This window comes from Apteryx mantelli, chromosome 9 (genome assembly GCF_036417845.1).
Source record: "Apteryx mantelli isolate bAptMan1 chromosome 9, bAptMan1.hap1, whole genome shotgun sequence".
Lineage (NCBI taxonomy): Eukaryota > Metazoa > Chordata > Aves > Apterygiformes > Apterygidae > Apteryx > Apteryx mantelli.
The window spans coordinates 20326850-20381872 of NC_089986.1; the positions used below are offsets into that span (position 1 = coordinate 20326850).

Here is a 55023-nt window from a genome sequence, read left to right on the forward strand (position 1 = left end):
GGTTGAATTTGGCTCCTTTAAAACATGATCGACCTGTTCTTTAGCCAACAGAACACACAACAGCATCCTCAGATGCAGGACAGTATGTGTACACTTAGTTTAAAATACAATTAAAAGAAAAATAGTCAAAGAAATCATTTCATACTCATTCATATTGTACAGGTTTAAGGGACATTCCTTAATTTCTTACATGGGCAAGGAAAATACTACAAAAGTTGCTGGATTCACAGAAGTGTACCACCCACCAACAGCTCTTAAATGATCCCTGTAAAGAGTTGAGAAATTCAGTGAAGAACTGAACCCAACCTCTCCATTAAGGCAAGAGCAAGTAAACAGTAAATGTTCAACAGCCCCTAACAGATACTTGTCTAACCTTCTCTTAAAAGACTAACGGAGCAAATTCCAGAACATCCTTAACCTATTTCAAGGGTTCATTATCTATATGGTTTAAAACCCTTTGCTTATATTTGTTTTGCTGCAAATTAGGCCAATTTCTTCCTGTCAATGGACAGCAGATGAACTTACCACTGCTCTCATGTAGTGGCAGACTGTTATCATATCTATACGCATCTGGTTTTTTACTAATGGAAACTAACCCAATTCCTTTACTCTGAGCATGCAGATAAGTGGGAAAAAAAATATCCAAGCTATTCAAATTTGCATGGCAAACTGTCTTTCTCCCAATTTTCTTAGCTGCTGAAAAAGTAACTGGATATGAGTAAATATTACAAGATTTAGACCCTCAAAAGATTAATTTTCCTTTAGAGCCATCTCTACAACTAAAAGCTGAAAACAGTCAATATTTGCTTACCCTCTGAAATCTCATAACAAGTAAGATAAATTACCATTCGAAGTTTTTTTTTAATGTAGAATAAAGCAGAAAATGCTTAAATAATCAACGGTGAATACATTAGTGCAGCCTCAGGGCAACAATTATTTGTTCACTGACAATGTATTCTGCTTTTATGTGCCAATTTACTCTGCTGTCACGATAAATGCAGTTACCATGGCAACTCCCACAGCAGGTACTTAGACTGTCATGGAAATACTATTCACCTTCTTAAATGAGCAACAAATTTTCATGGCACTTAAAAAAAAAAAAGAAAAGAAAGAAAAAAAGGTGTTTTTCTAAAGAAAATGATGTGTTCTGTGAAAAACAGCTGCTCCTCACATCAGGTTCTTCTCACAACTTTAACCAAAAGCATCATCTAAAACTCAGTGAAATCAGAAAAAAAAAGAAAAAAAAAAGTGAAGTCAACAGGCTTTGGCCTTCTCTGCAAGCATGTTGGACACTGTTAATACAACTCTGGCAGTTTAACTGTAGGGAACAGTTAGCACCATACAATGAAACCATAAAGTTATTCTGCTCTTCACCTCCGCACACCCCTTTCAGGAGCCACAGCACATAAGCGTTAGTATCTGCTGGCCAACTGCTTTTGCTTCAAATGTGATTCACACTTTACCATTTGGAGTATAAAAAAAAAATTGTTACGATTCACTAATCATGGAGTTAGAAGTGATAAAATAAACTGCAACACCCATTCCCTGTCACACCACAAAAACAGAGAAGCCAAACAGTTGTACTTACCGTTTTTCCAAGTCCTTCATTCAAGCTTCATTCGGACTTGCTGCGCCATCTTCAGACACAGCACACCTACGAAGTTTCACAGCCCAGATGTAAGCAAGAGGCTTAAAGGTTCAACAGTTCTTTATTCTTGTAAAGTCAATATATTGATATTTAACAGTATATGCACTCAGTATGTATGGGTATCATAAGTAAAAAGAGCCATGGGTAACATGAAAGAAAGTTACTTTTGTTCTGCAGGCATTTCCAATCATGTAATTAATACATAAGAGAAGAGGTAATTCTTTTTATTTTCATTTGGTCAGGATAACTGTACTGGACTAACTGTGCTCTTGCAGCTTTGCTCTGTCATCTCCAATTCAAGCTCCTTAATTACATAAAACTAAGCCATCTGCCACGAAGACTGCTGATGTGAAGACTTTGCCTCTATCAGCTATACTCTTTCCTCTTTTCTTCTTTTTTAGCATAAAAGCTACCAAAACTGGGACTTTATTCAGCCTCATCAAAACCATCTCCTAGCAATATCTGTTTTAATAAGAATTTTCTTTTCTCCACAGATACATTGTCATTCCAGGGACTTCTATATGTATCACTACTTTAACAAGCCAGTATTTAGGCCCTTCTTCCTTACCTGTATACATAGTATGAGAAATCATATCTGCTGAGAGCTTAAAGTTCTCCCTTTCAGCTGCAAAGAAGAGATAATAAAAAACAAATGCAAAAGTCTTCTAAAATGACCAGTCTCTTCACCATCTCCTATTATACCTTTTATACCACTAGAACTGTTGGACCAATTTGAAGGCACATGTGAAAAATAAACAAGGTGGCACTAATCAAACTTTAAAAAGACAACAAACATTTCTTTTTCTGATTTTCACCAACGAGCAAACCCTGTTTGAAAGGCAGCCATGGAAAACAGAGTTTCAGGCAGAATGACTTCTCTCAAGGGGAAGCTGGTACATGAAAATCAACACACTTCGCCTCTAAACACTTCTCCCTGGCACCAAGATATCAGTCAAGGTTTATGGATGGCAGGTCACATTCTGATCTTGTTCACAGCCCATACCAAGAACATTAGTACCACGTACACTCATCTGGCACACTCTCTCCTGCTGTAGTATGGAACATGTATGATCACCATTTTCTCAATATTTTTTAGGGTATTTTTCCCCTCAGGAGAGACAGCACAGCCAGGAAAAAAAATACATACATATGAATATATAATTTGCCTGTGTTTAAAGACAAAACAGAAGAAAGAATTTTAAAAATTAAACATTCTGCTCTTTCACCACATCTTAATTCTGGATTGGAAGAAACCCACATATATTAGCAGTAAAATGTTAGGCCATTCAACCCTCAAGCACTGGGCTGTTAACAAGTTTGCTGTTAGGGTTGATTAGGGATGTGGAATTTCTTACATGGTACCTGATCACAAAGTTCAGGGGAAGTACTACATGTTCACAAGATATCACAGCTCCCAAGAAAAAGGAATCACATTTCAGATGTGAAATATTTTATACAGAACTATACAGGACTACTTTTTTTTTTCCTTGAAGAATCCTTATTTTAGGTAGAGTAAGTCAACCACTAAACAGGGTCAGAGAATATTCAGTGTGAAATACCAATTTATGTAAACTGCCCTGAGTTTTTGTCCCTGAAGAGTTAAAGTGTAACAGAGTGTGTGTTAGAAATTCATCTGTGACTTACATCTACCATCATCAGGGCTCTGAAATCTGAACTGGGGGGGGGGGGGGTGTTAAAGGAAGCATCCATATTCTGTAAGGAAAGCACAGGGTAAAAGTCTACTAAAGAATCACTCTGTTAATAAGCTTTCCAAAAATACTATAAATGTCAGAACTTCTTCCCAATAACAAAACTTCCACTAAACTCAAAAGGAGCAAACTTAGGCCCAGCGTAAGTTATCTGCCACCACAGTGTTACAAGTCTTCATTTCTAATAATATTGTAGCTAGCAGTGTAATTTAAAATGCATGCTTTATTAATTACCATAATGAAAACCAGACAGTTTGAAATGTAAAAAAATATTTATTTCAATTTCATATATGAAAAAAGTGAAGACAGCTAAACAACTATACTACTGACAATTTTTGTGAATATTTAATGGGAAGTGCTTGACAAAATAAGAATAAAGAGGGGAACCAAAACAGACCCCTCATATAAGATATATCCTAACAAGGAGCTCTCTCCTTTTTACTAATATAAGTATGAGGAACTTTCTGTGTAATTCCATATGTGGTTGGAATTTACTTTACAAAAATACGCAAGTGGTTTTAAAATTGCAATCATGTTCTTGGTTTCACTTAATTCTCTTTTTTCAGTTGACTACTGACTAATCCAATAGTTTTAAATAATTAAGATAATGGAGTTTAACAGACATAGTAAGTCACATTGAAACTTTCCACCAGAGCACTAAGATTAGTTTGAGGCACCAATGCTATTCCTTCCTCATTTACACAATTATTACACATCGAGCAAAACATCCAAAGCCTATGCAGTTTTTTTATACATGATTTCAGAAGTTGTAAGAAATTAGAAAAATCAGCCTACTAGAAGATATGAATATCTGCTGTTTTATTCTATGGCTACTGCATATATTGGAAAACAACCAAGAGAGAAGACAACAAACACCACCAGTCTGTAAGTACTAAGTGCCTTAGAATCTGCCAGAAAATATTGTGTATAATACTAAGAGTGTTCTTACACTCCCTTAATAAGTACCACCAGTGTCACACTCTAGTCCTGTCTTTTGGCTCTTAGGACCTTGAAAGCCACATACCTGGCAGAATCATCTTGTGCTGCTTCTGGGCACAAAATCAACAAGAGGTGTAAGAAAATAGAGAGAGTGGTAATGGCACAGAAGAGAGAACGGCCCTTGCATTTCTCAGCAAACAAGAGGTTCCCTTACACACATCAATGAAAATCAGAAGATGTACATTATTTAAACAACGTACGCAACAATTTACTTGCAGGATTTTTTCTGTATGAAAAATACAGCACTATGATTTTACATTCAAAATATAACTCCATAGAGAGGTACAGGTTTCAAGGCTTTATAAAGCACAGATCGGTGATCACATGACCCAGAAAAGAGACCATTAAATTGTTCATCCTGACGCTCAATTAAATCAGTGCTGAAGAGATTCCAGCAGTTCTGTGCCAAAAGACAATAATCAAATTCTTCTTGTGCAATCACACCTCTTCAGGACTGAAAACAGTTATAGGAGGAGTGTCCCCAATCTCAGGAGATTTCCTCCCATTGCAAAAAAAAGTTTGAGCAAGGAATAGCTTTTCAAAATGATACTGGAGCAAAAAACATTCAGTTTGTTAGTTAATGTTACTAAATGGGTAGATGTGTTCATGAATTTTGGTTTTGTACTTGTGAGCTTAACTGAAAGACAGTGTGGGAGCACCCTGCACTGAGCCAGGGTGCAGAGAGCCTGTGTGGTACCGGTGCCGTGAGCAGGGCAGCCGCTGCTTGACAAGCGGCGCGTGGAGGGTCAGTCCAAAGTGACAGCTGAGCTCTCTGGTCTCCTGATCAACTACTCTCGAGTTGGGTACATAAAAAAATGCTTTCCAGAAAATAGAGAATTCAAGGTACCCTATATTTAGGCAAGATGTCCACAAGTCTGCTAATTCTCACAGCTCCTACTGGACTTCAAATGAAATACATATACAGAAATAGTAAAATTTCTAAAGCTGCACAAACATGTAGATGATACAATTTCCATAGCCTGCAGGATATATAGACTTTTAAGAAAGGGAAATAGATGCTTTTAAAAAAGTATAAATTACTAAATAAATATATTCTTTACATGGCATATCCATCTCCCTTTCCATAGAAGTCCTAAGAACAAATTATTTTAACTCTATAAAGGAAAGCATTTTGGGATTTATAACATAAACATTAAGATTGGCTCTAGGAAATTGTAAGTAGTCACAACTCAGCTTTATCACACACAATCTCTAGATGAAAATTACAGGATTTAAGGAACACTGCAACACCCAAGGTTATATTAAAAAACTTCTTAGGATAACAATAGCTGCCTTTTTTTTTTTTTTTTTTTTTTTTAAACACACAGCTTACAAGACTCTGCTAGAAAGCTTAAGGCTATAGGTGGCTATCAACACAATTTTTTAAAACGACATTTTACATGCCAATCCCAAAGCAGTCAGTCATCATGTATAAACAGAGAAAAGTTTGCAAGCAAGATTTACATAGTTTAAAACTATTAAAAAAACACAAATATAATGGCTTTTTTGTCTGTGATAGATGAAGAAAACCTGTTGACTGAGAATGTAAGCAGTCAAAAGCCAAGGAAGTCTTGCAGCTACACAAAAGAAAGAAAGAGTGTGCGCATGAGTGAGCGAGCGAATGTGTGTAAAACCATTAGTTGACCTATCAGTCTTCTTCCATATTTAAGGTGCATCAAGACTGATAACTGCTAAAATCAGTTTGATTCCTCCCATCTCACACATCTGATGCAAATTCCAGTTGAGCCTGAACTCCCCAAATCCTCTGCATATTTTGCAGTTTTGCAACTAGTAGTATAGAAATTGGAAAGAAAGATTACGAATGAATAAACCTACAAATATTTTGGTAATTCTGAAGGGCACTTTGCAGTTTACATCAACACCTGCCAATTTCATCGTCTCTCAAACCTACGAAGCCTTTGCCTTCTCATTTCCTCTTCTGAAAGCTGCTCAGGTGGAAGCCAAAAGCCATAGGGTCGCCGCACATTATTATGCATTGCTCCACCAAAATCTACAAGACACAATGAAAAACAACTGTTTTTTTGTTCTCTAATACGGGCAAAATTCACATATAGCCAGTAATCCAAAATGTGCTCACACAGAGGCTAACAGGGAGTTGAATGTTTCTAATTCCAGTGGTTTAGGACAATTACAGTTTATAGCAACTGCTCTTCCAAAAACAAAAAACAAACAAAAAACACCCCAGCCTCTCCCCCTGTCCAAGAAAAAACCCAAACAAGCAAAAAAAATCCAGGTACATATTTCCTTAGAAGTTCAAATTTTTCACAATCCCTACTTTATACAGTAAACTCCAGATTGTTAAACTTTTTAGATGTCCTCAGTAGTTGCTCCTGGCAAAATAAGCATTTGAATTTGCTGTTAGTATTGCTGTCCAACATGTGGTGACCCATACCAGATGTACATAAAATTCCCATTTTCATTTGGCAGCAAGCAATTAAGAAATAAACTACACGTGGCAGTTCAGCTGGAGAGAAACTAAGTAAATTAATCTGAGCAGAAACAGTACACAGCAAGGCTGAGGGCTCTCTGTGCTGGGTACTCTGTCCTGGCACTGCAAGAGAGAAAAAGAAGAACAAACTATTCCAGCAATTGCTCAGAATTCACATTCTAAGGCACAGAGCAAAGAGAAGATTAAAAGGTTGTGGTTATACACAACCTCAACCTCCTGTATCCTGGGGGACTCTGGGAGACAAAAATGAGACACTGCCTTCTGAGCTTATGCACAGTATTAAGGATAAACAAATTAGCTTTAAAGATAGCACAACAGCCTTTGTAATATTCTGCATTTCTTAAATGTTCATCTCAGGATCTCATTTAAATTAGCAATATGAATATGGAAAACAAAAAGCAAGTATCCTACTATTATGTTCATTTTCAAGATGAATTTTAATTGCAGCTGTATCCTGTATCAGAAATTGCATTGAACACGTAAGGCCTATTCATGTTACACAGTTCGGGAAAGTCCAGCTTGCAAAGATCTCTGTTACTTTCTGATTCAATTATAAGAGGATTTTAATTCATAGAGTACTCACTAGCAAATGTATGATTTTCTGAAAACATTAGAGCATGTATACAGGATTTTTTTTTTCTTTACTTGCCAAGAGCTTAAACTCTTGGAAAATGCTGCCGGAGATAACTAGCTGCTCAAACACTGGTAGGTGGCAATATTAACATGAGTATTTATCAAATGAGATGCACCATTTAAGAAGATTTTTCAAATTCATATTAGCATGCAGAAAGTGGACTTAACGTGCATTTGGTATTTTATCTTCAACTTGTCTCTGTGTCTCAACTTGAGAAGTACAAAGCTGAAAATGCATATTTGTTGTTCCTCAAACCTCTGAAAATGCTATGTCACTATGTGACAAATACTATATGAAACCCCTGGATATTCTTATCACCCCTCACCCTACTTGTATGCATATTTTTCCATTGCAGAATAGCATGCCATAGTAAGATGCTTAGTAAGTTCATCAATTGTAAGCAAAGTAAAAAAAGCGTTTAAATAAATAAATAAATTGCTCCTATATGTATTGACCCCAAAAGAAAAGACTCAAATGTATTTTGAAAAGCTTTATAGTGATCTTCAAGGAAAGATGTATTTGTACATCAAAAAATATGATGAAGAACAGAGAACTGTCTGAATGTGAGGGTTTGAATATATGTATTTATATATTTATGTATATATTTAAATAATCCTCTTACCCAAAATAGTTCCCTAACATCTTTTTTTTTTTTAATACAACAGAAATGTTAATAAAATAACATACTTAACTAACGAAAATATTTATATGCCATGGTATACAGAAATAGTAAGCTGTCCATAACTACTTTCTATGCAAGAAAAAGATGCAATCTTTTCAACACCTCAGCCAAAAAGTTAAAGGCTTTTAAGATTTGATTTAATGTATTTTAAAAACAGCGGTAGCATTGGAAGATAGATGAAACCAAAGGATACAGTGCAAAGAATTAGAACAAAACATTAATCCTTACATACTTTTTAACCGATTTTCTTGTGAACTAAGAGCGCATTCTGGGAATAAACATGCAAATGAAGACTGAGACCCTCAGAAACTTTCTTGTCCTTCTGGGTTTTTTTTGGTTACTAAAGTTTACAGCTAGAGGACTTTGGACCAAAGAACATCATCGCTGTAACCTCAACTGGTTTAACTAAACCTGTCTTAGTGTAACACAGATGAAAATGTTTAAGGTTAGCAAAGCTTTATCTATCATGTTAAATAAATGTACTTATCAAGCCTAAAATACTTATTGCAGTTAAGTATTACAGCACATTACTCTGAGCCTACAGTCCTTCCTAGCCATAACATATAATATACTAAGCAGTGGTTCAAAGGTTACTCAGCATGCCAAAATCAGAAAATTGATTAATCACATACACACATGATATGAAGTGAAGACAACACTGCTTGTCCTCCCTTTTTAAACACATTTTTTTCCACTGTGTGCCAGCAAGGATTTTGCATTTGAGAAAACTAGCAGGTGTTTTACACTCAGAACAACAGGGTCAGGTACAGCCGATGAGCTGGACTGCCCACTGCCACAGAGCAGGTTCACCCATCTTCAGGGCCTGCTCTTCCCTCAGTGCCTGGGAACCCCTGACCTGTGTGAAGATTTACACGAGGCACTGCTTGTGTAGTAGCCATAACAACGGTTTTTGAAAAAGGACTGTAAAACTGTTTAAGCCGATTCGTGAGACCATTTTGGCCAGTTAAGAAAAACTGCAGACTGTTACTCAAATTTGCATTTTTCTTGGATTTAAATAACACAGAAAAATAAAAACTCTTGAGCAGAAGATTTTTCAAGTCATAAAAGATACAATTAAACAGGGGAATCCCTCAAAAAATTAAAGATGTTGTCATGCTCTCTTGTTTTTTCCAGTAAAGTTCTGACTTCTGGAAAAAATTACTGGCATGTTCAACACTGTCATTTTGAATTGCAATCACTTAACCTGATGCGGCAATAAGAGAAAATATATCTTCATATGAGACTACTAGCCATACCTTATTGAATATTTGAGACTTTGCACTGAAAATACTGCACCCAATTTGGTTCTTCTGATTCCTAAGAAAAGCTTTCATTTTATATCTTAAGTCCTATTACACGCTTTTATTTTTTATAATTAACAGACTGTAACCAAACAACCCTCTCTTCAATTTTATATCAACTAATACGAAGATTAGATGCTGAGAGACGGTGAGACTCCTCAAATTTCACTAACATTTCTGATTCTGCTAATATTCAGTGTCTCTGAAGATCAGACTGAGTGACGTTTTTATACACAGATCTATTTTAGACTAATGAAAATATATTACAAATTTTACACAAGCCCAGACAGCAAAAAGCACATGACAAATTCAGCTACCAGAACAAACACAAGAAGTTAGGACTGTTTTACTGGATCCAAGTAGTAACAGTCTTTCAAATGAAAGACTTACCTTGCAATACCTGTATATTTCAGTTCTGCTCTCATATAATTCTGGGCACTATTAACATGTAACAGCCGATAATGCCCAAAACTTCCTTAAAGACTTTATGATAGCAGATGAAACTTCATAAATGTTTCAATGGGCCATTTGCATTCATATTTGAGACACATATAAAGTAAATAATGAATTACATTTCAGTGATGAAATAGTTCCACAGATGCTGAATAGTTCATCTTTCTTGTAACAGGTCATTTACAGATAAATGAAGATTTCAAATTAAGTATCATTGTACTGAGTAGTTTTGAAGGACAAACAGAAGAGCAATAGATTCTTCTTGCTCATTCTTCAATTAAATCAATTTTATTGTGTCAAAAGGAAAATAGATGAAAAACTTCTACATGATGAAAAAACATCTGGCATCTGTTTCTATACCTATTGCAAGATATGTATGTTAAAATATGGCATAATCACAACAACAAAAAATGTAATTTACTAAGATTTTTCCCATGTTCATCCGTATTCTAGGGAAGTTATAATACATAGAATCAGAGGCAGTTATCAAATAGCAAGAGTTTTCACTGTAGACTATCAGAGCTCGCAACACTGCATCAAAAATCAACAACACAGTCTACCCCCAGAAGTGCCTGACTCACAAACAACTAATTCTAGTCACAAAAACCACATCAGAAACAGAAGAGATGCTACCATGTAGGCATGAGTTGATCTCATCTAGGCTTAAACCTCATCTTTTTCAAACAGTTCCAACATTTGAAATGTCATTTTGGAAGATCTATCAGAAAACAGTAAATCATCTTGTAGTGAAAAGCAAAGAAGCTGGAGAGCTTTATATGTCAAACTGCTATAAGCGATTCGGACAGAGCTTTGGGGAACAATTTAATAGCCAATAGTGTAACTTATAACTTATGTAGATCTGTGGGTTTTGTAAAGGATGTCTAAGATGCCAGCTGCAACTGGGCCACTGTCTCTCTCCCCTTTTAAGAAAGGAAACAAAAGGGGAGAGGACACAATTAAGTGGCAGTATTAAACACACACTTTTAATTATGTGCATAACACTCCGTACATGAGCAAGGTGGTGGTTAAATAATGAGATCTGAGCCTCTTCCATTGCTTGTCAGAGAGGGAAGATGACTGCTGCTAGAAGCAATGTCAACATTTCTGCTGGGTCTGATGACATTGCTCACTTACCCAGCAGATGGCACCGGAGTCACACAGGCAGCCACGGAAATTAGGACAAACTCCAGCCAACAAAGCATTCCGCGCTGTAAGCAGAATTAGGGTTATTTTGAAACAGATGGGCTCTACAGAAGCTGCTGAACTGAATATTAGAGTTGTTTATTGTCTGGCTGCTTTGAAACCTAGGGATTACTTGCCAGCATCTAGCAGTTTTTCTGTCACATCAGGTTTCAACAAAAGGAAAGCAAAGTGAAAGCCACTGGAATATATATAGATAGATAGATAGATAGATAGATTTTTTTGGAATAATCCAGCTCTAAATTCAGAACTTAAATTTGCCATTATGTACAGTATTTTGTAGCAGAAAGTTTGTTCTGAAAAGACCAAGTGAATAACCAACATTTTAACTCTGACGCCAAACAGCTAACACATCCTGTCTTCTATAAAACAATCCTCTAAGTTTTGTCTATCTTGATATTAAGTAAAACGTGTCTAGTATCTTTAGCATATGCATTCTCAACACAAGGCTGTCCTTGGACATGTGTTACACTCTCTCTCTTGGGCTTTTTATTCTAATAGTGATCAGCTCAAAGCTCTTTTCCCCAGATCTTTTCACGCATTCTCAGCATATCAAGTACTAAAATACAGTTACTAGATGCATGGTCTAGAAAAGAAGACAGAAAAAGGTGAAAAACTAAGAACATCAGCAACAACAATTCATCATTTGTCTTGGTGGAAACAGCAGGCCTCTAAAGGTGAAGGAAATCAGTTGATACTTGGAAAAAGATATAGAAGTCTCTTCTTTCCCAAAGAAAGCACACAGGTGAAAATATGACATTTAATGAGTCAGTGAAGATTTTGCCTCTGACTTTAGTGTGACACATCTTCCACAAAAATCTGTCTACGCCAGCCCGAAATCCCAACAGCAAGTTCTACTGAAGGAAGTAGTGTGTTAATGTGCAATTGTAAGACACTATTCTTATTCACAAAAGCTATGACATATATGTAGATCTAATTTAGGTCCTACTAAAGAAGTTTGATTCTTAAGAATTCATACCTTCCTGTTGTTTAATTCCTTAACTGTAAGCCATAATTAACATTTGCATGTAACAACTTTTGGATATCATTTATGGATTTTAGAATTATAACATTTCAATTTGAGGCAAGCATCATGAATAGACAAAACCACCAAGAAACAGAAGATTCATTTACATTCAAATATCCTTCAGTAACAAAACAGGAGAAGCAGTCTGCAGGATTAAGACTTATAAAAGAATGTTTTTTATATATATGTATATATCTATCTACATATCTCAAGCACTTTTTCACACTAGTTACCAGCAGACTTAAATATATACATTTATCTTTTAAATAATTCTACTACCAAATAGCATGTTCAGTAAAACTGTAGGAACTGTGTGGTCAAAATCCTGTATACACATAAATAACTATATGACTTCATAAAAGCAAGGAGTTTGCCTTTCTCTCCTCCTGTTTAAACCAATGAAAGGTTAAACATTTTGAAAATTATCATTCAGGTTTCTAATGTGAAACTTCATTAATTCTAGTAAATATCTAATAAATAACAAAGTGTTCCATAACAAAGAACTACATTAGTTGTCATTCTTTGAGATGTTACAGGCTTGGAGGATTCCACTGAACATACACAAGTGCTCTACTCATACAAGCACAGGATTTTTGCACCAGTGATGTTACAAGAGCAAATGCACCCTAATTTACACTTCTGTGAGGCTAAAGGGATCATTACAGCTGCTTTCCCTCTGTTTTCCTGCACCTGAGATACATGCAAGTGAGAAAGGAAGAACTAGCTGGGAAATACCTATTAACTGCAATATTTATAGGAATCATGGTTACTGCAGAAGAAACCAGCTTTCCTGAGCACGTGTCAATGAGAATTCCCATTGCGGATACCTGACAAGCAAGACTCCAAACTATGGCAATTAGAAGTTCTAGCTACATCAGTCCCACAGGTAATTAAGAACTGCTCCTCTGAATATGGCACCTGAACTCACTGCCAAACTCACTGCGTAACGCAAATGCAACCAAACCACTCACAAAGCAGCACACAGATTTCAGAGAGATGCCAAAGACATTGGTTAGGCTGTGACACAGCAAGCCGCGTTGGAGAGCAAAGGTAAACTCCTCCAGCCAGCTGGCAATGCAAACAAGCAATCCATCCAGTCTTCACCTCTACATTGGTCTCTAATCATCAAAATCAGATGTGAGGATGATTTGAAACATTCTACCCTGCCAGTGTAATAACAAAGAATATAGAACATATCTGAAGTGTGCATTTTTTTTCTCCTCTTCATGAAATGCGGTAAGAGGAAGAAAAGTCAACTGGTCATCTCACAGGGCAAATTAAATGCAGACATAATCCTCATATAGATCTTAGTTCTACTTATAGAACAAGACACAAAAATGTTACATCAAGCATGCTCACTTCATTTTTCTTCTCTCTGAAGTAAGGCTTCAGTTTTAGGTTAGATGATAAATAGGATTTTCAAAAGAGTTTCCATAAACTTTAGGAAGAATGTAGTATGTAGTAGAATGTAGTATCCATGTAGAATGTACCATACTGTACGAGTAGGAGACTGGTGCAGAAATGCACATCAGGATACTGCTAGATTAAAAAAAAGGTGACTGTAGCAAGTAAATAGTGATAGTATTACAAAGCAGTGTGTCTGTACCTCATTTTCATGTTAGCTTTAGCCTTGTTAAAGAAGAATCTAGAACATCTCAGTTGAATAGCTTATGATTTTCACTATCACTCGTTGTTTGCCCTGGCAAAAGCACATATGGTAGCCTTACCAAAAATATATATATCCTCTCAATTCCAAAAACTCCTCCTTGTAGAGGCTTTCCCACAGTGTAAAAGATAGCCACAGACACACGACAGACTATCTCTTTTCAACACAGTGAGTAGTATACAGTTAACTGAAATGTAGCGAGGACTGATCTGGATTAAATTACTTCAATGTAATCATTTCATGTCCGAGTGTACACAAGGATAATCCTGTCTTTAATTTTCCCAGTCTTAGAAAGGTGTGAAAGACAGGAAATCCGCACTTAGTGAAGCCAAAGTTCAGATCTTATGTCATAGTTAGTAGTAAACAAACTCCTCATCAGATTTCCTCCTCTTTTTCTTGAAACTGTGTATTTTCTGCAGCTAAAAAATTGCCCACTGTGATAAAGCCTATTAGTTCTGGTTCCTTGCAGATGCAGGACTGTCAGGATTATCTCATGTAGACATCACCCTTTTATACAGCTTAATTGCTTCACTGCATCTTTTATATTATTGTATTATTTCATTACATACAGATCACCAGTATCAGTATCAATGTCAATGTCAAAGGAATAGGAGAAATGCTGTAGGCATTGGCCTAATAACTCACAGTTTTAGCAAGTCCTTCCAATATTGTTTTTTCTGTGTACTAGCTTTTTGAGTCTGAAGATGGCTTATATTGTCACTCTAGCTAGAATGTTGTTCAATCCCTTCAAATCTTTCTTCTAGGAAATACAGAGTAGAGAGTCTCTGCCTCTCTATTCTCAGGTAGCTTTCCTGTGGTTCCCAGAAAGAAGGTTACTTTTCTCCTTCTTTATAAAAGTTTATACGAAAAATTTTATATGGGAGGAGGGAGTACTAACCAGATATGCAACCCTTTGGGGCACAGTTCTTCAAAAGAAATGCTGTGCATATCCTTCCTTTATGGGATCCACAATGACATCCTTCAAGAAACAAATTAATATTTTTAAAATAAGTGGGAAAGATTTTTAGTTTATTTATCAATATTACCAAGCAATAGCAGTTTGAAAATATTTGCTGAACTGTCACAACATCTTTGAACACTTGCTTGGCTTTTATATAACTTCATATAATTTTTTTTTTCCCCATAAACAGTAAAGTCTTGTTAACTATGCTGTAATGCCAGGATATTATTTCTTGTATTTCAAAGTTCAAAAATTGCTCTTGGGCATGCTACAGATTTCATATAATGTACTATGTTGCAATACCTGTGGTATAAGCCTTCCTCATCTTGCTTTTTAAACATAAAACACCAACATTTAAACAGTTTTAATAAAAAAAGAAAAAAAAAAAGGGGGTGGAGGTTCCTCTCAGTTTATCAACATCTGAACATGTAATTTTTATATGCAAAATCATCCAGATATTCTTGATGCATACAGAATTGAAAGAAGTAAACTGGAAGGTAGGGAGAAGCTAGAGTCAGATGTCCAGCACTGCTATAATTCCTTCTAATCTTTCAGTCACATAGCAAAGGCAAGTCTGAACGCCAGTTTAGCCAACTACCATTTGATTACTGAGTTATAGAGAGAATCCCAAGGAAAGACAGTACAACTTCTTTGTTCCTACTCTCATACTTTGGAAGTGGCAGGAGACTTCTGGAAAGAGTTGAGCCAAACCAAACCAAAGCAAAACACAAACACACACAAACCACAGCAGCCTTTCTGCAGCTTTATGTTGCACTGGAAGCTAAACAGGAACTACAATTTAAAAAAGTAAATAAATCACAAAATGGCAAAACTGCCTTTTTTATCTCATCTCCTCTCTACAAAATGCAAACAGACTATATGGTCTAACAGCTTTTAGCACTTATCACCGTTAAATTTTTTTCTACCCATCTCCTAGTAGATCACATTAATGTTTCTAGCACTGTCATTTAAGTTTCTGTAAGTATACAAAAGAGTTTTGTCATGTTATGAAGCAAACTATTCTTTCTGGTGTTGGTGCCAACATTCCTGATCTACAGATTAGAAGATAACAAACTGGTGAAGAGGAAAGGAGGTCTAACTACTGTTTAAGGGCTGTCCTTTAAAAAGGCTGACAACTCAAAGATCAAATTAGTAGGAAATTAGTCATGAGCTAATGAATTTAGAAGGAAAAGCAACTAACAATGAATTCAGATACGACTAGATTGTTAGAAGAGCAATGGAGATCAAAAGATAAAAGTGAGAAATATGCAAAATATTCCTTCCAAAAGCTCTGATATTCTATTTTGGATATGGAAAAGTGATAGCTAGGACTTAATATGGATATTCCTCATACATGAAGACTTTTTTAGTTTAGCTGTGCCTCAAAGTCTCATCTTTGCTGTATTCACACACCCAAAATAAAGAATAGTCTCTTGTTAAAACAACAAAAATTGTTAAAAGCACATTGGTAACAACAAATATTGAAAAGGAGTTGCAAACCAACTGAAAAAAAACCCAAAACTTTACCTACAGATGTGCTACCTAACCTATCTTTGAAATACATTATTCTTCTTAAGAGTGGTAAGAAGAAAGCTAATAATAACTTCAGCTACAAGAATAACTTCAGGTAGGTCAAATACTTATCATAATCTAGTAAAAGTCCTTTGTTCAACTACAAATAAAAAGTTATCCTTTTTCTCATTTCTTTAACTCATGTTCATCTATTTCAAGCATTTGTAGCACATCCTTCACTGAAAGGACTAAGGATTGGGGACATCATGTTAGTCCATACTCTCTTCTACACAGTTTCTTCCCTTGGCTGATTCAGTAGTGCACATTCATTAGTGTTTAGGCATATTTTCCAATTCTCTCTTCCAAATGACGCTGAAACATTCATTACCTTGTGAAATTATTTAAGTGACTTATTTTGATGTTCACATGATCTGTATTTTATTCTCCTAGACTGTTTTTACTAGGTCTGCGCAACATCCCATAATGAACACTGTCAAAAATACAGTGAAGTAAAGTGCTAAGATGAGATCTAAGAAAAGGAGTAGAGCAAGAATAGAATAAATAGGATAACATTAAGGAGTTACACAAAATAGAACTTAAAATGCTCAAGGCTTCTTCTGGTAAAAAAAAAAAGGAATAAATGCAAGTGAAATTTCATCACCTCTAGACAGTTCCTTTAGAATTATGAAGTTACTCACAAGCTCTACCCTTACCAGTATAAAACAACATGCCTATTCTTGGCAAATGTTTGCATGTGATGTTACTGTACTTGGTTCACTTCTAAAATGTAAAGCTCACAGGTAATCTCTGGTCATTTTTTGATACTAAAACCAAGAAAAACAGACAAACAAACAAAAGAAACCAAAGTGCCCCTGCTCAATGGTTAAAAAAAAATTTACATTTCCTTAATTAACATTAAATATTTTAATAGAAAGCCCTTTGTCCGATACTGATAATGCACAAAGGACTCAGTAAAATGAGCATAAAGATAAAGCAATAGAGTCATACTAACAGACTTATTCAATTTTTCTGAAACATGTCAGCCCCCATATTCCTCTATGTATAGCTAGACCAGAAAGGTTTTAAATAATGTAGGCAGTATCCTCCTCATTCTCCTCAGAGATTGTTCTGCAGCCTAGTGCATTTAGCTGCTAGAAAGATACGCTTGTACTACTCTGTGGTATTCTTCTTCCCTGGTCATCAAATCCTCAAAAACTTCTTTCCAGGTTGCCATGATCTTTCAGATTCCTCAAGTTAAATCATATATATCATTTGTTGTTTAATATGCTTTGATTTTAAGATGAAACATAATTTATTACCAGAGCCATAGAAAACAGGGCTACAAAGGACCTCAAATGATCACCTGATCAATCTTCTAACCTTAAGACAGTCAGTTATCTTTGCCACATTCACGAGGAACACTTGCTTAACCTTAAAACTCTCACAGGATGAAGGTTCCACAAACTGCTTTGATAATTTATTCCAGTGATTATCACTGAAAATTTTTTTTCCCTAACGTCTAACTTTAATTTCCACTGATGACATAAAACCTTTACTTCTTGTGTTATAAACTGACCAAAATTAATTTTCTATTTCCTTCCTCTTTGCAGCTACCTTAATGTATTTGAAGATGTGTCTCTGATCTCTTCTGTAGACCAACTGCTCTCTGCCCCCAATCTCATACAATATGTTTACTAAGGTTGTGTTTCTAGATCATCGCTTCTTATTGTTCTTCCTCTCTGATTCTCCAGGTGCTCCATGACTTTCTTTAAAAGCAGTGCTGAAAATTGGACACAATGTTGCATGTAAGGTCTTGTTAATACTGAACAGCACAGAAGGATTTGCAGGTAACATGCCTGTTCACACATTTGAATTGAAAGGTAAATATTATACAGCATGACATTGTTGATTGATATTATGCTGTTGATTATATCTACAAGCACACACAATATGCACACAGAATTACTTCCTTCTTTTTTCAAGGTAGCCTTCCAATTTGCCAAGATGACCCTTAATTCTAATCCTGTGTTCCAGTGTATCTGCAGCCTTCTTGACCTTACTGATATCAGGAGGTATTTATATTGTCATAAACCTAACACTATTGAACATATAAGCTATGTAATCACTTAAATGAATGCATGCAAAAAGTACTAAGTTATGCTGATCCGAATTACACACACAAAGCAAGATTAAAATTATTTCAAGCTCAAACCTAGGGGCTAGCTTAACCACACCTTTTCATGAACTACAAGGTAAATAGTGCTACACATCCTCTTCCAGATCACTGAAAAACTTAAGTGCAGACTTCATATTCACTGCCATCTTGCAATACTCTGAACCATATTTAAAATATGTAATTGAGGCTGTAATGTCTAATTAATCCTTTGCAGAAAGGATTGATTCTGCCTGTCCTTCAGGTTTGCTAAATGTATCTGTAAATGCATTAGCAAAAAACTGCTTGAACTAATAGAACTAAGACTTTTTGATCAGAGTTGGACCACATCCAGCCAGCTTTCAGGGCAGGCAGAGCTTGCTCATGTCTGTTTACAAGACTGCACAGACATACTAGATTGAATATGAAAGACAGAATTGTCCCATATATTCTTTTTGAGCATAACCTACTACCGCTGCAGACAAACAATAGCAAGGAATTCGCATGGTACTCAAAATACAAATGCAAGCTACAGACTCCTCATGGAAAACAAAGAATTACGGAAGAGAAGTAGGATTAGAAAACAGAACACGACCAGGTTTAGGAATGCCAACAAGATATAATGTGGAGACTTATACTTTCCTTGAAACGCCCAGAAAAGAAACTATTTTATTCAGTCAAACATCAGGAAAAAGTTTCAGAACATTATTTTCAAGATAATCTCAACAGACAAAATGTAAATGATATCCAGTCTTTAGAATTAATCTAACAATAAAACAGCTAGAGTTAAAATAAGTCAACCAACGGGTAAATCCAAGATTAGGAATATTCACTGATCCTTAGTCTGGAGATGATGATTTTTGTGGTAACCTGAGTTTGTTAATATTCATAAAATTTTTAATACATGTAAAAACCACATTTAGAAAAAACAGTTTTTGTTTTTTTTACTTGGTGCATTTCTGCATGCCTAACAAAGATGCATAACAATAAAGAAACTCCAAACAAAATCCACTTCCCAGTGCCAAAAATAAGAAACCCGGATGGATAGATGGAAACACCAATCCAGACTGGAGTCACTCCACAGCAATTACCACTTTCTCCAGAGTGCAAGCAAGTGCTTTTATGCAGCCCACACACAGCTTCTTCTAATTATGCCCACAGCTGTTAAGCAGAACTGCTTGTTCTCCAGCAAGGTGACCCTGCCAAACCCACTGTGGAAGGAACAACATTTGTTCCTTAAAAAAAAGTCAAGTTACTGGGGGGGAAAAAAAAAATCTTTTGAATTAGCAGCCTGATTCAGAGACCACTGAAGTCAATGAAAAGATTCCTATTTGCATCACTGAATCTTGGATCAAAATACCAAGAACAGATTCTATCTCCATATGCAAACCATGCTTTTCTAATAAATCTAGTGTGAATGTAAGAAAAACATTTCTAGCTACAGTCGAAAGTATTTTTTAAGCTATTACTTTAAAGTGTTTTCTTCCTATTTTCATTTTCTTTGGAAGCTGAAACTTTTGCAAGAAGGAAACCACCCAAAAAAAGCTGCAGTGGCAAGACCTTCAAAAATGTTTGTATATTTAGGAAGTCACAGGAAAAAAGCAGCATTCTGTATAAATTTTAGCATGAAGATCTCAATAAATACTTTGTGTCAGTATTATACACTTCTTAAAATACAAACAAAATTAATGGTTATTGAAACTCTTATCTGATAACAATTTTTGGAGCAAAGAGATGAACTTCACTCAGATTCACCCATCAGAAATAATCAGAATGTAGGAGCAAATATGTCACTGTCAACTTGTTGCTTAAAGATTAAAAAAAGTTAACCCTTCAGGCAGTGTTTTCAAAAATACAGGGCATACTACCAAGTGTTTGATGGAAGGAATTAAAGATATGATGCACTGTAAAAGAGTGTCATAACCTCAAGAATATTAAATACTGAGTATAGTAATCTCAGTGCAGTGCTATATCCAGGACAAATTAGAGAGAAGCAAACAATATCAGGACAAAAGAACAGAGCAAAGTAGCTTTAAAAGTCATGGTGTATTAGGGCATCAAACTGTGACTCTGAAATCATGCGTGGTCTAAACCTTTGTCAGCATGTGTCACAATATTTCAATGTTTTCTATTTGCATAACTTTTCACTTTAATGGTAAGTGCAATCACAGTATCATTCAAGTGGAATGAAGACATACTTTTAAATTAATGGTGTCTGTCTTTTTATCCCTCTAATACATAACAACTCAGGAATGATGCACCCAAGCAAGTCCGAAACCTTAGGGAATGTTGTATGTAACAGTGGGCAGAACTTACTGTTTCTTTTTTTTTTTTTTCCTCCAGGAGAGACATGGGGAACACAGAATCCCTTTCAACTGCATATTCAACTTAAAAAAAAAAAGTTTCTGGTAATCATCTTTTAACAGAACACAGCTCAGCTCTTCCAGTGCACTAATAAACTGTTGAACTAGTTTTATTCTGTATGCAAAGTGTGTTTCAAAGACAGGAGGAAAAGGAGGCAGAGTGCTCTTAGTAATAGTCGGCAGGAGACGAAGTACAGGGAAGTAGGAAAGGCAGAAGCCGATACAAACTACTGAAGCACATAGTAGCAGTTAGCACATCTGCTAGACCGTGGATTCATCCATCAGAAGCATTCTCTTACAACACTTTCCTCCAGACATCTGAGGAAATGTCCTCCAAACAGTACACCTGAGAGGAAGTCTCGCCTCCCCTAGGAGAAGGCCAATTTTTAAAGCATATGGACTCACACATACTAATAGCCCTAAAGATAGAAGAAATGAAGAAAGATGGGCAACACTGAGGATGAGAGGAAGGGACAGTGGAAATAAGGAAGAAACTAATTTTCCCCTGACTATATTAATTGTACAGAGTTCTTTACACAATCTAAAACCTTAAATATACTACCAACATTGAACAAAACTAAATCAAGTGCCTTGATATCTTGTCTCAAACCAAGCATAATTTGTCTGAAACTGCTTTTAATACCTGCATTTTAGTATCTGAACCAAGTGGACACTGCTGTAAAAATTAAAGTAAAAACAAAGAAAAAAGACACAAAACAAACCCACTAAAATACTCAAAATTTACATCATGGAGCGCATTTTTTGGTAACATGGAGACCAAGGGCAATAAACCTAAAACCAGTATTTTCAGAACACTAATCTAGACGTAGCAGTGTCTTTTTAAAGGTCAAGTGGGTACAAAGCTTATAAGACAGCTACTCCAGTGTTTTAGAAAGAACTAATTAGAACATATTTTTTGATTTAAGATCTCTACCTGATCTATAAAGGGACACAGCTTGTTGACATACAAAAGCAAAAGGCCTGGATTCCAAGCAGTTGCCCATTCGAGTTGCCTACCCAATCTTACTTCCCCTAAACTACTGCTCCTGTAGCAGAAACAATTGAAGTATGTACAAAGAAGCTTCTGAACTGTCAATTTTCAGTCCAACATATTAAGGCAAAACTAAATGAAAATCATTTCGGACAACCAAGGGTAGCAACTGCTTCAGTTGTCTGAAGTTAACCTGTTCATGCATGTAATTGGAGATTTTATAATAAAATAATTTCACTGCTTTTCAAAAACATTCTTTACACCATGGTATTTCATAGGTCATGATTCTATTTTAAAGGATAAGCTCTTCACGAAAGGCTTAGTGATGCTTTGTCTTACACATCTGGTGAGCTTTTACCACCACTACCAAAAGAATCAGGAATTTTCATCCTCATATTTACAAAATGGCAACTTTTTTTTTTTTTTTTTTAATATGCATTACTAAAACCTTCTTTGAGGAGGTGAACAGTAAGGCTAAAATCAGCTATTGTAAGAAAAGGAGCAGTGTCAGGTTCTTACTGAGCAAAATTGCTACAGAGATAACTAGCTATTTTATTAAATCCTAGTGCTATTTTAACCTTGCAACTATTGGCATTTTTATTGCTTTACTAAGAGGCTCTAATTGGTTTAAAATACCAGTGCAGTATATGAATTAGAAAATTAAATGTGACAAAGGTAAAGTCAAGGAAGACACATCACTGGGAGAAAAAAATAATAATAATAAAAAAGAAATAACTTCTGATAAATTGGATTTGAAACCTGGTATCTATCTACGAGATTAGTGCGTCAAGGAAGCAGAAATACAACAGACCAAAATGCTACACTGCAAGTGAAACTTAAGTAACTGGCTGAACATAACTGTCAAAGAAAATTAAACACAGGCTGCAGTTTTCAAACAGAATGACAGGGTGTTGTTTATCTGTATGTTTTACGTATATTAAAAAACAACTGGTCCATGGATGAAAATACACTGAAAATAGAATTTTGCAATAAAATCTGAATTGGGAAGATATTTAATTTTCTTATACACTGAAGAAAAATCAGTATGACTATCATAGTTATGAACATTTCTTTTATTAGGTGTTCAGGTTTGGATTTTTAACTATTTTTTTATTTTTAAATTTACAACATATTTAGTTTTTGTATAAAATACAAACATAAAGAAAGCAAAAGAAAAAAAATCTCCCATCGCTATCTTGTTTACTAAACTCAGGAAGATTTATACTTTACAAAAATTTTAGGAAAACCATAGTTCCTAAACTCCAAATTACGTCACGTTCTAAATTTGGTAGTACTCCCACTACTACTTCATCTCTACACCAAGCAGTAGGGTCCACAGAAGCATAAAAAGCAACAAAAACAGACTACTAGAATAGCAAGGGGAATGTGCTAATTTGCTGTAAAACCATTTGACATCAACAGATGTTCAGCTGCTCTACACACAGACACACACCATGCGCACACCTACACACATTTGAAAACTAACAGCAGAGTTTTTCTTTGGGAAATAAACACCCACCCTTTTGCTTGGCTAGTCTGTTACCATTATGATTCTCAGCAAGATGCTGAAGAGCAAGATATTTCGGAATATTTTTTCCCATCCAATGCAACGGTGAACAAGATCCTTGGCACACCTTCTCAGAGAAGGTGCCTCATTTTTCCTCTGATACTGCACTACTGAGCGCATCATCTGTTTTAAGACATTTCTACAGAAATCCATCGTAGTCAAATGCAATGACCAGCATTCTTATTACTGCAAGAGGGGAAAGAACGCTGATTGGAAAAAAGGGAAATAAGACTATAGCCAGTTGCTATATAATCACACCACTTTCATTCTTTTTACAATCTTCCATGGGTTTGGCAAATTTCATAGACTACTAATATAAAGCCCAGTCTCAATACAACAAAACATAAATGAGAACTCTTAAAAATTCAGAGAACAGGGAAGCTAGAGGCCGAGATATTTGATACAGAGCCGATGCTCCTATGACTACTCCATCCCAGGCTATCTAAAAACTTTAAGTGGGTGGGCTTTTTTTATTATTAGAACTGAAGAAATGTATATACAAACAGTTTCACTATTACATTAAAAAGAATATCTATATGTGTATTTATAGATATTTCTCTTTAACCCCAAAATATAAAGACTTTATATTATCACCTACATGTTTAAAAAGTTTAGTCTTAAGAGGAAATTCCTTTGTAAACAGACATGAGCTTTCAAGGGATTCTTAAAAATACTGAGATTGAAAAATGGGCATTTAGAATTTCAAGTTGCAAAAAACCCAATACCGACCCCAAGAAAAATCCAAACCCACATCCCATACTAATCAAGATATTTCTTCTGGGTAGAATAGCAAGCAAATACAACAATAGGTAAGAGATATGGTTATATGACACACTAGGGTTACATCAAGGGCTGGCTGCCAATATTAAACAACAACTGAACAGCCAGATATTTTAACTTCCTAATAAAATCGCACAGTTTAAATATCATAAAGACAATTTTTTTATATTAAAAATTATTTCTTTGATGTAACTAAAGGAAGAATTATTGCAATTTGTGACCAATATAAGATTGTAATTACAAGAACAAGAATGAAAAATTAAAAAAAAAAACTAGAAAAACATATTAATGCTATTTAAATTCATTTCTGTTTGGGACAACTGTATACCTAAAATTGACAATGGAAACAATATAAATAAATAGCTCCCTTTCGTAAATGGACCTAAAGCATTATGTCAGTTTGACAGTCTGTTGAAACAGATGCTTTCATAAATCTCATATAAACAACCTTGGCAATTTCTTTTGTAGCAGCAGGCACTAATTATTAATTTTTTAAAGAATTTTTGAAGATATTGCATAAAAATAAAACTGCAGTTCAGAAATGCCTGAATGCTGATTAAGCAGAAATACAGTACCTTTACACTGGGTTCTGCTAACCCAGGTACGGGATTATATAAGAGTAATCACTGAGCTTAAATTTGATGCATGTATTAACACAGATTTGTTTTCAGTTTTGGACAAAAGCTGATACCAGGTAATTCTGTACTCTACTACTGATTGATTCTTTGAATAACCTAGCAGGATACTAACACAGTGAGTTATAAGAATGGATCAAAATTCTAAATCTGCAACGGTTCATTTTGTGGCCTAAAACCTCTAATAAATGCATATGCACAACTAACTAACTAACTAACTAAATAAATAAATAAAAATACTGCAATACGTTTTTTCAGCCAAACTATAGTTCACAGTTGCAAAAAGGAATAAGGAAAAAAGTACTAAATTTTGGTTGTGGGATCTGTTTTTACATCTATCTAGTTATCTCTTTCAAATTATATCATGTCATTTTGTTCACAGTGCCTGTTTCACCATCTGTGTAATTGTAAGCAGCAGAGAATGTAATGCTTTTAGGAAAAAATATCCTGTTTAAAGGACAGTGCTCATTCAAGCTAATTATTTTTCAAACTAATTGACAGGGAAGAATATCCTAATTGCTCATTAGAATAGTAAATTTTATCTCATCCTTTCTGTCAGTCTAAGGCAGATATGATAAATTACATGCTCTGTGTTACCTTCTTAGGAAAATAAGGCGCATGCCTATAGGCAGGAATCCTATCTTCTAAGAAGCTTGTTTCCCAAAATATTTTAAAAGTTGAGCTCTAAAAGTCTAGGTTTTCCAAAGTAAGCTTCTGGTTAAGAGAAGAAAATGGCAGGTAGGAGAAAAAACTAAAGCACTGTTGCAAAACCATTGAAAACTACACCTGTGTACAATTGACAGCACAAAACTATATCAGAGGCAATATACAAAATTACACATTTTCTAGCTTCACTTATCTGTAAAGTTTAAAAACTGCAAGTAGCACTGAAAAGAGACACTACTATGTCTTGAGTAATGCTACTGTCTCTAACTAAAATTAAAAATGTGCCTTGGTACACCACAGTTATCTACCAGCGAGACTCACTCATGCTAGGATGCACTTAAATTCTCTCTCAGGTTTCACCAAAGGGCATTCTCCAAATGAGAATAAATTTCCTCTTATAGTTGAAAATATATCTTTGTCCAAATACAACATGATACTCCAAATAGCAGACAGAAAAACAGGCTACTAACCTTTAGTGATGTAAATTATTTAGGGCTAAAGTGAAAGCTGCAGGTGTTCCACACTGATACAGTAAAAGCTTTAAAATGCATATTGCCTAATTATTTATATTACCATAATTTTGTCACAGTTATTACCAACGGACTTCATTTTATGGCAATGAAAATATAAACAGCTTATCTTATTGTAATACCAATCATATGCGCATAGCGTTTCTATAGTGAGATTAGAATTTGACATCTTCAGACTTTTTGGATTCTTGTAATAATTTACATATTTTTCCTTCTACAGTGCAACTTAAGACCACAAAAGGAGCAAATGTGATTTTAAAGCCACATCCAAGCCACATCACGCATCCATTAGTTGCCCATAGTCTAATGGTTCAATACCCATAAACATTCAGCACTTACAAAGACGACTACGCTCACGAACAGCTATCTTTTGTACATTTGTAAGAACACTTGTAAAAACAGTAGTCTGCTATTTCTTCACTAGTATTCCAAAAAATTAAAACAAACACAGTTTACACTCCTGTATAGAAAAGATTTCAAAACACTTAATACTAAAACCTTTGCAAGTTTTTTCCTTAAACTCAATCTGTTAGAAGTGATGTAACATGCACCTTGACTGTAAAATACAAAGCATCCATTTCAATAAAGCTTGTTTCAGACCCCTCCTTTCCCAAAATCTAGTATTTAAATAAGACGGCATACTGATATGACTTTGTTACTTTTTTTTTTTTTTTAATTCCTAACACAGCACAGAGGATATCTAATTTGCTGTCTTTCACTGACAGACCTGATGAACTGTATATTAATTTATTTCAAATCTAAGACTCTCACTATCTTCTAAAATTTTCAGTACAGTTTCGAATGAAATGAAACTGTTCAGATGACAAACATTTCTACAGCAAATATTCTACAGTAATAATTTTGCTGTAGAAAATACAGTATATTTTTAAAAGACTAGTTTCAAAATGTTGAAGACAGCTAGAAGCCAAATTATTTGAAAGATCAAGATGACAAAAAGAAGAAGAAAAATAGAAAATTCACTTTTTTTCTCCCTCCCAGTTCCCCTAAAAGTCAGCACTCCTCCCTCCCAGGTGACATCTCACAATAGATGAAACAAACTTAATAAAGCAAAAAGCTGTATTTACTGTTAAAACATATTAGCCAATTTCTCAACAACCCAGTAAAACCTTTCCCTACCTCAGTACTATTGTTTCAACCACTGCCTTTTTGAAATATCTTCCAGTTAAGATTACATGTTCTTTGTTATAAACACCAGAAAGTAGAAGCAGCAATGATCTGTCAAGATACTCATTTTCATATTTTGCCTGATATTTCTTTGACAGCCATAAAATAGTGGTGTAAATTAATTTTCTGAGCAGAGATTTATGAACGGTGCATGGAATTTGAAAGAGTTGCAGTGATGAGGAGGGGCATTTGTATCTCTTCTCCCTGATGAATGCTTCCTTGCACTCAGGAATTTAAAAATCACAAGATAATGAAAAAGGAGGAAAGTGACATTGATAAGTATCTAGTCAAGTTATTATTTTTATTAAGATTAAATGTTATAGCTTCAACAAATTGAAAAGAAACCTCTCAAATTTGTTAAGGAGGCCTTTGGCTGAATTTCCAACAGAATCCATATTGGCATGCAAGAGAGTGATTTTTTTGTATCAAATATTATTTATTCTTTTCAGTCTTGATGCCAGAGAATGTATAGTGTGTTAATTTTTGCCCTTTTTTAATCACATAAATATAAAAATATATAGTTTTGTGTGACGTCGTGGTGCTCTAGTAACGTATTAAGTTCCTAACAGATTTCCCCACAGTTCTTTATGTTTTCAGAATCTGAGAAATATTTTCTAAAAAGTATTTTTTTTCCTTTTGACTTCACTTGCACTATAAAAAGATAAAATATATCCCAATGAGTATATTTTAAACCAGCTAACAAATTTCAGTCAAAACCAGTAATTTTTAATTCTTAACAGTTCTATTTTTTTTAGGTCTTTCAGCTAAAACCTAGAGTACAAGCTTTCTCTAAGGTGGAAAAGGACAATGTGAAGAGTAAGCAGCCAGTACATTGCTCCTCAATTAAATATGTATAAAAAGAAAAAACAGGCATACAGAGATGGTTTAAATATTGGAAACATCAATTTTTCTATTATACTGCTTCATACTACTGTTTACAGTATTATAAGACGTTTTGGCACAGCAACTTAATTTACTTAGTTTTCTCATTATAAAAGCATTTCACTGTAGTTGTAACAATGTAACCAAACAGTAATCAACTATGAATAAATGCATTTTACACAAAGAGAATGATACTACATCCTCACATTGCATTCTCTGAAAATTGTACCAGGAAATTTTCTTCAATTCTGTTTCTGAAGAGAACGTTTTCAAATTATTGGAAACAAATAATGAACAATACATTTTTTTACTTCCTTCTCAGTATTAATCATAACTTCAAATATAAGCTACTATATGATTCCTACCTCTTTCATTAAGACTGTTTAGCACTGCCCTTTCAAGCTGTTCCTCTTCAGTAAGTCCACCTGTATAAACATCATAGTTCCTTGGTGTGCTGTACTGATAACCTGGATGACTATAATACTCTGTAAAATGGAGAAAAAAAAAGATGAAGAAAATAAACTGCTGCTACTCACTGGGAGACAATGAAACGAGATATTATCTTCATACCAGTTTTCATTCACAATTTATTTTAATTGTGGAAGGAAACAAATGATTAGAAGTTCCATTATTTTTAGGATATATGCTGCGAATCAAAATATATATGACAATTTTCTAATTTACAAAACCAGGCTACGGTAACAGGAGAGAGATAAACAACAGAAAGATGGATCAGACACCTGGGTCTTACATCACAGTTTTTAAATAAGTGTTTTAGAATTGCCATTATTGAAAAGTTTCACATTGAAATTGAAAGGCAGAATTTTCATCACCTCCTTTTAACATTTAACTGTGAATATTAGCAGGCCTTGTTAATGTCATTACAACAGCAGCAGCGAAACAGGCAGGCTTCAGGCTTTTCCCCCCACCCGTGTCTCATTTCACCCCAGTGTCCATCAATGGTATCTATCAATGGCATCCTGGCTCCAAGTAGTGTTTGGAGCTACAAAACATGTGGCTAAACACTTCTGCAATTTTTTTTCACCAATATATATGGCTATTATTGTGCTATTGAATAGCTACATCTGCTCTGGAAAGACACACCGTAGATCTCACCTAATGTCACAACCATTATTTGCTGCCTGCGCTGCTGACCACCAGGCACTTCTACCATTTCAAAAGTTTCTCGAAAACAAGCATGAACAAACTATCATCCACCCAAACACATGGGATTTAAAAGAAAATAATTTGGCTAGAGAACTGAGGCAGTAAGAGTCTCTTTCTTCTAATACAATCTCATCTTGCTTAAACACAGAAAAGCTAAACTAAGAAAAACTAAGACAGAAAAGTTCCATTTTTCTATTCCAATTTTGCATCTTCCAAATATAATGCTTTGGTTGATATTTTAAGTTTTCTGTTCTTCAAAATCCTATATCCAGCTGGCTAGAAGAAGCGCAGAAACATGGTTACTTTTCCCTGATCAATTAAAAAATGGTTTTTTTTCAAAATGAAAGAAAAAATGAAAATATTTCTGTATGAAATAAATTCAGCATGCTATTTCCTTTCATTTTCAGCATGTCATTTTCCTTTATGTTCTGATTATTAGCATCAAGAATAGTCTTGTATTAACTCATTAATTATACAGGTTCCATGTGTAATCTTCCTATGGATTTTGTGATTAGTAACAAGCCCACATTTCAAAGAACATACAATCAATATCAAACAAAAACAAAAACCCACATGTTAAATAGAAAAGATCCAATAACACAAAAAGCAGGAAAATTTGAATGGAGTGCCTGTATGTGTAGGTCTCTAGGTCTCATATCTACATCACGGCCTTAAAAAATACAGCATTACTGTGTTGGAAAAAACAGGTAGTCTTTTAAACAAATTATTTCATCTTTTGACATCAAACAATACATATATAATGATTTGAACATATATGGGAAAATAACATAATTCTGTTCTTTTGCAAATTTTTCCTTTTAGAAAAACAACATCAGTTGGTTTCTTTTTTTATACAACTGCAATAAATATTTTGTACTATTCAGTAATCTTAAATTCTGCCATTTATCAAGTGATCTGCAAGTCCTCTGGTCAAAAAAGGATTTTTTTAAAATCCATATGAATTATGGCCATATTTTTAACAAGCTTTAAAAGCCTTTAAGTCATACTGGCTGCATTTAAGAAATATACTTCTGCAAAAAAAACAAAGTCAACTGCATGATACTGATTAGTTGATACAGACTTTAGATGCAATCTTTATATATGTCCCTCATTAGTTGATCTTAATGAAGGTTTTCTCTGCTCTATATTTATATCCAGAAAATAAATTTATCAGGCTTCCAAACTGCATGCAGGAAGACTATAAAAATTCTGGTACTAAAAACATAAAATTGCCTGATGAAAGAAAAAGGATGTCATATTTTAAATTTTTTCATCACTGTACATTTCTGTAAGTTTGATGTTTTATGCTGTCATCAAGTTGCAAGTGCTGATAAACTAACACTCCACAAAGCCTTTATCTTTTATTTTGCCATGAGAAACAGTCTGGTAACAAACACATTCAAGGTGTTCCTATTAATAAAAACAGTAGTAGTTCTAGTATTATAGCAGCTCTACTACTTTTTTTCCCCCATGGACTGCATACAGATAAAACCTGAATCAGTTACTAAATATTAAATATCTTAAATTAGGCTTAAAATAATTTTTTTCTTCTTAAGCTTTTTCGTTATACTGTTTCGTAAATTCCATTCCAATGATCATTTCCTCTTTTTTTTTTTTTAATCTAAAGGCAATAGTAGTAAATCAGCAATAACAGAAAATCAAAAATTAATCAAGGTAAGGAGTACTATATATGCATCATTAGCCTGTGACACTAGAGAATTTTCTTAATTCACAGATGGTCAAATTTATTACTATATCATACGCAAAAGGTTAAATCTTCCAGAAAAACTTCTGTGAATAGGATGAAAGACGATTGCGAGGTATATACACAGAGAACAAACATCAAAATATACATATATTTTAAATTACAATTATAAGTTGTTTTAGAGAGATGAACTTACTACAAGAAATACATAGTTACATCTAAAGCAAAACTTGGCTGACAGGATAATTTAGGTTAGCCCTGCTCCTTTAGCTCTTTTCTGTCCACACCAACTCAATGCAACAGCATGGCTGCTTTGGGGGCTGCCCAAGACATGCAACAAAAGACAGATTTCCTTGCTGCGAGAATGTACTGAAGCTTTTTCTCAGGTGCTAAGTAGCCCCCTATCATTTTAGATATATTATATTGAACTCCTCCCTTTTTCCCAGTTAGGGAGAGCTGGAATATAAAGAGTAAAGGGACATTCAGAATCTGTTTCTATTACACAAAGATTGTCTTTTACACCCACCCAAGCTCTGAGTAGCTGGTGTTTGTACATTGGCTGCAACAGATTATGGAGTCTAACTTTCACGTGTAAATTCTTATCTTCATTTGCCATTAAATTGTCTTTTCTGATATAAGCATGCAGGGTTTCCACATGTCCTGCTGTGCTGGAATACTGAAGAAAGATTTGGTCTTTATGAAGGCGAAAAATAGTGTGATGCAAGCAGTACACCCAGGCCCTGGTGGACTGACCAACAACTGTAGCTATGTGATCATTTTTAACTGGCCTGAGATTACCAGTCATGGAAACAGGTATCTCACGCTCACTACACAGTCTATGTTCACATCTTATTTCATTTCTCAGTATCTTTCTTGTTTTACTTCTTTACTGGCCTTTAGATCTCCAGTTTTAATTTGAGAATCGGAATAATGGAAATCCTGGTAAACACACTTTAGTTACTACAATCTTAGGTGCTATTTGTAAGGAAAGTAGGTTAAAATCTTTCCGTAAGGAATTACCAGACAAATATTTGAAAAATACCCAGCACTCTGGGCCCATATTCGCACTTGGGGGGATTCTTAAAAGTAATAATAAAATTGAGGATAAATCAAGGAAGACAAAACAGGCACTAAACTTGGCTCACTGTGGATCAGAGGTAGTGCATCTCACTTGTAAAAGACTAAAGAAAAAAAGGGAGGAGAGGTGGCAGAGAAGAGGCGGTGGAGAAGAGGCAGTGGAGAGAAAAGGAAAAAAGAAAAAAAAGGAAAAAAGAAAAAGCCTGCATGGCTAAACATCAGAGAAGAACAGCAAGAATGATCAAAAGCATGAAATAGTTTTCACAGAAGGAATTATATCGACAACAACTTTTCAGTCAAAGGGAAAAGATGACTATGGGGAGGATATGACAGAAATCTGTAAAACCACGAAGAATACGGTGAAGGTGCATAAAGAATGATTGTTCAGTTTCCCTTCCCAGGGAAATACTAACGTGCATCAAATGAAATTAGTAGCTGACAAGTTCAAAACAAACAAAAACGACACATTCTTCACCCAAAAGCAAACTGAAGTTCTTCTCCTGGGATGTTGTAGGTGTTAAAAAAAGTTTATACTGATAGCATTTGCATATATGTCAAAAATATGTCAAAAATTATATGTCAAAAAAGCATTTGACATATTCACAGAAGAAGAATCCATCATGGGCTATTAAAGACAAAACTTCCCCTTAAAACTTTCTGCTGATAGAATCTTTAAGCCACAAGCTACTGCACTCTAGAAACTATTCAAGGGAGTCATCTCTATATATTTATCTTGTCATACAGCAGATGTCTAGGGAAGAGTATAAATCACTGCAGGAGACTGGATATACTAGGCTATACGACCCTTTGATTTGATCCAACAAACAGCCCCACCTCATGGCTGGCTCCTCTTCTATTCCTCCCAGACAAGATCTCCACCTATAACTCCACTCCACATATAATTCAATGTTCTGCATGAGAAGTAAATCAAACATGCTATGTTCAAAGTGTCCTAGTATTCCAACTAACTCTCCATCTTATACACAGTGAAGATGGCCTAAATTTATTATGGTAAGGAGTTTGCTTTTGCATGCATTTGTCGCAAGGGAATTACTTGATTTAGAAAAAGTGTTCAAAAGAAGTTCCTTTGTCACAGGGGAAAAAATATCTTAGAATGGAACAGATAAAATTGGCCAGAGCAGGGCAGAACTACCAAGGCTCTATGTGCTGCTTCTTATAGCCACAACTCCGCCCTGCTGTACCCTTTGCAAAAGGGATGGTATTTCCCTAGGGTAGCATTTTATGAAGTCATGACCTTAATCTGAGGTAAAGCCTCTTGTACAAAATACACCCTCACAGTTCCCAAAAAAGGAAAGGTGAGACAAGGCCAGAAGTAGTACAAAGTCAGCAAGCATACATACATACAGAATGCTTTGTATATTACACGATTTTCCAGTTAACTAGCTCTTCCACAGGTTTTTCATCATTAGTAAAAATGGTTTCAACATTTTTTAAAGTTGGAATAAGCTTTTAGCTAACTTGGTGAGAGCACTTACGTGAGTAGGAGTCCCTCTGCCGGGCAGGGTCAGTGAATGAAGAAAAGCCACCTAAATATGAGAAGAATGATGCATGTGCTATTAGAATAAAATAATCACATTGTCCATTTAAAAATAGAAAATCAAATTTAAAGTATTGTTTCTTTCAGAGTCTTTGTTTCATATGATACAAATATGAAACCATGGGTATCCATAAACATTCTTTCTTCATTGGTGAGAGAATATAACATTGCCAAGCTTGTTTTTGGTTCCAGACTATATATTAGGGTGCAGTGATAAAACAATATATCCATGTAGAGTAGAAAAATGCAAAACTAACCTAAAAATGTTCTCCAGAACGGGCAAAGAAGGGCAAAGAAGAACCGCCCCCCAAACCTCAATTTTTGTATGTAAGATTTACTGAATTTTTAAAATGTTGCTTACACAGATTTCACAAATTGAATCAAACTATATACCTGCACAGGCTTTCATGATCTTTTCCAGAGGTCCCATAGTATACATCAGTCCAACTAGAATCCCTGCCAAATGCCCAGCAAAAGAAGTCCTAGGAGAAAGGAAAAGCCTGTGAGTGATAGAAAGGAAGGCTTTTTTGGTAGGGATCCAGACAGGGAACTGCAAATTTTGTTGTAAACCAGAAAGTTCCTGAGTTACTGGACTGAGACCAAGCATACAGAAAGAACTTGCCTGCAAAGACACAGGGGAACGCAAAAGATTCATTAATTCTGCTCTGACATAGAGACTTTCTAACTTCTAATTTTAAAGCATTAATTATTCTAATTGAACCTACCTGTGCAGTTTACAAAACCCTCTTTGCATTTTTCACCATGTTAATTTTGAGGAAAAGCAGCAAGCAGATCCACCTCTAGGCTGTGCCTGAGAACTGCAGCTGCATCACATTAAAGTCTGAGCCATAAAGTTAATCTTGTAGTTAGTTTACTTCCGTGTTCCTTATAGAAGTTATTGAATTTTGCCATTTCATGCTTCCTAGAAATACTTAACACGGTCAAGACAAAGTGCCAAGTTTTCTTTCTCCATAACCTCCCTAAAAATAGTGGCTATACACAGTTACAGAAAAGTATCCAACAGATATCCTGAAGAAACTGAAAAATAATGAGAGTGCATTTTAACTGTTTGTCTAAAGGACAGAATATTGCTCACCTAAAAGCATTTAAAGTAAAATCTTACTGAAGTAGGAAACTAGTTTCTTCATCTATAGAACTTAAATCTGTAAAATTACACAAAAATGTCTAGGGAGGATCTACCAGAACCATTTACAGTTTCAAGTGGATGCATAAATATAGTACCTTACTAGCATACTATCAATATAATCCTAGAATTATTTTATTTGAGGTAACCATGAATGCAGATCTACCTGTTGCAACATTTTTGTAACACAGTGCCTTCAAAAACTTAAAAGCACAACATGAGTGAAATCTTGAGATCAAAATTCCTTTCTAAACATACCAATAACTTCTTTAAAAAATGTCTTTGGCCATTTGTATACAGAATGAAAAGGCCCTAAAGTCTTTTGAGAAATCATCAACCTGGAAGCATAAGTAAATAAGAATAAGGATAAATAAGAATGAGGAGGTTGGCACCAGGTACTACCATGAATACGGGGTACTTTATCAATTCATAAACTGACTTCCAGCACTTAAATTATGAGTATTTTAGTGAAAAGAGATTTTAACCAGGTTCAAACAATATTTAAAACTGCTTATCTCTATTATGAAGTTATAAAGGTTATAATCCTAGAGAAGCCAGTACACTAAATATATATTTTTTAATATTTCCTAGCATATGTGATTATAAATAACTCAGTCTATTGGGTTTTTACCTGTTGCAAAAATTCAAGTAACTCGAGGTTCTTTCCCATTTATAAAGCAGAAACAAAATCCTTGTCTAAATTAAAAACAGATCTAAACATGATGGCTTTTACATTCTGGTCAGAAATCCAAAACAGCCACACAGATCGGTAATGACAGTGCATGTACTTATGTCAATGCAACTTACAGACATCATTGGCAGAAATACATGAGAAAACGCATGTGCCACTAGAGGGAGATAAAGATCAAATCTAAATTCAGTCTTTTGCCATCTACTGCACCATGTACCTGTATTCTGCTATGTAGAACTGCAGTTCTCTCCCACAAGTTACCAGCAATTTTTAAGAGCAACACATAAATGCTGGTGTGAAAATTTATAGGTAAGAAATAGTTAGCAAAATAAACCATTTATAAAGGAACTAATTTCAGATTCAAAGTTGCAAAAAATACATTTTTTTGCCTAATTTGAAAAATGTGACATCGATACACAGAAAATACTAAATATTTTTAAATGCATTACTCTAAAAATCACCAACATGTGATTATTGATTCACCTATATTCCTGGAAGCATTTTAGAAAACATTTATGCTCATCCGGATTTATCTGAGCCTAGCACTGTTCCACAAAATGCAAAATCAAGGTCTTTGGTTGTAATACAACGAAACAATATTTAATACAATATAAACAAGAGAAACATTCAATTTTAAGAAGTCTTCAGCAAAGGGATAATTTCCATTTCCTGTCTGTTGAACCGTTTAGCATAACAGACACCCAAACACTATCCACTCTTATTGTAAATTATATTCAAAGAGTAGAAATTAACAATTAAAAAGTTTAAATAGGGTATTCTAAATGAAAAATAAGATCCAGATACATGGTCACACTGATACAATACCACTGACATGCACAAAATGAGTGTAATATTTGATAAATCATATCAAATATTCCCCCTATGTTGTCATACAACTGATTTGAAATGTGGTTAACAGTAGTGCCTTGCTACTTGTAATTAACAAAAAAAGGTACTCTGCAGAGTACATAAAGACAGTTTCCCTTACATAAGCAAAATGTTTAATGTTATAGTCAAGTTAAATACTTTTTGCAACGATATTTTGATATTTTGTATTTTGTTATATTTTAATTTACTCAAATGATTACATAAGGGTTTTCCAAGGGGTAATGCTAGGTATTCTCTATATACAGTGTGGAAAACATTTTTATAGAGATATTTTCCAAATATAACATCTAAAACACACATACAGATACTAAGTAACTTTACAAAGACAATTGTTTTATTAAAAATTTTCACACTTGTCAAAACAACTGAACAAACTATACTTAAACTATAACTATGCAGCAAAATCTAAAGTAGAGTTAGTAAGAGTAAGATAGGTATAGAGTAACCTATATCCTATACGCTACCGGATCTCTTACAGCTGTTTATGACCTCAGCCACAGCAGTACTTACAGTTATATATACTGACATCAGAAGGGCATGAGAAAAGCAAAGAGTACTAGAGACAGTGCCATTACGAGGATAAGGTTCTCTTTCTAAGTAACTAAGGATCATCCTAAACACACAACCTATTGGTAGCCAGGAAAAGGAACAAGTAGACTACCCAAATATCTTGGTAAATGAGGACACTTACTGCACAGTGATATGCTGAAGTTTAGGTGTTGGTCACTGGAGATGGCATCAGAATTTAAAACAACCTAGACAGAATTAAGTAATGGTTTGGAAGAAAAATAGGATGCAATTCAACAAGAGCACACACAAAGTTCTGAACTTATCACCAAAATGATCAACTAGACAAACAGGCTGAAAGCAGTTGGCGAGTACGAGAGCTTTAGGATGGAATCTGAAGTACGCAGTGAATCTCACGATAACGTGCAGATCAACATGTCACACAACTAGAGAAGAGACATATATTTTAATTGGAATATATAAACAGGAGTATTGTCTGAAAGACATATGAAGTAACCTTCCATTCTACTCAGCAGTGGTAGGTCTCAGCAGGGGAATCGAGCCTGGTTTTGCACACGGCACAAAAAGAGCAACAAAAACAACAGGAAGTCTAAAAACCATGACTTCTGAGGAAAGATGGAAGGAATTATACTCTTAGTCTACTGAAGAAAACAGTGATGGATATAATTATCTTAAAATATGCAAAAGATGGCACAAATAGGAACGAATAAACTCTCCCCATTCACTGTCCATAGGATAAGGAGTAACAGACATAAGTTACAAGGAGAGATCTGGGAACAATTAAACACTAGAACAGGAAATGAGGAAAATTTTTATGAGGAAAAACTTTTTTACTGTGAGGGTGACAGAGCACTGGAACAGGTTGCCCAGAGAGGTTGCGGTGTCTCTTCTGGAGATATTCAAAACCCGCCTGGATGCAATCCTGTGCAATGTGCTCTAGGTGACCCTGTTTGAGCAGGGGGTTGGACTAGATGATCTCCAGAGGTCCCTTCCAACCTCGACCATTCTGTGATTCTGTGAACAGACTGACTGGAGAAATTGGGGGGTCTCAATCAGAAACCGGCAGAGGTGTCCCTGATCTTGCTGCCTTCGGGGCCCACATCTGCCCCTGCTTAGCAAGGGAAGAAGAGAGGGCTACTAAGGCCCTGCAAAGAAGAATGGGAGTTTGATACAGTGATTATCTTTAAAAGCATATTAGTCTATATGTTGATAATTGTATATTATGTATATGTAATTATGTTTGTACTTCTCAAGTTATTACTCAAAGCATTCATTCTGATACAGTAGGGAATTCAGACCCCCTATAATCCTTCCTGTTTTACATAAAAATGTAGACTGACATTATTTTGATGTATAAGAAAATTATATAAAAAACTGCTTCACACATGCAATTAACATTCTTCTTCCATATACCTTAGTCTGAAGTGGATACTCCTATTTCCAATGAACAACTTAAATACACTTGAACCCATAATCCCCCCAAATATTTCAATGTCAATCTTCTTGACATTTTACTACATTTTACAGTGAATTTTAATTTTCAATAGATTGCCTTTAAAAAAATTAGCATAATGGATTTCTTGCCTATCAGGCTGTATGAGTTTTATCTGGCTAACATTAAAGTTAATGGCAAAACTACAATTGTTTTCAAAAGGCGGGATTATATGCAAATTGTAGAACTAAATGCTGAAGTACAGTTTACAGAAAACACAAAAGAAGTTTTGTGTGAAGAAGTTTTGTTCAAACACATGATCAAGTCTCCTTTCATTTGCATTACAAATTCCACTCATCTTTCTTGTCTCATCCAGAAAATGGTGATTAATGCTGATTTTCTACTTTATATACAGTAAAATAACCCTGGATATAATTAAAAACCTTTATATTAACCATAAAGCAACACACATTATCAACAGATTCAAAAATAGATTTTTTTACATTATTATTAAGAGCAATATCTTGACTTCAGTGTATATTTGTGTATACAAAAATCTGGCTTATTTTTCAGATTGACTAACAAAGAAGCGGTCTCCTGATTGCAACAACATGATAACCTACTGTTTTTTTTCCTGATGCCTAATAAAGAAAAATTGGTAATTATTTTGTTCACAGTACAATTTTCAGTTTGTACAATACAAACTGAACTTTCAGTGGGAATAAAACCAGGAGTTCTTGACTTTAATTGCATACTTTTTCTCTAAATGTCAATGAACATTATCAATGTTAACTATTTTTCTCCCTGGTAAAAAGAAATTCAAATGATATCGCATTTAATTTTTGTTTAAAAATGTAGATATACCCAGAGATCTTGTTTGTCTCAACCATTCCCTTCATACTAATGATAATTATGCAATGTGTCTAAATACTGTTTCCTGAAGACATTCGCCATCAGGCTGACGTGCACATGATTAAAAAAAAAGAAAAATCTTCTAAACAGAATTAATTATACTTTTTCATGTGGCTGTGTAATTTTCATGAAAATGGGCATCATTAGAGGGAAAACTATTTGGATGTCATTTGCTTTTCATGTATTAGAGATTTTGACCCAATGCTTACAGGCCTCTCTTACAGTATTATATTACTTTTTACATTAACATTGTTCTGGGATCCTTACACTCAATTCAAATCAACTCCTCAGCACTGTTAGTGAATTTATCCTGCACTGTTTCAATCCTGATATGTCAGTCACCTGAAACAGCAAGCAGCACAAGAAAACCTACACCTATCATTTAACTTTGATAATTTCTCAATAACCATAAACCCAAAAGTCTAATAGATGTTATCATTTATGCACACAATTCTATCACAGCACAAAGCCACTTATTTAGCATCGACAGTGTATCTTTAACTTAAGCCCTTACTGCAGAATTTTGTGACAAGATCTTATTTCCATACATCATCTACTCCAAGGCTATGCTAGAAAGCATGCATTCATTAAACAAACCAGCACTAGCAAAGTGACATATTGCAAGAATCTAGAGCCATTTATTTTGAAAAACAATGAATTTTGAGACAATGGGATCAAATTCATGTGTTTATTTATACACACACAGTAAATTTCCAAATTAAATCAAGCAGGTAGTCACCTACAATTTACACCCTTCGCTATAAAATTAAATCTTGCTTGGAAAGTAGGCAATGTAGTTAATTTACCAGTGCTGAACACCCTCTCTGAATGCAAATTAGAACAAATTAAGTGATCACATAACAGGGACAGGGGGCGGGAAGGGGGAAAGAACCCATACAACCCATTTTACCCAGCCCTGTACAGGAAAACACCATTGTTTCTTTTACTAGCAAGTTTCCTATTTCCAGTTATTTTGTAATAAATTGGGAACATAGCTTTTGCCTTTTTTTTTTTTTAATGCTAAGTCCAACAGAATAATAAAAGACTGGAAAACAGTTCTCACCATGTAATGCCATCCCTATCAAACCCATCTTCTCTTCTTTAGCCCTTTTATTCCTGACTGTTTATCACATAAGAGAGTTCCATAAGAGGCATTCCACAGAGCACTGTCTCTTAAAATCATGGGGTAGAGCTTGTGCAGGGGGCTTTTTGGTTTTATTTTTGAACTATCCAGTGCTTACCGTTCCCTAGCATTAACACTTACTTCAACAGTGATTATCAGACTTCCAATACCTGGAAGTCTGGAACCTGGTTTAACAGCCATCCACTAAAAAAACAAAAACAAAAACAAAAAAACTTTGTTGAGCATGGTTTTTCTAGCCAGTTGTGCAATGCAACCCATCCTCTTGTACTCTATTATTCCAGATTGCTTTGAGAATGTCAAGTTAAAAGTCTGACTAAAATCAAGACAGATGGTATCCATAGCTTCTCTCCAAGCCATAAAGCCTTTTACACTGTCACAGGAAGAAACTTGAGTTGGTTTGCCCTGATCTTTCTTGGCAAATACCTTTTAGTGGCTTACTCCACTTCAATTACTCCTCTCTGCATTCTTCCATGCAGTAAGCAGCTCATCTGGTCTGCAATTCACTGGCTCCTCCCTCCTTCCAAAAGGCACAATCACTTGCCCTATTCAAATTACCAGAACTGATTTGCTCCAGTTTCCAGAAATAACTCACGAATGGTTCTAAGATCTGTTCAGCCAGCTCTAAATAGCCAGCTCTTCAGCACATTTTACTAGCTCCAGCCACTGTAATAAGATCTCCCTGCTTGTTTATTCTGCGAATCTGTTATCAAATGAGAAGTGTTTATTTGACAATATTCTCTTGAATTGCAATGACCTAATGATTTCCATGTAATAAGACTGCTATTAAAGTTTTGTTGTAGTAAGAAGGAAGAACATTAGTGCAGTGATGGCTACCAGATAAAGACTGATTTCTCAACAATACATTAAAATTACTGATCAGCTTCTGCAATTAACAAACAAGGGGCTTAAGACTTAAAGGTACATGATTTTGATTTGCTTTTTAATTCTCATCATCAGGTCAATGGATGGCCTACAACTAAATCAAGAAATGTGAAGGGCATATCATGTTTAAGTGTCTCCAAAACCAAATTACACTGCTGTTACAGCTTTCATTACTGTGGCATTATTACGAAAACAAGCTAGTACTTCAGGTAAGGGATGTCAGGAAATCTTTAGTCAAAGCAACAGAAGTGTTTGTCAAGCAAGAATAAGCCAATTCATTGATTCAACAGCTGTAACAGTCAAGCTGTTACAGCAGAAAGAACACTCTCATTCTCCCTCAGTGTGACTTGCTGATTCAAAGTCAATGAATTTTACCAGTATCAACAGAGCGAGACAACTCATCAATAAAACTGTTCAACGGTAAATATGACTGATAATTAGTGATGACTCAGTGATATCTCTAAACATTAAGCAATGAGCAATTAAAAAGCAGACTAAACAGGAAAACAGATGCATACAAAAGGTCTCATGAGATAAGTATTTAAATATTAGAGCTATAAAAAAATATTTGTATTTATACCAGAGGCTGAACCAGAGTTGGGACTGAGAAGGGGGGGTGGGGAAGAAATCAAAATTTAGAACCAGACTTGTCAAAATATGTTAAAAATAAATAAGTATATATATATATATATAAATAAAATTAATTTTTTAATAAAAAGCTCAGTATTCCTACTGCTGATGTTTGCCTGTTTTGACTATGGTTTGCTCAGATATTTTGAGGTCCTGTGTATTCTTGGAACACATGTGAAATGAAGAAGAATGATTTTCATCGTTGATTTATTATAACTGAATGACACATTTCCAAGTGTCAGCTTATGAGCAATCTGCATCTCTACTGCCAAATGGAGGTCTGTTGCTCTGCTCTTGTTCTTTGAAAACTGGTAGTTCTCAGTTTGCAGGGTCTTCTCTTTTTTGAAAAGAAAGAACACTAATAAGCATCTTAAGTTAACAAAACTTGACAGAATTGTCTCAGATCAACACTAATCAATATAGCTTATCTAGAAACAGTCATGAAGAGAAACTTAGAACAGAAACTAAGGCTAGAACTAACCTAGAAAATGGAAACAGCTCAAATAAGACAGATTTTTACATTTTATAATTATATCATCTTCTACAGATCTGGAAAACTTTATCAGACACCTGAAAGCCAATAACTGTTAAAACCTACCAAAACACAAGTCAAAGAAGAGGCCTAGAGAAATGCCTGCACCAGTTTCCAGAGCTGCAGTGAGCTACAGAAATACTAGATATCTTTAAGATTATCTTAAATCCAGAATAAGAAGTCTCACTACCCCTGACAATCTGCAAAGAGAGCAATTCTGGACACTCACAATATCAAACCTCAACATTTCTGAACTGCTGGAAAAATAAGATCCTCTACTCTTCTTCGTTTTTAGCTTTCCACTCTCCCATGATTCTCATCCTTTGTTGCTCTTAACTTTCTGGAAAAACAATTTGAAAATAACTATGATGTCCAGCTTCTAATGCAGCCATGTCTTCTTTGTCAGTCTGATAAAAAATTGAGTTAATACAGAAACAACCTGAAAGATAAGTGTTTCCTTTAGTAACGAGCACAGGTAAAGCACCTCCATGCATACCTGATAGATGACTTAAATACCACATGCCCAATTCTGGAAGAGGCATTGAGATCAGAAGTAAGATAACTTTTCACATGTCTGTCGTTCCAAAGAAACATTCCACCCCAAGGATTGTTATAAAAGGCCAACATCCCAACTTCCTCACTTCACGGAAGGTGAAGGGTAGAAGGAAATTAAATGTGGTTTAAAATTTCCCCATAACAAAGGTATAAATGAGAAAGAAAAAAATTAAAAGATGCCAGTAAAACCCTAAATGTTCTCCCAGTACACAGAACAAATTTTCAACACCCTCAGTATTTTGAATCCTTCAGTGCTTATGGATTCTCAGATGATCCTGTGATACAAAAATCCTGTAAGGCAGGCCCAGGCTGAATGTATGTCCTTCTGACAGGACAGAGTTCTGCCCCAATTATCCACCTCTTATCTATTCAAACCTAAGTTATGCAACCTGACCTACAAAGGAATACCATTTAATCAGGCACTTCAAATACTACAACATGCCCTGAGCAGGCAGATCAACATGTAACAGCATTGCTCTGAGCGCTACAATTGTTATGGTTCATTTCGAGGCAGTTACTAATTAAACACACTGTGTTCTGGGACATGAACTTATAGAGACTACTCCTTGTTTTCTATCACCCACCCTACTGTTTAAGTGCTGTGAAATTGCCCTTAATATCAGGATAGCATGTAACAGTCCAGAGGTTCTTTAGACCAAGTAGCAATGTAAGGTCCCACACAAATTGTGAAAGGGTTATTGATGTTATTTCTGTACCTTCCGTATGGTTTTTACCCCATCAATGACATTTCTGCAGTAATATAACTGAAACAAACAACAGTACACAATCGCTAACCTCCTGTTTTTCTCCATGAATTGGATATGGTATGATATGAACATGGTTTTATTATAGACATAATGTTCTTTCACTATTCTCTAATAACAAAATGAACAGGGGTATTAAACAAACACTGTCAAATAAAAACCATATTCAGCTAAAATGACAGTTTATGTTTTGCAGAAGAATGCATTTAACACTGAAAACTTTGGTTTAATACCTGCAGTAATACCATGTAAGAGACCTCTCAGCTCACGCTTAAAATTGTATTTGGAATAGAGAGTACTTCGGTACTGCAGTTGTTCTCTGTCATTTAATCTGAGATTCCTTGCTGCAGTCAGGCAGGCAGTAAGTCATAAAAACAATATGAATAGTGCTTAGAATAGGTAATAATTGAACTCTCTTCTTTTTCTGGCCAAAGAAATGTTTCATCTGCTATATAATAGTATTTGATGAGGAATATCTCAGTCTCGCTCCCTCTCTCTTTTTTAACCTTTCTGAAGAGTGGGAAAATGTGTTTGTAAATTGTGATTTGGTAGTTTGTAAATTTGGTGGCTTTATTTCTCCAAGGCTGGTGTCTTTATTTCACATATGTTCTCCAGTGTGACTGACAGTTATAAAATATTGTAACAACAAACTATTGACTTGCAACTACAACTCCAAAAATCATCTGCCAAAGAAAAGGAAGGCACTAATCTGGCGGGGCTGGATGAACTGTGCTGGCAGAACTGAAAAGGTAATCAAGCAAGAGTGCAAGGCAATGAAACTGCAAAAAAGTGGCAGGATACTGGATAATGGTTCTATCATAAGTTAGAGGAGTGACTGGAACAAATGGACATTTGGGACTAGGAGAGAAATACAAAACAAACAGTAGAACACTGTTTTGCTAACAGAGTCCTTTGCAGTACAGCATGTCTCAGGTTAGCTTGTTTTGCTGAATGTGTATGTCCCTTTTTCTTGCCCATCAACCCGTGTTATCTTTCGTAAGCACAGCATTCCATTTTTTCATTTTGAAACATGGTCAAACTGGAAGATGCTGAGGGGAAAAAAAGCAAACTGCATCCTCAGCACTTAATTGTAGCCTCAGTACTCAATTTGGATAGTAGCCAGGCACTACTCATACTTCATAATAAGTTTTCAAACAACTTCAGATACCCTAGATCTCTTCTACTAACTTTGAAGTATTAAATGCACTTACCCTGGGGAAATTAAATGAATTGCCACCAGCTCCACCCAACAAACATATTTACTGGATATCTGCATTCCAAGGACACTGCTGAATCTTCCTGGATTGTAATGGTTGTTAAGAACTTTCAAAGCAAACAAGACTCCTGCAAACAAGAACAAATCACATCAAGGGAGAAGTACTTGGGCCCAAATAATAAAGAAATGCAAATGACTTCAAAAACAACTAAAACTGGAGAATCATGCAGTTTCACAACACCAGGAAGCATACTGTTACATGCCAGAACAACAGTCCTAAGCTGTTTTTTCAGTGATACTTTTCAGTGCCTTTTTAAAACGCATTACAACTTATATATTTCTATAGCATAGCCAATTCTAAGTTACTTTTTCATATACCCATTCACTGTAGCTATTGAGGTATTCAAAACAATACAAACATAATTTTAAAATGGGAGTTCCAGTTGTACTAATGCACAAAATTATTAACTATCAAAAAACGTTCCGTGAGTTGAGAAAAGCCATGACTGAAAACAAGGCAAATAGATGCATTCGTGAAACTGAAGAGTAGACTCAAGAATTCTGAATTAATGGAAAATCATCTTACATATACTCCAGAATCACTGTCTTTCTGCAAAGAAAAAAAAAATCACATAAATCACCTTTAATATCAAATAACCGTTTGTTACTAATTGAATACAACTGTTTTAACATGTAAGTAATAGGTGATATGACAGAATGAATTCACATATTTTACTTTCAAAATGTTTTTGAAGAGGTTCCTCTCTAGAGGAAACTGAAAACAATTGTTTGAAAAAATCTGCAAAATTGAAAGTAAAAGATTTGATACAGGAAAAATAGCTGAGTGGAACATGATACAGATATATTAAATAAAAATATGAAAAAGGTCTCCCCCCTCCACTTCTAACACCATAGAAAACTCAAGAGCTAGCAAACCCCTTAACTTACCCAGCGATGGAAAGATTCACATTCTATGATCTTAACTAATCACAAATGCATGTATGCGCTCAAACATACATACTCCCTCACACAGACTCACACTATTTGTTGCTGATAAAACTGTACTTGGTTTAGAAACTATAAATTTAATAGAGGGGAGAAATATTTAATAGTAGCAGTGTAGTTTAGCAGTTTTCTCTATCCAATCCATCCTTGGCTCACCACAACCTTGCACATTCAGCTTCAAATATTTTAGTTTTAAGTGTCCATTTGAACTATCTAGGCCTGGTGTATTGACAGGTTCTCTGGGGAACAGTGAGCTGGTCTGTTTCATCCAATTGTAAAAAGAAAAAAAAAAATCCAGGCATCCTAAGGCTCTTGAAAGCTGGAAAAATAGATAGGTCATAGATACGCATGCAGACTGGCTCTCAAAGAAGGAGTTATTACCAGGAAAATACTCATTTTTTCTTCTTCGACGGCTGTTCCATACATACACTGCTCCCTGCAACTCAAGAGGAATGACCCATATGGGAGGATGTTGAAGGTTTATAAAGATCAACTATGGATACTAATTTTGTCAGAGCTGCCTTAATCTACTGCTTGAATAACGGTCAAATGCATGTACATGTAGGTTGCAGTCCAACAGATTTCCAAGCCTGGAATACTCAAAGATGCTGCAGAAGGTAAGTCACATCAGAACAGGTCACAGTACTTAATACTAAATCTGAACTATCTTGTAGAACATGAAAATTAAAATCCAATTAGTTATTCTCTGAATTGACAAAACCTGACTTTTTGTCAAGTTTGACTTTCTGTACAAGTGGCTCAGTAGATTATAGACTTATTCCCAGTAAGATAATAAGCAGTGCTACTTTTTCCCTTGACTTTAGGCTTCCTTAAAGAGAAGGAGTTCGCTCACTATAAACCTTTGACCTCCCAAATGAGAAGTCAAGACCATGGTATGTGCCCATATTAAAGGGCGCACCTGGTACCAGAAAAGATGGTCAGAAATAATAATTCTAGTGAAGTGACAGGGTTTTTCAGAACCTACCTAACAAGCAACATTTACACCAGGAAAACAAGGCTGCATTAAAAATGAGAAGTGCCAAACTTCTAGCAGTCAGTGGCATTAAACAAAAAACACGATTCTACTGGGGTAATCATATTTTTCATGTTCTCAGATAAAGACACTGTTGGTCACAAGAATATGAAATCAACCACGTGAACATACCCAGAGTATATGCTTTAATTTAAAAAGAAAAAAGGATAGCTTTACTGACAAAGCATCTATATCCATGCACACGGATGCATACATCTGTTTTCTGCATTCAACAAGTATGACTATATAGTATCTATAAATATTAATTTTACAGAAGTAAATTGCATCAACTATGTGTCTTACCTGAAAAACCTACAGCACAACTCATTTTATATGTAGGGTCATCCAGAATTTCCGCAAGCAAGTATTCCAGTACCATATAAACAACTCCAATGAGCACTGAGAATATTGCAATTATATATGCAAGCCAAATGCTTCCAAGCTTTCTTTCCAACATTATCCCCTTCCAAAGCATGGAAACCATGTTAAAATATAAATGCCAGTCATCTGCATGGTGGACAGGAGAAAGCAGTAAACGCTGCCAATTCTTTCTATAGAAGCCTTCATTTACACTGATACACACTTCAGAGAGTGGCCCCAGTGGATTCAAAAAGAGAATAATATTCAGTGCAAGTATCCCAAGTGTAACAGGAGGAATGTTCTGAAATCCAACTCGAGAAATTTCATAAAACAGCAAAAGCAATCCAGTATTGATTCCTCTCTGCCTTCGCTGCATTGTCACTTCTTACTCAAAGAAACTTGATGTTTATTTTGATTTCTAGTCTTCTCTTTGAATTCAAAACCATATAAGTTATGGAAATTCTGAAAGAAAATAAGAGATAAAGGCATTATTACATACGCATATTCTTTAATGATGATTAATCACAGGGGCATTTTCAAATTCATCAATACTTTTTTTTTTAACCATAGTTTGTACAATTTGCTAACCAGTTGAGACATGTCTTCCTTAATCAGAAGAAAAAATTAAATGAGAAGATTACAATTCTTAAATTGGTATAAGACACAAATAAAAGAGATTTATACAGATAATCCAGACAAATATCATGACAAAAAGGAGTCTGCAATCTCTCTCTCATGTCCCTGGACAGGCTTCATTTCATCTACAAGATTCCTGGGTGTTCTAGACATGTTCTCATTATCATCCTGACTCACTCACAACAAATGAAACTTTCAGAAATGGAACTGATTTAAACAAAAAACCACTTCTCTGGAGTCTTGGTTTTCAGGCATCCCATCTTGGCTACATATATAATTTTTTCATGACATTTCTTTCCAATTTTTACAAATATTCAGAACAAACTAAGAATGAAAATTAAGACTTACTATTTCAAGTAGTAACAGAGAGACGGCAAAATATTCCTAATAAGTAGCTTTGAAAATATGATTGCTTTCCCAGTGACTAGAAATCATACTTTAGCTTAAAAGCATGCAACAGGGAAAATGCTTCTAGTATATAAACTAACACTTAGTTTCCATTACCATTCCAAACTGATTACCATCACCTCTGCAGCTGATTCTTTTTACCTCCAGACTTGTGTCTAGCTCCAAAACTACATGCATTCTGAAAACACTTGCTCATCATTTTTGCTCTTCATTTTTTATGTGGCCTACTCCAGTTTCTGCAAGCTCAACCCAGATTTGCCTGACAGCAAGTTATCTGTCATACAGAGCAGATCACCAGCTCAGCCAACTGAGGGCACCATGTAATCTCCGGTATGAGTACAGAAAGGACTAACGTTTAGAAGGCTACACATTCACCTCCTTGGATGCATAGCCTTTTTAGAGAGGGTCAGGCCATGGGCCAGCCATTGCCACATGTCCATGACTCATATTCTTCCTGATTCACCTCAGAGCCGAGCAAAAGTGAAATCTCAAGAACATATGATGAAGGATTAGCCAACCTAGCTGAATGGAACCGATGCTTAAGTAGTCTGGGATCTCCAGAGCAATAACGCTTTTCAAGGCTTACCCAGCCTGAAATAATACTGATTTCAGGACTGACAATAACAAGATTCCGATGTGATTATCCCCATAACCAGACTCCACTTAAAAAAAAAAAAAAAAAAGTGCCAATTAAATCTAGCATTTTCACCACGTTTTTCTCTCCCTGGTCTGAGTTGTTCTCATCAAAAACACTTCTGAATGTCCCAATATAGAAAGGTGAAGTAAAAGCACATGAGGGTATACAAGATATACTTTACATTTACCATATTTTGCCTTCCTAGTAAGTATTATAAAGTTACATACAGACAGTTGGTATGCTGCAAACACTTTAATAATACTCTGGATACATACAGAAAAATGTATAATAATAAATTGATGGAGTTGCACCATACAAGGTAAGCAAGCACATGGAAGAGAGGGAAATCACCTCAGAATTAGGTTATCCCATAACAGCAGAAGCGACTGTGAGAGCTGCACAGAGTTGTGCACCTGAAAAGATCAACTACAGCTAAACGTAAATGAAAGCAGCATATACCTCCATACCGGTTTACGCACATAAGAAATAGCATTAATCAAATTATTTTTAAGTTATTCTGTTCTCTAGATCACTCCTTAAATTTCACTTATCCTTATTACAGTACTTTAAGAGAAGAAAAAGCTGCTGGCATTCTCAAAATAGCTATAGTAGAATAGAATGCAGATAAACTTATTTGCTACAATAAAAGGAAATTCACTGCACTTTTTCCATGGTCTAATCTCAGAGATGCTACATAATGTCTAAGCCTCGTCCAAAGTAGAGCGGAAACAATGGGAACAGGCTTTATACCAGGCCTGTTTACCATGCAGCTGAAAGTACACTGGTACCTTTAAAAACAAGTTTTTAAACAAGTAAACAAGTAAGAACTAGAAATTCTCATGTTTGTTTTTGATTTAACTACACAGACCACAGCTGTAGTAGTCCCTACAAATCTCAAGTCAGCTAAGACCTGTTAATGTGCAATTCGATTGCTGCAGTGGACTAATCAACAGTCTTTGGCTTTCTAGTGTTAACATTATCAAAAAACGCCAATACTTACACAATCACAAATTTTAATTAATGTGCCACCCTGTTTTCCCATATGACATGCTATGCTGCATGTATGCCAGCATCTCCAAGCTGTTCTTATACTCACCTGTTCAAACCCCTGACTTTTCTTTTACTGCTGACACAGCTACATTTTTTCTACCACAAAGCAGTTGACATAAAATGTTAGAATGTAATATTCAACACCATTTAAACCCGAGCTGTGTGAAAACCCCAAAATCTTGCCATACCATGCTGTCCAGATTGCCAGATAATACCTAGTTTCACTTACTGAAGGTTTTTGGGGTTTTTTTTGAATACTCTTTAATTCCCACTTAAAATATTTCTAACATATGTGCACCTAGGAAAAGGAACCCTCATGTAGCCCATGTCTGTACAGCAGTCATGTAATGGAGATGAATGGGAATGCTTTACCACGATTACAGTAATGCTATGTATTATAAGTCATTCTGATTATTGGAAGCAATCAAAAATGTCAGCCAAGACACATTATGTGTTCCATTAGAAAGGAAAAATATATAAGAAAGAAAACAAACTGGTTATTTGAGAGCCTTCTGGAATGCAATTCATTTAAAACATATAGTGCTTTCAACTGTCTGAACATTCCTCCTCAGCCTCTACTCTGTTTATTAAAAGTCTAATGAGACTTGAAACAATGAAGCACTTATTCCTTTTTCTTTTTTAAAACTTGCCATGCACTTCAAAATGTACAAATTTCCAGAACAGACTTGAAATGGACATTTGTCTTACATCTAGGCTGCCACGTGTCCACATTTTTTGTCACCTACTCAAGATAAATGTCTGAACTAAATATTCTTGGAATTTGTTTGTTTTGTACTAACCAAGTGCAAAGTATTTAAACTTTTATTTTTACTGTGACAACCCCCTCCACTTGCTTGGCAACCATAAAATATTATGACTTCATATTACTGACAGATCATGTAATAAAGTAAATATTTTAGTAAATACCAGTTAAAATGAAACGTTATAGTGTCTTTTCCTATAGCTATAATTTGAAGTGAGTGGAAAAGAGTCCCCAGATACCCTTGTTCCCCCCAAAACAGACAGAACAATGAGTGCCTTGGCATAAAATTTTGATTCATGCTTTTGTGAAGTGAAATCCAACCCACTACCCTTCATCTCAAACAAAACAAAACAAAACAAAAACAAAATAAACCCCACACTGTGACGTAGATCTAGATTTTACGAATAGAGACAGAAATACAACATCTTATTTCCATCCAGTCTGAATGTAGCCATGATCTACAGATTCTGCTTTTATCTGTATGGTAGATCCTGATCTTCAAAAGATCTGTCACCAATCTTCAACACAGAACTGCCAGGAGTTTATAAAGTTGCCTTGTAAAAATGATCTGTAACAGAGGCACCTTAGCGTTACAGAATCGTACACAGAAAGATAAAATCCCAGGTTTACTGTTACAGTTGAGAGGAGGAGCGTGCTTTTGCAGTGATTCTCTCCATTGTCCCCGCAAATTTCACTGCAGTTCACTTCACATGCATGAACTAGTCTCTTTGCAGATGAAAGTAAACCAGGAGCAAGTCTTCCAGTTCACACAGAGTCAACCGTGTTGGAGCTGAGGCAAGTTTTAACTGAGCAAGTTTACCACTGATTCTAGCTGGCATGGTAGCGGGGCAGTTTCTTAGAGCTGAAAGACTCTCAGACAATCAGACTGACCTCTCCTAGAATTTAACATTTTAGGGTTGAGTCTCCCTATAGTGTTGCTTGCTATGACTTTAGTGTCATAGTAGTTGACTGGGTAATTTGAAGACTTGAAATTAGAAATGAATGCCATGTAGGAAATGAAAGCAGAGGGATATAGTGATCTTAAGCACATTTTAAAGATAATGGCAGTAGAGACAATATCTGCAGTTCAGACACCAGCTGAACTCGTAGCTGATACCACCCATTACAGGCAAGTCACAAACTAGACATCATACAGCAGTGACTTCTAAGCAGCCAGAATCTGATCATAACTAGCAATCTCAAATTGCAAGATGGAAATGATAAAAGGAGAAACAACAAAACAAAAAAACCCACCACTCCTGTAGTAGCAATATGAGAAAGATTATTTGCTCTAACAAAGTCTTTAAAGCCTCTTTGGTTTGTGAAAATCAAAGTAATAATTACTAAAAGTGTCCCTACAATGTGGCCTAGGAAATTATTCAGAATATCTATACTATGTAACTAATCTGCCACTGAACTCATTCCTCCCTGATCTTTCAGTCTATTACCTTTGATAGGTAACAACTGTGGAAATAGATACTTTGTTCATGTGCCTCAGCCAAGGTCTCATATATGTTTAAAAGGATTTACTGCTAATACAAATACTAGTAATCTTCCCTTTTTTCTCCTCTAGAGAGAGGTCACATCAGTCTTTTCATAGTGCAATATAAATCAGCTCTTGGAACAGAACAACCTAATACAAAGCCCTCTCTTGAGTATAGCTTATTCTGCTCAAGAAGCTGATTATAAATACACCACCAAAAAGTATTCTTTTTGCTTATATGAGTTATATGTAACAGAAATTCTGCTACAATTGCCAAATCAGTAAGTTATTTTAGTGTAGAGTGGGCAGAAAAAGCAGGAATAAAAAACTGTCTTTACGTTTCAACAACTCTCCTTAAAAATTATGAGGTTTTTCTTTATTAGAAAAATCTGTACAGGATCTATACAGGATCCACACAACAGCAATATGTTACTATTGATTTTGCTGCTTAGAAAACTTAAAAGCAACACATAGTTTTCTCTGCACATCTAAATTTATATGCCACATATGATCAAACAGATAAAGCATTTCCAATGTAGCCAGAAAGATGAACAAGAAGTCAATAATTTCTTTCTTCGATGCATCATTTCTTGCTGAATCTCTGTGGTCAGAATTATATACTATCATAATATCATTTTTACAGTTGACATATTAAGTTCCTTCCCAGTTTTATGGGGACAAAGTGGCATGACAAGGTTTAATACACATTTTTACTATCCACCTCTCATAGGATAATAAATGATAATTAGCAACTATCTTTCAAAATGCTAGGATGCATCTACACATATACATCTAAAGTTAAACAAATAAAATAATCATAAATACTTATAGCCATATCACTGTACTGGTGAAGGTAGGGTGGTGTCACAGTTGTAACAAAAATAATTACATTAGAACAAAAATGGACTGCAGGTTAGACCACAGTTAGATTTTTTTTACCTCAGTGTTATTTAACTAGTTTAATTAGGGTCAGGATGTTTTTTTTCCCCCCCCTACTTGACTGCAGTATTTACACTGCTAGAATCCTAAATTGGATAACTATACCAGAAAGGCCTACTCCTTTATTTAGCTCAAGAACTTCATAATGCAATTAAAACAAAACAGTGCTTCTCTGACTCCACTTCGTGAAGCACAAGGGCTCTACGAGTTTAACATTCCTTAGCTTTCGGTGTTTTCGGGGAAAGTTTGTCTGCAGTCTTATACGGGAAGGGAAGAACAATAAGCTTACTTTCTAATCAATTTTAGATCTTATTGGTAAAATACAGAAACAGTTGATAAATATACACTTCCCAGTATTAGTGTTATGCTCACTCTTGCCAAGACCCCGAATGTTGTTGAAATAACCAAGTGCAGCACCAAGAAGCACATTACCATGCTAACTCCAGAAGGTAAATTAAGTCAGATATCATTAAACACATTTATAAACGTCTGAATTACTTAAACTGACTATTGATACAAATGTAAAAAACCTCCCAGATTGTGGAGACCCATTTATCTACTTCGTCACTGCTTCTCCTTTGATATGGGTGCAAGATATTTGCAGGCTGTCAAATATCATTTTAAGAAAGGGGAAAAAATGGATATAGTTTTGATTAATAAAAACATAGAAAAAAATCAGGTTATGTATATAATCTGTAAAAATACTGCTTCAAGGAAACGAAATAAACAGCAATTTTGAAGCCACACAGCTCTAATGAGTGCCAGCACGTACTACGGAGTCACTGCACTTAAAACGCATTTGCTGCAGCTTCCTGACAAAACAAACATCTCTCAGGTTCGCGCTTTGGGAACCAGCGCTGTGACGTCCCTACCACCACACGCTTCCTAAACGTGTCACCCGACACTCTTTCAGGAACTCTTTTTTTATGCCACCTCAAAAGCATTTCGAAGAGCAAAATCCTATAAAAATGGGGGGCAAAATGAAACGCTAAGAGTTAGTCAAACATGTCAAATATCAGGTATTTTTACAACTTCTGAAACTCGCTTCCTTTCCATCAACGTTGGCCACCCTGCTTCCAAATCGGGGCGAAAAGGCAAGCTCGGGCGGGGGCAGCTTACTACGAGCTAGTTTCAGGACGCTCACAACTCCAGGGCACCCTCCCGGCGCGTTTTCATTTCGGCGGGGCGGCCCTGCCGCGGCAGGTGCCCCCTTCCCGCGAGGGCCGGGGGAGGGCGGGGGCCGCCTGACGCGACGCCGCACCCAGGGCGACGCCTCACCCGCGGCTCGGCCCGGCGGGGCGGGCTGGCGGAGCAAGAGGGGCCGCGGGCGGGCGGGCGGCAGCGGAGCGGAGCCTCTCCGCCGCCGCCGCCTCCTCCTCTCCTCTCTTCTCCTCACCTCGCTCCCCTCCCAGCCCCGCCCCGCGGCGCGCGACGGCTCCAACGGCTCCGGCAGCGGCGCGCGCCCCCTCCCCTCCCCGCCACTCACATTCTCCAGCGCGCGCGCGCAGCAGCGGCGGCGGCGGCAGACCCAGCCCTGGCGCCGCGGCACGTGACCCAACCGCCACTCAGCGGCGAGGGAGGCGGGCCCCGGCGCGCTCCGCCCCGCCCCGGCGCGCGTGCGCCGCTGCTCGCAGATTGGGGGAGGGGAGGGAGGCGGCGCTGTGGGAGCGCGGCCGCGGCTCTGGCGTTAACACAGCGTAGAGCAGCCGCGGCCCCGGGGGTAAAGCGGCCGGGGGCAGCAGGGCCGCTGCGCTGCGCTGCGGCGAGGCCTGCGCCATCTCCGCAGCCGGGCCCCGCCCAGGAGTGGGGCGGCGGGGGAGGAGCGGGCGGGCGGGCGGGCGCTGCCTTTCTGCGCACTGCGGCCGCGGGGA

The 55023-nt window shown here is 35.9% G+C and overlaps 1 protein-coding gene across 3 annotated transcripts; it reads right to left on the reverse strand.

Moving 5' to 3' along the window:
* Positions 1-1759: 1759 nt before the first annotated feature.
* RHBDD1 (rhomboid domain containing 1) lies at positions 1760-54678 on the reverse strand. Of its 3 annotated transcripts, XM_067301909.1 has the most exons (8): positions 54639-54678; positions 47180-47698; positions 44834-44966; positions 33914-34002; positions 33459-33509; positions 28379-28498; positions 11031-11104; positions 3671-6367 (listed from the first exon to the last, which is right to left on the reverse strand). In XM_067301909.1, the coding sequence occupies exons 2-8, from the start codon at positions 47610-47612 to the stop codon at positions 6284-6286; spliced, it is 984 nt and encodes a 327-aa protein (XP_067158010.1). In that variant the 5' UTR covers positions 47613-47698; positions 54639-54678; the 3' UTR covers positions 3671-6283. The 3 variants fall into 3 exon arrangements, with proteins under 3 accessions (XP_067158011.1, XP_067158010.1, XP_067158012.1); XM_067301910.1 differs by lacking the exons at positions 3671-6367; positions 11031-11104 and adding an exon at positions 1760-2273; XM_067301911.1 differs by lacking the exon at positions 11031-11104.
* Between the last annotated feature and the right edge of the window lie 345 nt (positions 54679-55023).

What these genes read in the sequence shown, in the direction of transcription:
- RHBDD1 (XM_067301910.1), bottom strand. Translation starts at nt 47,612, where the DNA reads ATGCAGCGAAGGCAGAGAGGAATCAATACTGGATTGCTTTTGCTGTTT. An exon ending in TTGTGCTGTAGGTTTTTCAG is followed by an intron (nt 44,967 to 47,179) that starts GTAAGACACATA and finishes TCTTGTTTGCAG; the next exon opens with GAGTCTTGTTTGCTTTGAAA. An exon ending in ATTCATTTAATTTCCCCAGG is followed by an intron (nt 34,003 to 44,833) that starts GTAAGTGCATTT and finishes CCTTTCTCCTAG; the next exon opens with GACTTCTTTTGCTGGGCATT.